A 72,089-nucleotide genomic window follows, 5' to 3' on the forward strand; every position below is an offset into this window, starting at 1 on the left:
GTGTCAAGGTCTGGTTTGAATTAACGTGTACAGCATGCCCTGAACTGTGAGAATAACTGAAAGGACTTGTTTTCAGCTGGTGGCCAAAAGGCTTTCTTGTAGTTCGTAGCATACAGTTTATTCATTTAATTACTTACTCATTTGATGAGAATTTATTGACATTCCCCACACACACCTCATGCCATGCACTGTGCTAGGTATAAAATATGACCTAGTTTCAAGCCTGTTTCTGCCAAGTATTTACCTGACAGTGAGGTATGATATTTAACCCCTCTGAGCCTCTGTTTCCTCTTAGGGTTTTTGTAAAAACCGAATGAGATAACATGTGTGAAATAATAAACAGTGGGCTTTTAAAAGACAGACTCTGCCTTTGAATAGCTCAATCTGAATATATGCAAGTATATAAAAAACTAAAATGTAATATGGTATGTGCTACATCAGAGAGTCTATGAACCAAGAAATATGAGAACACAGAGAGGGGAGTGGCTAATTCTGTCCAGAGTCGGGTGGGGGAAGGTCATCAATAAAGCACTAAAGGGCCAGTGACCTTGCAGTATGAATAGAGGGGCAGGGAGAGGCATTCAGAAAAGCTAAGTCTGAATTCACCAGGTCTCTGAAAAGTAAGAAACCTCTCCCAGTAGCAGCAGAAACACTCATTTTTTCAGGCTGGTGATGTTGTTGGTCTTGTAAGCTGCAAGTTGTGCAGGTGTTGGCCATTTCCAGCTTTACCCCACCCATACTTCATGATCCTGGTGCCCGTTCTTCCCACTCCTGGAAGTACACACTGAGAGGCCTGACCCCCTGAGGCAGCAGATGAGTCATAGGAGGAAGCAGGGAGAACTGCTGGAGTGGGTGTTTCTCCTAACGTATAAGAACAATAATCTACAGTCACAATGCAGTAAGTTTATCACTAATGAAGCAATGAGCTAGTATGAAGATGACAAACAGAAGCCACCATTGCCCCCTCCCCATCCCTGGGCAGATGTTATTAACCAATCTCGGCATGATTTCCCACTGGGCCTGGACTTGACCTCATAATCTTGGCCCTCACTGTCATGCCTGAACTAGTAGCTCTGTGGAGAACATTCTTTTTTTTTTTTTAAGATTTTATTTATTTATTTTTAGAGTGGCAAGGGAGGGAGATAGAGAGAGAGAGAAACATCAATGTGCAGTTGCTGGGGGGTTATGGCCTACAACCCAGGCATGTACCCTGGCTGGGAATCGAACCTGCGACATTTTGGTTTGCAGCCCACACTCAATCCACTGAGCTATGCCAGCCAGGGCGAGAACATTTTTCTTTAAAAGAAGAAAAGGAAAGAAAAATATGAAGATCATTATATTGTGCCAACAGAAAGATTAAGAGTGCGGACTCATTGGTATTATGAAAAGAGCCCTGGCTGGTGTGGCTCAGTGGATTGAGTGCCAGCCTGTGAGCCAAGGGTCGCTGTTTCGATTCCCAGTCAGAGCACATGCCTGGGTTGAGGGTCAGGTCCCCAGTTGGGGGTGTGTGTACAAGAGGCAACCACACACTGATGTTTCTCTCCCTCTCTTCTCCCTCCCTTCCTCTCTCTAAAAGTAAATAAATGAAGTATTTTTTAAAATGAGCTGTACACAGCAACTCACTCACAAGTTCCCTGACATCCATGTACTTTTCCTTCTCTCACAGTGGTGCCCTGTGAGACTGGCCACCCAGGGAGCAGCAGGGCGAAGGCGGTCTGTCCCAGGCTGCCTCCCAGGCTTGGTCTCCAGGAACCCAAGTCCTAGCCACATTATTTTTCCCTACTGGAATAAAACTTGTTTTCTCTCTCTCAAAAAACCAAAACAAAACAAAACAAAAAAAACAAGCCATACACACAAACCCAAGGTTCAACTAGCCTACACATATTTAGTGTAAAACGGGGCTGAGACAGTTTGGACATTGAGGACTGGCTTACTCAATATTCATACCAACTCCCTCCTAGAATTCAGAAGCTATAAAACTAAGAAACAACATCTCCTGGTCCCTTTAAATGTAGGGTTTCTTTCAGATTTTGATTCAGAAAGACCCTCATGGAGAGAAGGCAGGGTTCTTTGTGTACATTTTCTAGGCAAAGTTTGTGACAGACACAGCATTGTCCACGGTCAGCAGCATGACAGGGACTGCCTGACCCAGGGACGGGCTGGCCCTGGTGGAGGAAAGCTGCCCAGTTCTGCAATGCAGCGTGGGGAGTCATTCCTAGAAGCTCAAGCTAGAGTCTGTTTCTTCAGTTCCCTCCTCCACAATGATTTCACAAACCCCTTGATTATGAAATCATCTTTCTGCTGCAACAGGCTAGACTCTGTGGCCTACAACTGAACTCTGCCTGATAAAGGCATGAAAACTACCTTAAACCACATTTGCTGGAAGAGAAATAGCTAGCAAAAATAGTTTTATCACCATGGATGTTTTGGTTAAAGCTCATATCCTTGTAGCTTTAGCTATTAGCTCTGTGAAAATGAATTCCAAGTGTATTTCTACTTTCAACTGCTGACCCTTGCTGCCTTCTCTTATCACAAATTGTTTCCTGGACTCCTACAGTTGGATTTCCTGCCAGCACTAGGAAGTCATATAGCAATAACTTTATTTTTCATCTTCTCTTTCATTATTCTGGTCACTTGAACTCAAAATTTCAGCATAATTTGACTTTTCTCTTTCTCCCTTACCAAGTCTTGACAGCCCTTTTCCATAATCCCTCTTTCCCATTGACACTATTATCAGTCTCCTTCAGGCCCTTGCCGGTTCATGCTGGCACTATTACACTGTTCTCCTGTCTGCTTCCCCTGCTTTCACTACCTCCCCAACCCCCTTAGCCCTCAAATTCACACTCGCTATGGCAACCTAGTTAATGCTCCTAAAAATCATTCTCATCTTGATACTTCTTGCTTACACAATTCCAGACTTCCAATACCTTCAATATAAAATTCAAACAACTTAATTGGGCACTCAAGGCTTGGTGCATCTGACTACCACCTACCTGCCCAAGATGATTTCCCACCGCTTCCCTGCTTCAATCAACCCTACAGCCATCTCAAGCTAAACCGGCCTCTTCACTTCACCTTCTTATCAACATGCTATTTTGAAGAACCATGTCTTGCATTTCCCCTTCTTGCAGTGCCCTTATTCTCTTCTCCAAATTTTATGTCATGTTGAAAGGAAAATGACAACCCCTCATCCATTCTGTGAAAAAAGGGAGAGGAAAGCAACTGCAGAAGCTATCTGAATGACAAACAAAAGGATTTACTAAATTAGGAAAGTAGCATTTTAGATTACTTCAGTTGTCTCTTAGACATGTTTTATTTAGATTCTGGAAGAACTGCAATTTGGTGTTTGACTTATGGTTCTCCAGGTAGAGAATATTGTTCAAATGGGTTAAAACCATCAAATTATCCCCACTGGATGAGGAAAAGTTTATAGAAATAACTTTTTGAGTGAATGTTATTGTCAATAAGGCCAGGCCAGAACTTGGTTAACTTTATCCAAGTGAGACATCGAGGCAGATGACAAGCTAACTGAGACCCTCCATCTGCACCATACGGTTTCTCATTTTTATGACCTGTATCAGGAATGCATTATTCATTTTGTCTATATCACCAGATGGCCCCAACTCTGCTTGTAGAATAGTAAGATGCTTTTCTTTTCCTTCATCCTCTCCCCTCTTCTGCAGTATGCTTTCACCAGTAGGTAAACTGATTCTTTTAGCTTCTTGACACACATCACCTCTACTCTCTCCCGGCCCTGCCAGCGCACATTTCCAGTGGGGCTCTGGCACAGTGGTCCAAGTGATGCACCTGAATTCACACTTGCTGGTTATGGTCCAGGCCCCCTTTGTTCACCTCATTTGCTATCTCTATCCATATTACACAAGGGATGGATGTCTAAGGCTTCAAGAGTTATATTTGGCCCCCGTCACTTGTCAAAATCTGAGCCACTCCCACAATCTTTTCTTATCAACCAACTCTTTCCCAGAGGGCTGGATGTTTCTCTTCATCTCTTCCATATTTAATTCAAAGAACTGTAGACCAGGCAAATACATCCCTCTCTATGCTAATAAGATATGCCCCACCCCCTAGGTAAAGGTTTAGCTCACTATTATTTGCAACCACGATTCAGAGACCTAAATCCCATTCCTAAGTCATTGGTAATCATTTACCTTTTAAATCCTATCACCTGAATGTGCTTTCAAATCTATTGCTTTGCCAATAAATGGACTCAACGAGTCTTTTTAGACTTTCCCTCCCAATTGTTGTACAAAAAAAGATGAGCCATAGGCCATGTCAAATCTGTATATAGCCACGAACAGGAAATCACAACTTTCATTTTTCACTTAGAAAGTTAATTTTCACCCAATACTAAGACCCTCTTTGATGAATCAGGATTGGCATCTGAAATGGAATCCTCATTCTCTGTGACTCCTTTCTGTGACTGCTTGACAAAAGGATTAATCATACATTTCTCTGCCAAGGAAGCTGATAACTGCTCTGGAAATTACCCATTGTACTTTATTCATCTACTCAGGAGTGGGTGTCTTGGGCTGCTTCCTAAATGTAAAACACTCCCTTCTCCCACCTTATAAACTAGAATGGTTAAAATCTTGGATTTCATCATTCAGCAGGCCAAGCCAAGTAGCCCCTGTTATGTGATTGCAGGGGGTTCTATACCTTTCCTCATAGCCCTGTTCACAGTTGTTATCAATTTTTTGAGTGATTATCTGCTTACATTCTGAATTCTTAACATTGACACCTAACATCACCCTCCAATCTATTACTTGTTACCCAAAATATAGATCACAGACAATGGGTTTCACAATCATCACTCAGAAAAGTCAGCAGTCTCACAGAGAGCTAACATGTCAACTTGCAGCAAAGGCAAACAAGAAGGATGATGCGCTTAGAGGCACATGCTCTGAATGCAGATGGGGTACCAGTCCACAGGCACTGCAGAAAACAAACAGAGCTGCTGCTCAGGCTGCCGCATCACTGCTGAAGATTATAAACATCCTTGCTTGTACCAGAACCTCCTGGGCAACAGAGTCACAGGAGACATCTTGGTTTCAACTCTAATAACCTGAACAAGATATAGGGCAATTAGCCCCGGGCTGTGGCCACCAGGGCATGCTTTCGGTCACTCTGCAACAGGCACGCCTTCCTGCTGTGGTCCAGAAAAACCCCACACTGCTCTGCCATCCATGTTCCCCGCTTCCCCAGAAAGAATCAAGTTTCCTTCCTCTGTCCCAAATGTTTACACATTAAGCCAATTGTTCTCCTGACATTTTGGCAGTTTTTGTGACTTCTTACAAACCCCTGTTGTGCTTGTTCTTAGGTCATAAGAATCAGAAGTTGAACAACTAATGAAGTGTAGGACAAAAGAGAACTGAATTCTAATCCTGACTTTTTGCCTTACACAAGTCACATTTCTGGACTTGCTTCTTCAGCTGTTAAATAAAGGAGCCATCTGTTTCAGGATTTAGTCTGGTTTTGTGTTTACCTGAGGTGGACCTTCTAGGACAGTTTTTCAAACTTAGAGTTATAACACACACTAGTGGCTCATAAAAATCAGTTTTTGTAATGGAATGGAATATATCAGAGTATATCGCACAGAGTAGGAGTATGGTTCCATGAAATTTCTGTTGTGTCTATGTGGGCATCTGAGTTGGATGTTAATGTATTTTTTATTGTGGATAGAGGAAAAACATTTTAAAACTCAGCCCTGCAAATACAGAGAGACAGAAATGTTAGTGGTTGCCTGGGACTGGGGTAGCAATGAGGAGTGACTGTACATGGACTTCAGATTGTACACCTTTCTAAGGTGATGGAAAGGTTCTAAAATTAGTTTGTGGTGGTTGTACAACTCTATAAATATACTAAAATTCATTAAATGCTACACTGAAAAATGGGTGAATTTTATGGTGTTTAAATTACATCTTAATAAAGTTTATTTAGAAATAAAAGGAATCATTGCTCTAGAGAGCAAGGGATTTGCTTCAGGACATTTATAGACCCTGAGAAAGTATATCATAAATTTTATTTTTCTAGAGAAGGAAATACAGCTTTCATCAGATTCTCAGAGGATTCCAAGACTCAGAACTTTCAGAACTGATTAATCAAACTGTCAATTTGTTTCTAGCGCTAAAATTCTATGATTCTAAAATCTTAAGGATTATTTTAACTTTATTTCCTCAAAAGTTAAAATTATAAAGTTTTGTCTCCAAAGCATTTGCAAGAGTTCATTTATTTATCCAATAATCTGGGTGGATCAGATTATATGTATCAAAATACTTTTAAAAGTAAATTATTGAGTGAATTTGAAGTATTACTAATAGTATTATCATCATTTGATATATTTTATTATATTTACCTGTGCTTGGTCTATACCCACACAGGATTTTTAGTCATATGCATTGGTGATTCATATGCCAATTGCATATTATAATGGAATTTTTACCTCCACTTTTCTTCTCATATTGGTGGTCCATAATTCCAAGGGTGGCAGAACTCACAGGTCCTCCACAGTCCTTCAATGGTGTGCAAACCCTTTGGTAGAGCAGAAAACTAGAATATGCCACCCCAAAATAAGCCATTTTGGCATATAGATTATTTTGAATTAACGGCACTTAAGAAACAACAATGCAAGAAAGACACTCTGACTCCTCTTTTTCTTCCTGAAAGCAGGAGATAAAACTCCCGAGTGAAAGGCACCTTCCCCGTTCCAGGAGGAAGAAGACATTTGTATCAGCCCAGACACGACACCAGAGGAATCTGCAAACAAACCTTACTCCCTTAGTTTCCTTCCCTGTATTTACCTTCCCACACTTTGTCATCTTGGGAGCCTAAAACTAGCTTCCTTTGTCCTGTCATTACTCCACAGATGTTGTGTTCTCTGTTGAAGATGCTGTGCAAGCTGGAATTCTAAGTCTCCCTTTTCAGTTATAGGGGGCTCCCCCATAATATATGCACCACACACATTAATAAAGTGGTTTTTTTTCTTGTTAATGTGCTTTTTCCTTTTTCTTTTTTTTTTTGAGTTTCAGTTGAAGACTTAAAATGGGTAGAGGTAAAGCTTTGCCTTTCCTTCAGTACAAAAATAAAATCAAGAGATATGAAGGGACCAAAGAAAGGAGGGGGAGGGAGGCTTGGTATCTCTTATGTGAAGAAAAAGACAAAATTGGGGTTTTTGAAGCAAAGTGGCAATCTGGAGACAGGACAACACATTTCTGAGTAAGAGCAATATCTATGCAAGAGGATGAGTTGGATTCTTGTGTATAGGCCATGAACTGTCAGCCACCTACACTTAACTCGGTTAAGAGAAACTTGATGGCAATAAACATATCTAGTTTACCCAATAATGCTAAAAATGGGCTTTGTACACAGTAAGTATTTAATGTTTGTGAAACTGCATTGAGATTTTACATTGCACACTGGGTGGTAATGAACAGAGGACTGGATAGAACCTAAGTGTCTATGAAGAAGGGATGAGTTAAACAACTTGATGCTGTCAAATCACTGAAATGAAGGATGTTTACAGGCGCTGTTATAAAATAATTTCCAGAGTGTAGCATTAAGTGAAGAAAGCATTCTGTAGAATATCCCCATTGAAGTAAAAAACAAATAGGGAGATTTTTTTATGTAATATAATATTTCTGGAAAGATACAGGTATAGTGTGCATTTATGACTCTAGGCATAAATACAGTGAATGCCTCTAGGGAATAGGGCTGTTATAGGTAAACACAGAATTGCTTTTCACTGTATACCTTTGTTTATACTTTTGGATCTTTTAATTTATAAATTCATTATTTTTATTTGAAATCTTTACAAAATAGTATCATAGAAAATAATTCAGTATCACTCTGTATTCAGCTCTTTCACCTACCTTATCACATTTAATGTAAGTAAAAATTTGTCATTATGGATGAAGAAACTGAAGATCAGAGATTGTAAGTTACTGGTACAACCTCGTGCAGCTTGACCAAAAACTGTCTATCTAGTGCTTGACCCAAATTCTTAGACTTCACAGCCAATTACATTTTTTCTTGCAACTTCTACAGACCAAATGCACAGGGATGTAAAACCAAAGTACACTTAACATTGTTCAGTCCATTTAATTCTGTGCTCAAGAGTGTTACTCTTGCTACAGATGGCAACTCAAGCTGAAACGTACTATATAATACTTTCCACAAACCTCCTCCTCCTTCTAGCCCTTATAATTCTTTACTATAGAGCCCAAATTCTTCATTTAACTGACTCTCATCTTGGCTTTAACAATAGGAGAGTATATCTTTGCACCAACTCTTGTTTCCAGCTTATGCATAATTTCTGTTCCCCCCACTATAACAAGACCCTGGACTCCTGATCTGCCATCTTGGTTCTCCCATGCTCCTCTTTAGTACTCTTTATTTTCTTTATTCACTGAATTCTAACTTCATCTATTTCCATTTCTTCTTTCTAAATACTACATTATCTCCCCATATTCTGTACAACTTCCCATCCTCCAATCCATTCTCAACCACCCCCAAATAATCAGTCTCTGCTAGCAGTTCCTTATTTTCCACTGACCTTGGTTATTTTGATACCTTTTACTCCAACATAAGTATTGTGATATTTTTGGACACTATTTTACAATTTTACCACACTTTTTAATAGTAACTAGACTGCACTTCTCTGACATAAAATGATAAATAACATGGCTCAAGAATACTTTTTTTAAATTAACACCTGTAAACTCATAGTAGGCATTATAGGACAGTGACTAGAACCACGGCTCTGAAATTAGTTAAATATTTAAATCTGGGTTTAAATCCTACTTCTGTCAATTCAATCATGGTGTGATCTTGCGAAATTTTCTTAATCATAAATATTTCCCCATTTGTAATAGTAGCTACTGGTGCTACTTATGATAGAAAAAAAAATTGAATGAGTATAATATTACTTACTGTATAGGTTTTCTGTGGTGATTGTGTGAGATAATGCAAGTAAAATTCTTGAGATATTAGTAGCTTCAATGTAGGTGCCAAATAAATGTCCCTCCTTTGCCTCTATCAGCTCTCCATAACCTTGTGAAACACATCCTTCTCTTTCAAACCCTTATTCCACCCACCTTTCAGCCTCAACATCCATCACCTTCATGAAGATCAAGAAAGCTAATTCCTCAAACTAGTTACATTAAGAATTTCATAGAAAAAATTCCAAATAGACATCCTCTGGCATATGATATTCTGTGCTTTACCATTTTGGCAGTAGGCTAAAAACTTTCCCCCAAATCATAAAACCCTAGGTTCCTATCTTAAGAAGTTAACCCAGTTTGGGGGTAAGCAATGAAAATCTTCTTGTGCTGCATTAAAATTCATAAAAAAACTATTTGATATTCATTTACATTAATTATAGTGGTAATTGCCTATGTCTATGCCAGAGAATGCATTCCAGCCTCAAGTTCTATTTTTAGACAACTGCTCTGAGGATCATCAGACACCTGTCCTATTAGCAACTGGAATATTTAAGCACCCTCGTGTTTTTAAATAGCAGAGAAGCCAACCACAAAGACATATTTTAAACAAAGGGGTTTTAGTATTAACGATCATGATTTGAATTCTTTCAAGCTCTCTTAATGGAAATATATTAAGGTCCAAGGTAATACAAGTCTGTGACACCTAACAAAGTCAAAAGGAGAAAAAAATGGATTTTTTTTTCTAAAGGCAAATAAAAATGCTTTCCTTGCCTTTCCACTTCTATACCTTTATTGCAGTTCCTGATGACAAATTAGGATGGACCTGGATTCCATAAAATCCCATTGGAATGGAGAAAGAAATTTATGAAAAAGTCTAATATGCCTAGGTATCATTTGTGCTGGAATGACCCTTTAGTGATTTCCCTGAAGGGTTAGACTAGGGAGTCTAACTCCAGTCTCCTGGCTTTACAGAGCAGGAGAATGAGGCTCAGGGAGTAAAAGTGACAGATAGTCCCAACATGGATTCCAAAGACTATGAAAGGAATCATGTTAATAGTGGGATTTAACATAGTATGACTTGTATTCCTCACCCAGCAGTGGGGTATGAGGCATAAGTGGTCTAAGTGAGCATAGTAACACATCCTCATTTGGTAGAGAGTGGGTTACAGGGAGGTATATAACTCTGCATCAGTCAAATAGATATAAGGGAAATTTTCTGTGGGGAATGATGGAAGGGATTTTGATCATTAATGGAAGGAAGGAAGGAAGGAAGGAAGGAAGGAAGGAAGGAAGGAAGGAAGGAAGGAAGGGAGGGAGGGAGGGAGGGAGGGAGGGAGGGAGGGAGGGAGGGAGGGAGGGAAGGAGGGAGGGAGGGAGGAAGCGAAGGAAGAAAGCAACAGTGAAGAGGGCTAGATCTTCTTCAGGCTGTGAATGCAGTAGTTTGAGGAAGCAATTCCCGAAGGAAACTGCAACAGCCACATTAGAACTTTGCTATGACAACCATTAGAATGAAGTTAACCCATGGAGGATGGCAGAGAGGAAATGTACAAAAGGAGTGGTGGTCATTTACAGTATTGTTGAATGCTGTACCCAGGTATAGATAGCTATCTTTAGACTTCTTATTGTCTGAGATAATTAAATGTCTTTAACATTGAAATGTTAATTATTTGATAGTCAAATATTATGTGACTTATAGTCAAATGCATTCCTATCATCTACAGGTCCAAAAAAACCCAAGTCTGTGATAATTTACTACATTTGTGCTAGACTATGAACCCCTAAAGAGCAGGAATTGTGACTTGATTGTTTGGGAAATAATAAACCAGTGCAGTCTAGAAAAACAGTAGGCCTCAGAATGTTTGTTATCATAGGATTATGAATTGCTTAGTCACTGTGGAAAATATTTTGGTAGTTTCTTATAAGGTTGGTCATACATTTACCATATGACCCAGCATTATCACTCTAAAGAATCTACCCCAAAAAGTGTGTGTATTCACACAAAGATTTGTAGACAAATGTTCATAGCAGCATTATTCATAATACCCCAAACTAGAATCAACCCAAGTGTTCTTCAGCTGGTGAATGATTAAATGAAAACGTGTTTCCTTATAATGGAATAGTATTCAGTAGTAAAAAGTAACAAAATACTAGACACTGTACAATACAGATGAATCTCAAAAGTAATTGTTAAGTGAAAGAAGTCAAAGATTATATATTACATAATTCCATTTATATGAAGTGTCCAGAATGGGTAAATTTATGGAAACCAAAAAAAGATCAGTGATTATATGAGTAGTCAGTAATACTGGGAATAGGACTAGGAATTGGGGTGGGGAGGAGGAGTAAGTGAAATGTTTTAAAACTGGACTATGGCAAGTGATATACAATTCTATAAATTTACTAAAAATCATTGAGTTTTTCACTTCAATGGGAAAAATTTATGGTGTATAAATTATATCCCCCCAACTGTTAAAAATTAAAATGTGCCCAATTATTGACATGAAACAAACATTTGTAGAGTTATTAAAATACAAAAAATCACCCAGTCAAGGCTTCCATGTAGACAACTGTCTACCTATACTGCACATACAGCATACAGACACAAAGCTGCTGCCTTCCGGTGGGTTACGAGACACTGTTCTGCCTGATAAATTGCTACAGTTCAGTCCAAAGTGAGTGAAGCAGATGAAAGAGTACTTACTAAAAGCTCAAAGCAAGAAGCAACTATTAAGAACTGGATTTGAAGGAAGATATTCTGAAAAGGCAGAAGAACTTCAACCAGGTTTGGAAGAAAAGGAAGTATTTGGGACAAAACAGGAAACTGTTTAGCATATTCTGGCAGTGGAAAAACAAATTAAGGAAGGAAAAATGCACAATATTAAGTGTTAAGTGTTTCAGTTTTTGTTCAGAAAGGGCTACAGTTAGTTGGGTTTCAAATTAATATTCAAATTTATTAAATTTAATGTTTTCTTAAGGCTTTGAGATGGACATCCAAACCTTCTAGTTAAAAATCTAGTTAATTGTTATGTAAAACAAGGAAAGTCACTTTCAGATAGTCTCTTATCAATGTTCAATTAACTCATGTTGAACAGATTAAAATCACATAATTGTTTAAATACTTAGTGAATTACAATATACCACATTTTAAGTTATACATTTCACAGAGTTGATTTTTGTAAGCATTTCAAATGCCTAAGCAGACACACTTATAACCCTAACAAGTGAGACCTTCCTTGGCTCCAGAATAACTCTTTCACAGATTTAATAAATTATATCTTTTAAAATGTCAAGCACAACTGTTCTTAAATATCTGATTTAAGAACAAAACTGGTTTTTAAAATTATTTGAATTCTATTACTCTTTCCACTTAAGTCATGTCTAACCCAAATATATATTTCAAGTGAAAGTCACATGTGTAATCTCTCAGATTAAATAACAAATACACACATTTTCTGAATGACTGTGTAAACTGTTCTTATATGAAATCATAAGTACCATGACCTCGATTTACTTCATTGTATTCATATTTTATTCTAAACTTTCCTGAATATTAAGACATTTACTTAAATAGTGGAGATTTATCATCTCAGGCAGAATGAAGTTATTAAATCAAAGTCCTAGGATCTTGCTACAGTTACTTACTGTTCTGAAATTTAAGACCAGGAAGTACAACTTGAGATCTATAGCTCCATGATTATGCTGGATTCACAAATGGACTGCACCTTTTTTTTTTTTAAGATTTTATTTATTTGTTTTTAGAGAGGGAAGGGAGGGAGAAAGAGAGAGAGAGAGAGAAACATCAATGTGCGGTTGCTGGGGGCCGTGGCCTGAACCCAGGCATGTGCCCTGACTGGGAATCTAACCTATGACACTAATTGCACCTTTTTTATGTAAACTATGTCAAAAAGCCCATAACACTCATCACATCCATTTCAATCACGTACCTGGGATACCTAGAATTCCGTACCCTCACTCTAGTTGCAATGAACTTCCTTCTTGCTTTGATTTGATTCTATTAATCTTTTTATGGCCTCTTGGGATGCAAACCTTCCTATTCACTTACTTCTGCTTGGATCTTGCATGCCGCTCATACTTTGGTCTAGCTCTAGACATAACCTGCAATCTTTTTAATGACACAATTGGCTTTGCAAGGGATCTAGCCCACAGTTCCTTATTTCCTTCAACAGAGATCTCTTGCCAAGGACCAGTGCCAAAGAAGAAGGTCTATAAAGTCATGAAACTGATGCCCAAGTCATCAAAAGTTCAAGATGGAAGATAATCTAGGGTGCCGGAATGGTCAGAATGGAGGTTAGGCAGAGAGTGAGTTCAACGGGGTCAAGGAAGACTTCACTGACAGGGGAGCTGACAAAAGAGGAGTAAGTAGAGAAGGTAGCAGCTATGAGAATGTGGTCCTAAAGGAGAAATGGCTCTGTTTAAAGTCTTTGGAAAATTCATGATGATAAAATCCAGGGTAATGCCATGGCCACATGTGGAAACTATGCAGGCAAGCTGAAGGCATTACAGAAATTAAAAGATTGAGAAGGAGCCTAAAGTTAACTAATGAAGATATAAAAAGCATTAGGGTTGGTAGCAAAGAGAAAGTGACAAAAAGAATTCGATCCTAGAGCTCTAGAAATCTAATAGAGAGAAACCCATGGCAAAAATATCCCTGTTCTGCATATTCTGGGTAGTCCAAGGATGGCTAAGCAGCCAGGCAGCTGCCCTTTCATTTCCAGCAACATCTGCAGCATCAAAATTCCTAGCTAATGACAAGAACTGAGAAAATAGAGTCACTTTAGAGCGAGTAGTCATAATGGAATTTGACATGAGACAGCTTTAAAAAATAGTTTTGTTGAAAATAAAGTTATGAAAAAATAATAAAAATGATACCCACTTTCTTTTATCACATTGAGTTAATCTCATCCATATTTGAAATCAATTTCCAAGGCTTATCTGCAATGTCTTATATATATATTTGGAAATGTTTTTTAATTAGGTGGCCTTGTTTCAAACAAAAACTAAAATGTGATTGGCTAGGAAATTTCTTGTTTCCCATTAAATTCCTAGCAGGAAAGAAGGAGGAAAAAATACTGATGTTCAACTTATTTCTCTAATCATTATATGCCTTCATCATCCCATCCTTAATTCAAGTGTACTTAGAAGTTTAGCAGAAACAAGTGAAGTCAAATTAGCCTAATATTTGTTGGAGATAGCAACTACATTTTTGGTGAAAATTGTAGTTCCAGAGTCACCATATTTATCAAATAAAACTACAGAAGATTCAGTTAAGTTTGAATTACAGAAAAACAAGTGCTTTTTTGAAAGAAGTATGTCACACAAATTATTCATTGTTTATCTGAAATTCAAATTTAAAGGGTGTGCTGAATTTTATGTGGAAACACTGGTCCTACAGTGAGTAGAGTTGCCCCACCTGGGTAGTTCAGTTGGTTAGAACATTGTCCCGATATTGCAAGGCTTTGAGTTTGATGTCCTGCCAGAGCACAAGTAAGAATCAACCAATGAATGCATAAATAAGTGGAACAACAACTCTCTCCCCCAATTCTCTGTCCACAAATCAATAAATCAGTAAAAATAAAAAAAATAAAGTGAGTAGAGTTTAAATCAAATGGCCATGAATCAGGAGTATTTGACAAATACCACTAAGGTTAACAAGCTAATCCAAAGCACCAATCTCCTTCCACTCCCTGTCCTTCACTCCCATCCCTGTAATATATTTTTCAATTTTAGTTCATATTCTTACACAGCCAATCAGAGGGTCAAGTGAGTAGCAACTTTGAAAAGCAGCTTAGCTCTAACAGAAAATCAATCCTTTTATCAGACAGTCTAGAAGAAGACATTCTAGATTAAAATTCCTCACTTATTTTGTCAACATTTTAGCTAATAAGAAAATAAGCATAGTTTGTACACAGTTGTTGCAACCTACTAAATCAGCTAAAATTTGCCAGTTTAATAACTGATTTACATATCATATAAATGGAAATAAATAACAGCAGATTATTGACTCACATTGTTAGTTGTAATCAAAACCCAAAATACTTAATTCATTGAATGTCAACAATGAAAAATCATCCCCATTAAATGGATGTCAAATATATGAGTAACTGAAATTCCTAGAAAAGGAAGTAAAGACAGAATATCCATGATATCAGTACAAACAGGGAGAGGAGAGAAGCAAAAATGGTTAGAAAATGAATGTCTATCAAGATATGGTAAGCAGCGTATGACTTCCAAATATTTCTATTCACTATTCCTCAGAACCAGATGTTACCTTACACAGCAAAAAGGACTTTTCAGATGTGATTAAATGTAAGCATTTGAAATGGAGAGATTACTCTGGATTATAGAGGTGGTTCCAAACTAAACACCTGAGTCTTTAAAAGTAGAGAACCTTTTCTTGTTACCTGGAACTAAAGAGATGGCAGCATGGAAGGGCTCCACCCACCCTTGCTGCCTTTGAAGATGGTGGCAGGGGCGGCGAGCCAAGGAATGCAGATGGTCCCAAGAAGCCAGAAAAAAAGGAAATGAATTCTCCCTTAGAGCTTCCGGAGAAAAATTCAGCACTGCCAACAACCTTTGTTTTAGCTCAATGAGACTCATGTCTACCTTCTGAGCTGCAGAACTGTAAGGTAATAAATTTGCATTATTTTAAACTCCTACATTTGTGGTAAGTTGTTAAGGCAGCCATAGGAAACTAATACATAAGGTTTGACTATCTGCAATAAAAACACAGAATTCGAGAGAGGGATATCTCACAGAGAAGATTCAGGCATCGCTATAAGAAATTTAAAGGATTTTCTCTTGATATTTGTTGTAAATTTGCATGCCATCTCCAACCCTTGGCTACACCCTCTCCCCAACTGACAGAGTTCCTAGGGATTTGTCAAAATGCTGCCTAGCTCACCTTTTTGCATTAGAATCTACCCATGTCGCTATGGTGACACAAATACTATTTTTAAATCACAAAACATAATTTTTAAAAAAGAGGGGGATTCCAACAAATATTTAAACTCTGAAAACAGAAAACAGTTCCAACTTTTGTTATTCCCCAGGAAGCTTATAGTCTGTTAAGCATATATCAGGAAATCACAGATTTAAAGGATGTTTAAAGAAAAGATTTGGGTGTGCATGTGAATAGTTAATGTCATTTAATATGAGAGCAATCAAGCAGAAGCATTACTTTATTTTTTAGAAAATATTATTTTATTTTAGGAGTTATGTGTTACAAAGAAGGAATCTGAAAGGTGAAATAACCCGACATCATCCTTTTGTTACATAAATGCCTTTTTACCCATTCTTCATGTGACATATAAATGAATTGCTCTAACAAAATGGAGACAGAATTCTTAATTGGATAACAGCAGTATGAATAATTCAATAGTGCATTGATGGATTTATAAAGCTAGAAGAATCTTGTCTGTTGTCTATAAAATTTCTCAGGTGAAACTGGAGAAAACCCAATCAGGAATAGAATGAACATTTAGTACTTTAATCTTAGGTAATGAATTGGTTAAAGAATTTGATGGCAGATTATTAAATAATTTGCATTCACTAGAGAATATAGCAGAGCTGTGGCAAAAATCTTACAGTTGAATGTGATGCACTTGCTCACAAAGAGTAATCATGTTATTTAAAAGCACAGCTAGAAATGAACGTGTTAACACTACATCTTTTCAACATTTTTAATTCTCTTCTTTATGGATAGATTCAGCATAGTTTTTAAGAAAAGTCCTCCGAATTTGACTTCTCTCCAGCTGCTTCTCCAAAAACAAGTGATTAAAATATGGCACAGTTTCTATGTATGACTGTTTCACATAAAATATGATATTTACCTGTTTAGAGTACGTACTTTTTATGTACGGCTTGGAACTATATAAACAAAAAAACAGCTAGTTAGTGTTGGTTAAAGAAGGAATGCTTTTGAACAATGTTTTGTCTACACATTTGGGTTCTTTGCTTACCTCACTTTCCTTTCTCCTTTTCATTTCTCAACATCACAGAGATTTTTAGTTTATTCTAGGGTATTCGTCATTGCTCAACTTATAATTACAAGCTAAACATGATTCTGAATGCCCTCAATTTTTAGCCCTCCACAGACTTTGGTTACCGATGTCCCTATCAGTCAGCTCAAGCCAGCTCAACTATGATCCTACATTGCAATGACTTTTCTCTGAAGCACTTGCCTTTTGCATATAAATCAGGTGCCTCTTAAATTTTAGCTGTTCCTTTTCTTATCTGTATTCATTCAGCAGCTGATGAAACTGTACTATAGCTTCCAAATTATTTGGCCTTCTCTATGCAGAATTGTAGAGTTAATATAAATCAGCCAAATATTTTTAGAAGTGGCAATAAAAGTACTGAGGCAAATGAACAATATGGTTTCACATGCATGTTTCTGATTTAGGTCAGCTTTTAGGTAACTGCTTTTATTTGAAGGTCAGGGAAGAATTCGTGTGAACGATGCTTGCATTAGGTAAAATCTGTAATAATTTTGGGCCTGCAGATGTTAACTACATTTATTATACAACATATACATCAACACCTTCCAAAGACAATGGATGAATGCTCTGCAGCTAAACCCAGCCAAGAGGGAAATTCTGTGGATAGACAGACTGCATGATCGCCTGGGCCCTCAGGAGTTTGCATTCCCTTGAGCTGTCTCTGTCTGGTCAGCAGCTGGGGGAGGAAAGGTCGGAGTGACCTACCTGCACCGTTAATCAACAGTGTAGAGGGGAAATGGGGGCTGCGGGTATGGGGAGAGGAGAGACTTAATAGTGGGAATAAAAAGAGGAGAAGGCTCTGAGAGGATAAATGAATGAGTTCTGAATGAGAAAAATAACACTCAGAACTATGGAAATGGCTAATGTCCAGACTTTGAATTATGATGAAATGTGGCTCATCATTGGAATGGTTTTATTTCTACAATTTTTGATAACCTAAATGAGGATTCCTATAATTCCAATTTTTTCTCCAAAAGTTTAATCAGTAAATTCAGAGGATATATGGTACTAACAGAGTTTGCAAAACAAACAAAATATATATATGTATCATATATAGGGATTGGCAAAAGTAGGTTTACAGTTGTGAGTATGCAAAAGTTTATTCTTGTATTATTATTTATTAATTATTATATTATTTATTTGTATTTTTTGTAAACCTACTTTTGCCCACCCCTCTGATTTTATTTTGGTAATGAATTTGCGGACTTGCTCATTATTTAATTTACACTAAGTATAATTTTAGGTTATAATCAGTGGGTCTATATTTAAACTTTCATCAAGTAAAAATAAACATATAATCCACTCATTAGAAAGATGATATAGACACTATTGTTTTAAAACATCATTAAACATGTACATCAAATTCCCACTAACATTCTCCCACAAGCATTACTATTTCTAAGGTTTATAGTTTTAAAAGTGAAAAATAGGGAAATTTATATAAGTTCAGTACACCAAGTAAATAAAGAATTAATTCCACATGTTTGTTTAAATTTTAACATTAGCATGTGGTAATTTAGAGGAAAAATTTAGAGATCTTTTAGTCTAATTTCCTTCATGGTACAAGTGAAATGGTGATGCCCACTAACACCCTGGGTCGCCAGGTTTACACTGAGAATTAAGGTCAAAGTCAAAGGCAGAATGTGAATCCAGGTATCCTAATTTCTGGTCCCCCTTCTGTTCCTTTGTATTACACTTTACTAGAAAAATAATTTTTAAAAATCAGTAAACACTCTAATGCTAAAATATTGCCAGAAATGCTCCATTTTTAAGGTTGTTTTATCCTTGTCAGTGTTCAGTAAAAGTGGACTATAACTAAAATTCGACAGTAGATACAACAGAGAAAACATATGCTGGTACAGTTACCATATTTTGATAATGTGTTTGTTAAACTTAGAGAAAACATTCTAGGATTCAGCTGCCCCAGATATAAGTTATATTTAAAGAAACTGCTATTCTGGGAGACTTTTTCAAGCAATAAGAGAAAAACTAGGATCAGTTTTGCTGCTACTGTAGCAGTAGTAGGAGGAGAAAAAATTCATGAATTACTTTTTTTTTTTTTTAGTGAAAGGAAATGACCAACATTCAAGACTTTGCCTACACCACTGTAAGAAATTACAGATTTTTTTCACATTAATTTCTTTTCTCATGTCCAAGATAATTAAGAGTTGCTTAAGCACATTTGTCCCCAGGGCGTAGGGGACAACTGATTACAGTGATGTTTGCCCTATGATTTTCAGACTCAAATAAAGTGACTGGTGGGGTAAATGTGTATTGTAGTTGATAGTCTTCTAAATTTGATAAAAAAACTATAATTACAGCCAATCTTACCTGATGCTGTAAATAAAATATTTACAGTATGCAATGAGAACATTGTTGTCCTATTTAGGACCTGCAAAACGGCTTAGAAATTATAGCTTAACTGTATGTTTTGATATAATTAAGTATATATTTAGCTGGCTGCCTAAGTTTCATGTGACAGCAATAAAAATGTAAGCCAGTGTTTTCTTTTTTTCTTGTTGAGTTTCTCTAAGAATTACTTATGACTGAAGTCAAATGCAATTTTTTAAAGTAATGTCTATGAGAGTAAAAGATATGATACTTTTTCTCACACATGCAATATTTAGGAGGCTTATATAAGTCTGTATCTGAAATAGACTTGAAGAGACTAGAATAAAAACTGTAGCTATTTATCCTGTTTAAAATATAATCAGAATTTTAACCTTTAACTTAGATTTTTTTCAGTTTTTATCATCTTTAGTATCTTTAAATTTTTCCTAATAGCACAAATCTCTATTGCAATGATTGAGTCCAATTTTGAGTTTCCACTTCCAACAAAGATAGAGCCATTGGGTAGAGCCTATAATATAGAAAAGTAGTTGCCAGTTAGTTACAAATGTTTTCTACTATTAAGGATGGCTTAGAAAGATGTTTCTATTGAAATTGGGTAAGCTGCTGAAAGTTCAGGACTTCCACTCTGATTGCAGACTGAGGCATAGTTTCCTCGCCAGGTCCTTTATTTCTGTTGTACTTAATGACAAAGAACTCAGTTTATTGTCACCTCCTAGTATCACTTTATCCAGTAAGGGACAGACAGGTGGTGGGATGTGGGGTAATAATGGTTCCTTTTTCTCACAAATGGGAGTCCAGAGGTAGCCATACATAACTACCATTTAGATCCCATTATGCAGAACTGAATTACTTGGCCATACTCAACTACAAGGGAGGGTAAAAAGTGCAGCTTTCATTTGGGGCAGCCATGTGCCCAGATGAATATGAGGGGCTTTATTAACAGAACATAAGTGGAAAATGGATTTGGGGGAAAAACTACTAGTCTCTTCCACACTCCATACCACACATTTTAACTCTGCATTAACAATCAAATCAGTTATGCCTAAAATCCTTTAGGAATTTCTTTAATCTCAGTTAGACCCTCACCCAAATGAACTTTAGTCATAGGTTTCAAACTACTCAATTGTACTTCATGCAGAGAAAAAATAAATTGGCATCAAGGTCAATATAGAAGAAAAAATAAAATTTATAAGCATCAGATTACCTAGAATTTACAATAAGACTTCCTTATCATATATTTTAGAAGTGAAATATTACATAAATAGATTGTACCACAGGAAAATCTCTTATTTAAATTAATTTATTTTATTTATTAAGTGCCTGGCTCTGATCTTTTTTTCTAGTTATTGAGGCATGTCCTCAAAATAATATGAAATGTCACATAAACAGACAGGACTTGGTTGCAAAACTCAGTCTGGTTTGGGAATTCCAACACGTGGCTGCTTATTAGCATGCCGGGAGGTTTCAAGGTGCTCCACAAAAGATGCACAATCACTTACCAACAGTAATGCAATCTGTGGTTCCAAGATAAGGACTGAAAGCAGAAGGAAACGAGTCATTGCAATGATTGGCTTCTATTTTTGATAAGGTTATAAAGGAGTGACCAGCCTTCAGTCTTAGCTGCTTCCTATGTGAATAAGCACGAAGAATGTAGGTGTGGTAAATAAAACAAAAGGAGCTATTTCAATACATTTGCACAACATCTTGCACATACTTTTAAACTGAGTTCATTGAATACAATATGATCTTTTACAAAGTTATATTACATTAAAAATCGAAAGAAAAAAAGACAGCTCTTTCTATTTTTGCTAAATTAAGGTGCTGATTTGGTGTCCTCTAAATTCCTATCTACTTGTGTTCTATAGAGTATGATTTAAATTACCTATATGGAAGCTTTCCATATTTAATTTTTTTTCTTTTTGGCCAGGACTATTGGGAATCTTTCAATATTTACAGTTTTTTCTTTTTGGCCTGGGCTATCATGTATACAGTCATGAATACTTCCAGATTTCTGGGTTTTGTGTAAGAGTTGGAGACAAATTAAATAAGGATACATTTTCTCTTCAAAATTATGCTTTTCTGACTTACGATAGCCTCCAGCAAAGAGTCACTCTCTGATCCCCATCCTTCTGATGGGTTCACAGTTTTATCAGTGACATTTCAGCCTTCCTGGCCTTTGTACACTTTTGATGTAACTCTTTGTGTCTCTGGTAAGAACACACAGAAACCTGAAATAATGTTTTGAAAAGATATGACTAATGGTCAGAATGGTAACAATGAATCTGGGATTTCCAGTGAGGATATTCTATGATGAGTCTAATTTGATTTCAAATAAGATATCACTAGCAGCACTTAGTAAATAAATCTTACAATAAGGGTTAATAGAAATCACAAGTACTATACTGCTGAATCTTTTTCTTTTTTAAATTATATTTTATTGTTTATACTATTACAGTTCTCCCAATTTTTCCCCCTTTCTCCCCTTCCACCCAGAGCCCCCACCCCCTCAGGCAATCCCCACACATTTTCCATGCCCATGGATCATGCATATATGTTCTCTGGCTACTCTGTTACCTGTGCTGTGCTTTACATTCCCATGACTATTCTGTAATGACCAATTTGTACTTCTTAACCCCGTCACCTTTTTCACCCATCCTCAAACCCCCTCCCATCTGGCAACCATCAAAGCATTCTCTGTATTTATGATTCTGTTTCTGTTCTGCTTATTAGTTTATTTTGTTTTTTAGATTCAGTTGTTGATAGATATGTATTTATTGCCACTTTATTATTTTTATTTTGACCTTCTTGTCTTCTTGTTCTTCATGTTCTTTAAAATCCTTTAACATTTCATATAATACTGGTTTGGTGGTGATGAACTCCTTTAGCTTTTTTTTTTCTTTTTTTTGGTCTGGGAAGCTCTTTACCTGCCCATCAATTCTAAATAATAGCTTTGCTGGGTAGAGTAATCTTGGTTTAGGTCCTTGTTTTTCATTATTTTGAATATTTCTTGCCAATCTCTTCTAGCCTGCCAAGTTTCTTTTGAGAAATCAGCTGACAGTTCCTTGGGAGTTCCCTTGTAGGTCACTAACTGCTTTCCTCTTGCTGCTTTTCATATTCTCTCTTTGTTTTTAACCTTTGGCATATTAATTATGATGTGTCTTGGTGTGGGGCTCTTTGAGTTCATCATGTTTGGGACTCTTTGAGCTTCCTGGACTTGTATGCCTATTTCACCAAATTAAGAAAGTTGTCATTATTTTTTCCAATAGGTTTCCAATTTCTTGCTCTCTCTCTTCTCCTTCCAGCACCCCCATGATGTGAATGCTGGTACACTTGAAGTTGTCCCAGAGGCTCCTTGCACTATTTTCCTGTTTTGTTTTGTTTTTTAGATTCTTGTTTCTTCTTGGTGTTCTGATCAGTTGGTTTTTTGCTTCTTTATATTCCAAATCGCTGATTTAATTTCTTGACTTACTCTACTCTACCGCTGATTCCTGTAAATTTTTCTTTAGTTCAATTAGTGTATCCTTTGTTTCTGACTGAATCTTTTTTTATGCTGTTGAGGTCCTCACTAAGGTCCTTGAGCATCCTTATAACAGTGTTTTGAACTCTTCATCCAGAAGATTGCTTGTCTCCATTTTGTTTAGTTCTTTTTCTGGAGTTTTGTTTGGATCTTTCATTTGGGCCATGTTCTTTGTCTCCTCATTTTGGCAACCCCCCATGTTTGTTTCTATGTATTAGGCAGAACTGCTATGTCTCTCTGGTATGGTAGTGTGGCCTAATATAGTGTCCTATAAGGTCTAGTGGCACAGCCTCCCCTATTATCCAAGCTGTGAACTCAACATGTTCCCTTCATGTGACCTGTGTACACCTACCTATTATAGTTGAGCCTTGATTGCTGTTGGCACACCCAAGGTCAACCACCACCTATATTCTGTCTGGGGTCACACAGCAGAAGCTACAGAGTGAACTGCAGATGGCTGCTACTTGTCCTGTGCTTGGAAGTGCCCAGGTGAGGCCAAGCTGTGAACCAAGGCTGGCTGCTGCTAGTGCTGGGCCTGGGGCCACTTAGTGAGAAATACAAGGCTCAATTAAGCCAGATGCTGCTTGTTTGAGAGACTTGAGGAAAATTAAAAAATTGGCTTTTTTATAACAAAAGCCATTTGTTATAAAAACCCATAGGAAACAGCTCGGGTGGGCCTGAAAGATATGTGGGGCAGGACCTCAGGGAATAACCAGGGTGGGCGAACAGTATGAGCCAGGTCGATCAAGTCCCATATGTGGCACCTGCCTGCTGGCTATGTGGCCCTGCTGGTTGTGGTTCCAATTTTAGCCTGGAACCTCTTTATCTTATTGAATAGTGCACATATAAACTTGGAAGCTGATAGCAGGGGATCTAATTTAATGTGGTAGAATATGGATCAGGTAAGAGAGAAAACTGGTATCAGTGAAAGAAAAATAAAGCAGAACTTCACGTAAAAGCAGAGATGGCTTCCTGAGTTTACTGTAGTGGCTAGATTGCAAAACTGGCTCCAAGTCTTCACTCTCCTCCCTGGATACAGCACCCTTCACAATGTGCCTTTGTAACCCCTCCCATCAGAAGGCAGAAACTAGTATCTCATGTCTTGCATCTGGGCTGGACTTGTGACTTGGTAAAAGTGACAGAGTGCCAGTTTATATGCCTGAATCACAAAAAGCCTTGCATGTTTACCTTAATCTCTTTGACCCATCCACTGCCTGAGGACATACTAGGTTAGCTTGCTGAAAGAATAAGAAAAATAAGATGGCCCATCCAAAGCTTCCCAGCACTAAGCTTCCACAGCTCACACTTGTAATCTCATAATAAATTTTTCAATTTGTCTTGTTTCCTCAACTGAGTTTATTTTTATTCTCAACCAAAAGAATCCTAACTATGTTTTCTTTCTGAGATCTAAGGAGAGCAGGGATAACATCTTGCTCTGTAAGAGTCCCATAAGACTTAACCAGATCTGTGACAGGGTGGCTCAAATATACTGTGCAAGAGAGAAGAAAGGGAGGGTCTGTTAACAAGATTCTAGTCAAGAAAACAAAAACCAAATTAAATATTCCAATTAGAGGAAATTCAATTCAAGCAATCGATTATAAAAATAATGGAAGAAAGAAAATAGGGAACTAGGGAAAGTGGAGGGTGAAAAGCAAGGAGAATATACCCAAAGAATAAAACCGGCCAGTGCTCCCAAGCTGCGGCTCTGCAGCTGGTACTTGCCACTGTACACTGAGTGCGACACTGGTGTGGTCAGCCCTAGACCTGCGGTTGAGGTGCTGCCTCAACAGGAATGCGATTTTTGCAATACCATAGCTGCAGTAAACGTCATCATTGTTGCCTGAGACACCATCAGAAACTGGAAGGCACTGATGAACACCTTTCCCTCACTTTATTCTGTCAGTCCCTCACATTAGCCACCCTAACCAGAAGCCTGCAGGCAAGGAACCCTGAGGAATGTAACTTGCAGACTTTCAGCCCTGTACAACATTAAAAGAACAAAAAAGAGCAGCAGAAGTTGAGCTGCAAGCAAATAGACAAGTGATCAGTACAGGGGAGGCAGCAATAAATTTTGAGAGGTCTCATGGAGGATTGTTAAAGGTTCCTTGGGGTCAAAATTAGGTAAAAAGAAGCTACCTCCATTCGAGACCTTACAGTACTGAACAAGGAGAGCGTTAACAGTGCTGAGTGTCGAAGATCAGCAGGTCTGCCAGACGTTTGACCTGCACACTGTCTCTGGGGCTCTGACAGAATCCTGTAATAGGGGAGGGAAATTTAAGAGAAGGTTGACAATGAATTTTCCCTGAACCTAATAAAAGAGAAATTAAGACTATTAAATTTTATTTGAAGGAAGAAAACAAAGTGACAACACTTCTTATAACCGAACATGCAAATGAGAGCCATACACACTATAGAAAGGTGGAGTTCCAAGAAGCTGCAGCATTCCACCTGACACGGGATGAGGAAGGAAATGGGGAAGTTAATGACACGCCCAAGCATTGCACAGCCAAGTAGAACTTTGTAACGAGGCCGTTACAAAGCCAAGTGACTGGCTCCGGAACTAGTCTTCCCAGTAGACCATGCAGTAGAAATGGATATACCTTGTTAGCTTAGTTTTTTTCATTAGATCCCACACATGAGTGAAACCATATGGGAAAAAGGGAACAGACTCATACATGGAGAGCAGGATGACAGGTAGTGGTGGTGGCGGCGGGGTGGGGTGGGCAGGGAGGGCGTGGAGGGAATGAGCAAAAAGGAAAAAGGACTCGTGGACAACAATGTGGTGATTGCTGGGAGGCAGGGGTTAAGGTAACTATATGATAATGGAAAAAATAATTTGATAAAGATTAAGTTAAAGAAAAAAAAGAAAGATATGCCACGAGCTCCACTCTGAATGCTTCAATGTGTTTGAGGCCAATTTTCTACTTTTGTTTCGTTGGTGGTAATGTTGACAGTTCTTTTTTCAATCGTATAACTAATATAGGAATATATTCTTATTGCAACAATTTAAAAATATATATAGGTCTAAAGCATGAAAACGGAGTCCCTCTTTGCCATTGCCGCCCACAGTGAAGACACTCCTCAGAGTAGTCATTGTAGGAGCTGAGATGCTAATCAAGGAAAAAGGACCTTGAATTTTACCTTTATTGAAACTTGGCCAACTGAAACCTGGATAAAAAGATAAAAGCCAACAAAACAGTCAAAAGAGTGAACTGGTTTTTATTGTTTGTTTTTGCAGTATTGAATCTTCTTTTAGGGTAGACTGTTCCTTTGATCTGAAAATCCTGAATAGACCATTTAATTACATAAGTATTAAACTGATTCCTTATCTGAATAGAAGGCGTTTGAAATGGTGAGCCCCCAAAACTCAAATGTTTTAGTACAAAGACACTCACAGAGGATGCTGCCTATCTGGGTGAGCGAAGTGAACTTAGCTTACAGGCATCTGGTGCTTAATGTGTGACAGGTATTCTTCTGTTTGAGAGAAATGTTTTGTTCTATACATTTGACTTAAGATCTCACTATCCTAAAAATGCCACTTGTTCTTATGGATAAGTGTGGGTATTTGTTTGCAGGTTTGCTGACAGAAAATTGGAAGCTGAGCTCTGAGAAACAGAAAAACTTGTCTGCTCTGGCTTCCCTTAGAGTTGTCCCACATGTCAATGCTGCGCTGAGGCCCACAAGGTAGTTGGCAGTCTTCTAAGCACTGTGAGATGGGGGGTCCCTTCATAAAGGCAAGGGCACCATTAGTAATGGTGATGGTGAGGCTCCCTCAGAGACCTTGAGAGTCGGTGAACATGGACCCAGGGGAGCCAGGTGGGGCAGGGAGGAAAGGAGGTGGTGGATACCTCCTGGAGATCAGAACGGGCTGACTGCACAGCAATTAGAAATGATCTGGGCATTAAATATTAATACAAGCCCAGTTCTAATCACAGATTGTTAAAGCTTATGGTATCCCATTTAGTACATTTTTTTCTCAAAAAAATGTTTTATTGCTTTTTAGAGACAGGGATAGAGATAAACATCAAATTGTTGTTTTACTCATGCATTCATTGGTTGATTCTCATATGTGCCCTGACCAGGGACTGAAGCCACAACCTTGGTGTATTTGGATGATGTTCAAACCAACTAAGTCTTTCCTTAGATGTGTACTTGATATTTCTGGCCCTTTTTATAAGGAGAACAAAGTGTAAGTAAGGGGTTTGGAATTCAGGAAAAGTTAATTGGATTCTAAAAAACTGCAGCATTCTTGCCCTGGGTGGTGATCATCCACTCTGGAGCACAAAGGCTCAGATACCGTCTTGAATTGCTTGCAGCCCTCCTGAGGCACAAAGGTGAAACTGCTTACGGTCTCCTGGAGTCAGGGTGGGTCATACCTTCAGTTCCTGAAACAACAGCTTTTACATGCATTGATTACTAAGCTTATTAGCTATTATTTAAACTAAAATTTTTCCATCATTTAAGCTCCTCCATCATTTTGTTAGTTCTGAGGTTAAGTCATAAAAGGCAGTGTAGCTTCAATGCACCCCCTCTCTTAGGTAATTTGATTATCTAAAAGAAGGATAATTTCTTTCCCTCTTAGATACTTTGCTCCCAGGTAAGTGAGCTGGCATGTCATGAGCAACCCCACGGAGAGGCCTGTGTAGTAAGCAAACGAGGCCTCATGATAATAGTTATGTGTGTCAGCTGAGAAGCAGCTCCCCAGTTAAATTAAGCCTTCAGATGATTGCTGCCCAGCTGACAACTTCACTTCATGAGACCCTGAGCCAGAACCACCCGGCTAGGCTCCTCCTGAACTGCTGTGTGTGATGAGGAACATTTGGTGTTTTAATCTACTAAACTTTGGAGTTATTTGTTATGTAGCAATAGATAATATACAGTAGAGAATAAGAGAACTGAAAAAAAAATGTAGAGGTCCCAGACTTATGCAACATTATAAGCTTTACTAGAAAACATGTAACTGATCAAATTCTACAATTCCTAGTTTGCCTTGGGCCGTCTATCTCATTAATTCCTTCCTCTCCAAAAGTTTTCAGCGCACTTGACTGGAGGCTTTCATTCTCCTGTGGAAACATATTTCTAATTGCATAATGAAAGTCCATAGAAAATTTAGATTTACTTTAAGCTCGTCATGATTTTACCCTATAAATATTAATGTTCTATTCTTAAATATTAGATGTATTTTTCTTGTATCTACCATAAAATTCCTTATATGAGAAACACAGTTTTACATATGTTAAAGTATTAAACCTAGAAGAGATTTGACAAATTTTAAGACTGTTTCCCATCACAGAATTTTCTTACTCGTGAGTTTGACAATAGACAATTTCCCAGTTGAGACACCAAAGACGGTGCTTGTAAAGGATGGTTTCTCCTTTGCAGATGGAGACTCAAAAGCCTGTGATGATGTTGCAACCTCCTTCAGATCAAATTAACTCACTCTTAGAAAGAGTTAGTCTAATTAAAGGGGAAAAGCAATTTCCTTTCTTTCATTGATTTAGCAGTGACAGTTTCTTGCAATAAATATCTCCAAATAAAAATGGGTGTGATGAGAATATGATGGTATTTATAGGTTGTCTCCCCAGTCCCTCTTTTCGTCCCCGTCACTTCCATGGCTATGGGGTGACTCCTACCAACCATGTCCATCAAACATCACCCCTTGACTCCACTTGACTCAAGGTGAACATCTACTAATCTTGGAAATCTGAAATGGTGGATGAGGTAGAGAGATGAGGAAGGATTGGAACTGATTGAATTTTTCTCAGGATAGCTAGGCCTGTGACATATAAACTTGAGTTGCTGTCTGCAGCCATGGTTTTTTGCTTGTTTGTTTAATTGAATCTATTGGGATGACATTAGTTAATAAAATTATATTGGTTTCAGAGGTATAATTCTATAATACATCATCTGTTTATTGTATTATGTGTTCACCACCCCAGTGTGGCCATGCTTTTATCCAGGTAGTATGAAGCACAGGGAAGTTATTAGGTGAGAGAGAGGTAATGAATCAGAAGTGCAGAGACCAGTACACATAGGAGTCAAGAGAATGTTTCCAGCCCTGGCCAGGTGGTTCAGTTGGCTGAGGCATCATCCTGTATACCAAAAGTGTGGTCAGGGCACATACCCAGGTTGTGGGTTCAGTACCCGACTGGGGCGCATACAGGAGGCAACCTATCGATGTTTCTCTCTCTCTCTCTTTTCCTCTCTCTCTAAAATCAATAAACATATCCTTGGGTGAGGACTTTTTAAAACTTCAGTCTAAAAAATACAATGTTTCCAACAATATCCTTGTGTTTAGAGTCCTCAAGATACTCCTGTGTCTGTCTAATGTAATTCCTCCTTTGTTAAACTCAAATGGGTTTCTGTTACTAAAATATAAGAGTTCTAATACAGACATAATAGAATAATGATATAGTTTAATTAAGAAAATTGGGAAAGATTTAACTAAACGGTTATTGATCATAGCATGGAAAACACTAAACATTTAATGCATAGCATCTACAATGTACTCACTATAAGTCATGTTGTAGGGCAATGTTAGGCTAGGATTATATGTTTATGATACACATTAATGAAAAAAGCAAGTTTTGGATATGGCCTATGTGATCACATTTTTGTTTTTAATTATTCATATATAGGCATACAAAAAGTTGGGGCATCATATAAATGAAAATGTCAATAGTGGTTCTCTCTGAATGGTTAGATTGCAAAAAAAGTTTTTAATCTTGTTATCAATAAGGAACGTGCAGTTCTTATGTATTAAGAACAAAAGTTTCACACCAAAAGCAAATTTAAAATATTATGTGGAATGTCAGTCCACAAGTTGAGCAAATAAAACTGAAATCTGTAAAATTTTAAAAGAGAGAGAACTCAACAGTAGCTTTACATCAATTGAAATGAGGTAATATGATTGTCATGAGAATTGAAGTAGGGAAAAAACCATCCTGCAAATGAATTAGTTTGATTGTAACAGTTATATTGTGTAAATAAATAACAGGTTTATAATAACTAATTGAATAAACAGTATGTGGTTTATAAGGCTCATTCATTCTCTGTGGGCAACTAGCCACTGTCTCAAATCTCATTCATACAGTTATAACTACTTGATCCAAAGTGTAAATTCAACAGATAACAAACATTCCCTAGAGCACAGGTGGCAAACACAAGGCCCGAAGGCTGAATCTGGCCCTCCACCTTGTTTTATCCGGCTCGGCACCTTGTTTCTTGCTGAGCTCCTTGCCCCTAGGTAAGGACTAGTTACATTTATATAGTCCTAAAACTGTATCTGGCCCTTTGAAGGCAACCTGGAGGCTGATGTGGCCCCCAGTGAAAATGAGTTTGACACCCCTGCCCTAGAAGGATGTTGTATGCTAAAATCTAAGCATGCTGAGATAAATTGTCATTTAGATTTAAAGCAGATGGTTTAAAAGGACCCAAAACAATACTCAATGGGAAAGTAGAAAATGATCAGATTGCATATTGAAAACATTTTTACAGAAACACATTGTCCAAACCATGACTGATTCAAATATAAAACATCAAAATCAAACTCTCTAAATACCTGTTTGGCACCTTGCCTCTTCTAACCTGTTTTATACCAAAGAACTCCAAACACAAGATGGGTTTGGCAGTATTTCAGAAATGCTTTTCAACTGCACAAAAACCTTTTTTTAGAAACTAGGATTAGTGTAACACGAATATGGGTATGTAAAAGTAGGCACTGAGTTATGCAATATTTATTTAAGTGGAATTCTTCCAATATTTTCTGAAAGAGAGGTCTTTTTCAATGATGCCATTCTGTAGAACAACACTGTAGGGATGGTGTTTATGGGTATTCATGATTTTTTTTTAAATGAGTGTTCTTAAGATTAAAAGGGCATTAAAATGTGAAAGTGAAATAAACCTCAGATTTTTTTATGTAAATAATGACCAATTAATTACATAAAAAAAAGAAAGATTATTTAGAAATAAAATAACCTCAGGATTTTTTATACAGACGTTGTCTACACTACCTTTTTCCAATTTTTTAAATCTTGGGGAAAATGTACTCTACTTGAATGTACAGGGTTCTAACTTCTCTCCTTCTGTTCACTGACAGCAAGCTAATGTGTCGGGAGTGAACCATCTCCATATGTTATCTGTACAGTAATTATCCCTACAGTATGCCATTTACACCACCATCTCCATCTCTTCGCTGCACATTACCTACTTTAATCTTAAGCCTCTTCAGTCTGGCCTCTGACCTTATGGTAAAACTGAACTGTATGGTCTTTCCACTCACACACAACTACACAAAGCCCTAAACTCTTCTCTTTTCCTGACTGCACAATAGCTTTCCTTTCTTTTTCTTCTTGACTCCTGAAATCTCATGATTAAATGAAATTCAGTCCATAGCCCATTGGTCATCTATCTCTTCATAAAATCTTCTTTTAAAGAACTCAAATTTCAATTTGCACTTGATTCCTAAAGCTTAGTCCCAACTGCCTGCTGGACATTAACATTAAGTTAGGACCTCATGTAGAACAGAACCCATCATCTTGCCCTCCAAGCTGACTGTTGTCATTCTTCAGTGTTTTATTACTGAGTTTTACCAAGTCTTTTATAAAATCTGTGAAATCCATCTCTTTGTCTCTCTTTGCAACTACCTTTCTTTGGCTATGGCCTGATTATCACATTGATTTCTCCCTGCCTCATGTCTGACACTGGTGTCTCAAAAGAAGAGCTAAGACATAGGCTTGCATACTAGTGGGAAGTGATCCCCCAAAAAAGCATGATTGAGAGCCTAGGACAGTGGCACACAGAAAGGGAGGGAGCCAGCTCAAAGATAACTCTGAACTGGCCAACACTATCAGTAATTGATACCACGTCCCACCTGGATCTTCTCATTGGCCTTATACAATGCATCTCTGTAAATCCACTTGGAAATAAAAGGAGGACATAATTACTCATAAGCTCCTGTACCCCACTGATTAAAGATGGCTCTCCTGGCAATGAGTCCCTTGCACTTCTTGACTGCACATGTATGAGTCTGTGCAAGTTCTGCTAGCCTCCACTCTGGCATAAGGGAAACCCTGGGCAAGAAGTAGTAGGATACATCATTTTTTTAAGAAAGAAAAGGAAAAGAAAAAAAGTGGTAGGTAAATATCTTGAGCTTCAGTAAATGTCCATTTGTATCTATAAGACATGGCACAAGGAAGAGTGGGTGGCTAACAAGGGGCATGATATATCTTATTAATTCACTTGCTATGTGTGTCTCTCATCTCTTTAATGGGGCCAAATATCTCAGTGGCATATATCCATTCAGCCGAGGATTTTACCAACAACTACTACCACCCCTCCCTGGTTCTGCCCTCAATATTGTTGTCAAAGCACTCCCCACCCACTGTTTTTAAAGCTTGAATTTCAAATTCTTTTCTCACAATGATACTCTCTTTCTATTATCAGGTTTCCTTAACACCACAGCACATCTACATAGGAAGGCTGATTAGCTTAGCAATGTAGTCACTGGCTGAAGAAATAAAGTGAGCAGATGATCGAAAGTTGGAACATTGTACCCATCAGCTCTCATCATCCAGCCAGCTAACCTAAAGTCACAGACTATGTTTTGATTTTTTTTATCCCTGGATCAAGGTCAAAGTGTTCTAGTAACTTAAGATTGGTTTTCATTTCACTTACTTATCTTTACATCCTACAGCTTAGATAAACATTTTTTGCATTCTCTTCTCTAATCTATTCTGCCAAGATTGGCTGAAGACTTTAGCATTTGTGAATGAAGTCCAAGTTATGATGACACTATGTTTATGTCCTACACACTAGTAGTGCTTATTTATAGAATTTTCTAAAAGTGAGAAGAAGGGAAACAAATTTGCCTTCTTTATCCTTTGGGTACAATATAACACCCATAGAATTTATTAAGGCCTTTATATACTTGTCAGTGGTTTCCAAATACCAAAGATAAAGTTAGCAGAATACCTCCCCCATATGAAATTTGGGGGGTTCTTTTGAGGTGAAATAAATATCCTTAATGTTTTTAAAGAAGAGTTTGAGAATTTAAAAAATATACTCATTCACTAAATAAATATTCATTGAGCACGCTATTGTGAAAAAGTCCTGTAAGATCTTCTTCATCACTTGAAAAAACTAGTGTTTATTTTTACCCTTACAAAACATTAAATATGTACTATGCACAACAAATAAACAAAGTAAAAACTTAGAAACAGCCCTGGCTGGCGTAGCTCAGTGGATTGAGCGCGGGCTTTGAACCAGGCATCGCAGGTTCGATTCCCAGTCAGGGCACATGCCTGGGTTGCAGGCCATGATCCCCAACAACCGCACATTGATGTTTCTCTCTCTCTCTCTCTCTCCCCCTCCCTCCCTCCCTTCCCCTCTCTAAAAATAAATAAAATCTTTAAAAAAAACAAAACAAAACAAAAAAAACTTAGAAACATAAAAGCACCTGTAATCACATCACACATATATAAATACTACTAACCTCTGATAGATGTCTCTATTGCTTCTTTGGTGGACTCCTCTCAAAAATGCTTTCATTGGAACAAATTGGAGGTTAAAAATATTCAGGTGTTTCTATACAAGTAGACTCTACAATTTTCAGGTACTGGGATCATATCTTACTCTTCAAGGTATCTACCCCAAGGGTTGACACATATTGTGTGCTAATAAAAACATTATGGGGCCATTCCTCTATCTCATTAAAAGCCAAACCAAACTAAATATGTTAATAAACTCAACTCCCCACAGTGCCTGCTACTAAGTGAGACACTTGGAATGCCTAGTCACATTAGCTCTTTTCTATCATAAAGGGATGTTCGCCAACCTTGAATAAGTTTCTCCATGTTCATCACAAGGTCATAACCTTTGGTGTTTAGTTAGGAATGGAATTTGGTGGCACAGGCAAGAAAAGTCTATACTTACATGACTGTTGAAAATCAAGAAGTTGGCTGCGACCCAACATGGAGCCACAATCCACTTGGAAGCGAGGAGTGTCTCCAGGCTGTGTGAGGACTAACAATGCCGCCAAGGCAGCAGCCAATGACACATATCTGTGGAGAATGTCACACAGAAAATGGAATAAAATCCAGGGATCCCATCAGATGCAGAGGATGTGGATACAAATATGTACAAGAAAGGGACTAAAAGACTGGTGGTTTTTGATGCTGGATGAAACATGGAAAAAGAATACCTTTGTTTGCATTTGGATTTGTTGTTAATGTTGTATAGCTTTTCATTAGTGTACTTATCTTTATGAATACAACTATATACACACAATTTAATTTTAAAAATCATATTGTATTTAGGTATCTACTATCAGTCTATATAAAGAAACTACTTTTGTTCAGAAAAGAAGAAAATCTGGAATGTGGATCATTTGGAGAACATAGGATGATGGCAGCAGGTTCTCCACACTCCTTCGTCTTGCCTCAGCCAGAGGTGAGGTGAACACTAGCTCCTCATGTCAGTGACTTGTTTTTCATATTTGATGAAGGTGACCGTACTGGTAAATGATCATTTTAGCATTTCTGCCAGAAGGCTCAAGCAATTAGAAAAAATAATTTAAAAAAAAAAGTGTGAACAAAGCCCATTATTTTTGTTGTTGTTTTTCGGGAATTACTTAGTTAGTACTGTCTCTCAGTTGGAAAAATGTTTTCCAATAGTTATTTGTACACTGGATGTGAACAATTAGCCTGTTTTAATGTAGAATATTTTCCCTTTTATTCTTAGTGTTAAAAAGGATATTCTAATAAGTCTGTGGGGGAAGAAGACCTTCCCCCCTCCCCATCTTTGCACCTTCAGGAAACAAATATTTCCAGTCTCCTTAAGTGTAGAGATGGGTTCATGTTTGTAAAATTTCTTTTTGCCCTTAAGGAAATAAAACCAATTTTTATGTTGCCAGTGATTCCTGCTACAGTTTTAATGTGTAATCAAGCTGTATTATGAAAGAAGAAAGCAGACCTTTTGAGCTGAGAAATAAAGAATAGGTCTGACATGGAGGCCTGAGGAGGGTGGTGGATAGTGGAATCATTTATTGAAATGGGGAAGGCAGAAAAGCAAACTTGGGGGAGCTGAAGAATGAAAAATTCTGTGTGACTACTTGATGCCCGTGATGACAGACCAACATTGGTCCTAACTTCCTGGCACTGGTTTGTTTCACTGAATTTCTGTGTCCACCCTACTCCAGTGCTCCATGGGAAATAAAAATCCTGCCTAACCTGTGCCAGGCTCCCTTACTGGGACTAGGCCTCACCGCTCCCCTTGATCAACAGGTCAGTAGGGTGGACTATTGTTTAGGGACAGACTCTCCAGGTGTTACTAAGGCCAGGAAGCTGCTTTACCTAGAATCCATGTTGAGCAGCTTTTATAGGAAACCTTCTATACTAAAACAATGGCTCATCGGTCTTCTACAAGTCAGGTCTTTTCCTGACTTCTCTGACTTATAAACAGTTGGCTTTGTCCTGGTGAGTCCTGAAATGGTCTGTTGTTCAGGTAAGAGGATGGGTTTTCAGACTATTCATCTGTTAGCTGGAGAAAATCAGCTGCCATGGGGTAAATGGACAATAGCATAATATGAGAAATAAAGACTCATCATGAGGATCTTTAAGGTCCCATCAGGCAGGAAAATATACACTAAGTAGCTCAAGCACTAATTAGTAGTTTTCAATAAGAGGCAGCTCTGTATCTGAAAGGCCACTTTTTTCAAAATAAGCCTTAAAATTATGAGGTTTGGAGTTAGAGTTATCGTTATTTGAATTGTACAGTTAACCAGTGGAATAATTCAGGCTAATTGACTCCATAACCCCTCAATTATCTTAGTCATTTAGAAAAATTAGTGCTTCCTATCCTGAATTACCCAAGTGATTACAGTTGTAGTCCTGACCTGTTGTCTTTTTATTGTAAATGATGCTCTGATTTGGGTTGGCAACATTTTAAGTGATGTATTAGGGTTCAAATTCCTTCTCAGGAGACAGAGAAAATGCAAGAAAGAGGTCTTCTAGAACCCTGTATTGTAATAGAGGCCAATAAACCAGGAGCAAGCTCAATATTCACGAAGCCCAAGGTTAAAGCTGATGTTTATTCTGACAGGTCACAGTCACAACTCTCCTTTTCTAGTGTGAAAAGTCACAGCCAGATGACAACATAACTGGGTTTAAAAGAAGTTAATGGTTGGTTTAACTGAAAATGTTGAAATTATTTGTTAATAATCATTATTAACAAGGCTGTCAACCTAGTTCTTTCTTATATATTCATGTAGCAGGGCTGTCTGGTCAACTAAATGGACATTGGCTTCATTTTGGTCCAGTCTACTATAGAATTGGTGAGGTGTTCTTAGCTCTAAAATTCACTCCCCCTGGCGGTACAACAAACTAAACTTATTAGCCTTCAGGGAAAGGCATTCAATATTTACCTCTTGGCAACTTGAATAAAATGGAGTAATGCTTCCATGTCAAATGATCAACTCAAGTGTTTTTAAAATGCATTTTTTTTTTAAGTTTTTGGCCAACCCGAAAGATTGTTAGCCTCTTTTTTTTTAAAGATTTTATTTATTTATTTTTAGAGAGGGAAGGGAGAGAGAGAGAGACAGACAGACAGACAGACAGACATCAATGTGCGGTTGCTGGGGGTTATGGTCTGCAACCCAGGAATGTACCCTGGCTGGGAATCGAACCTGGGACACTTTGGTTCCCAGCCCGTGCTCAATCCACTGAGCTACGCCAGCCAGGGCTAAAATGCATTTTTATAAAGTGCAGTATATATTTTTAGAATCTAGCAGATAATTCTATTTATATATATAACAATTATTTGATATCATAATAAATAAAACATTTATTGACAAATAAAATAGCAACTACCAATTTAAAGTAGTGAATTTGTAAGCATGTTTATACTCTACCATATTTGTCTAAAGAACACCTAAGATAATTTTTATATGAGTAATGCTTTCTCAAGCAAAGTAAACCAAATATTTATCTGGTAAATCTAGGTGGCAGAACATAACTGCAACTCATCTTGTTTCAAGCAAAACTGAAGTGAAATTGCATATCTCCTGTAAGCAATAGAACCTAATATCCAAATCTTCTGACCTATCCTAAATGTGTTAGGATTTTGCTCACTCCAGACATGGGGACCTTGTGTCCATGATATTATCAAATGGCAAAAAAAGATGATATCCATTTATAAGATGCATTTTTCCCACTAATAAGCATTTAAGCACTTATAAACAACTGATAGCATGAGAGGATTACATAAACAAAAGTGTCACTTTTCTGTTTCTCCTTTGAGGGGAAAGAAGTGAAATGAGATGAAGAGGATACAGATTAAAAAAAAAAATACCCCAAACACCCCAAGTGACATTCCAAAGCATCCATGGGAAGCCAGGAAGAAGTCAGGAAAGAGAAACAGGTCTTAACAGATGTTAATTTTCTTCACTCACCCAAACTATTTGGGAAATCTGCAATGAATTCTAAGGTAAATTTAACAATCAGGGGAAAAAAAACCTGGTTTTGAAAAGTTAGGTGTAGGATTTAATTGAATATAGGCAAAAAGTAATGAATCAGCAACTACCAATATAAGAAATGCTGGAGATCCAAGATGGCAGCATAGTAGGTAGAAGCCACACATATCTCCTCTAAGGACCAAAATGGAATTATAACTAAATTATAGACCAATCATCCTGAGTAACCAACTGAAGCCTAGCAGAAGAGATGTCATAACCAAGGACTTACAAAAGAAGATGACACATCAAGAGTGGGTGAAAAGGGCTGGCCCCACTCCCACAGGCAGAGGCTGAGGTTTCTGAGAAATATCTCAGTTGTGGGGGTACTCCCCTTCAGAAATGTGAGGTCTAAACCCCAAGCTGGGTTCCCCAGCCCACAGCTCCAGACCAGGTAAGAGCACCTCTGTAACATCTGGTTGTGAAAAGCAGCAAGGTTTCTGTCATCCAGGGAGAGAAGGGAGACCACCAGAGACACATGCAGCCTCTTAAAAGGCCAACACACAGAATTTCATGCATGGCCACTCACACTGGGCTCTGGCAGAGGGTGGACAGAGCAGACAAGAGTCATGTGAGGAGCCTGGGGTTTGTAGCTCTAGGGACAGAGTTGAAGGGACAACCTCCAGGATACCTGTGCTGAGTCATTCTTCCACTCTGCAAATGCTATCTTTCTTGGATGGAGCACTCCTATCCTATGACATCAGCCTGGGGGAAAGCAATAGTCCCACTCTCTAGATTCCCTCTCACCCCACCCTGTGGAGCTTTCACCCTGCTGGGGAGTCAGTTGCCTTGGCCTTGAGTGTAAAGGTCTGGGCAGATTTGGAGGGTGTCAGTGACTAAGTGGTGTGGCTTTGGGGCAGAGGCCATTCCCCCCATTTCCCCATGAACCTGACTGGTGCTTCCCCCTCACAGGAGATCAGCTAGAACCATACTGTAGGCTCCAGCTCCAGAGGCCCCACCCACTCCTAGTGGCTCTGCCATGCTGAGATTGGGGTGAAATCCAGGACAGACCAGTAGTGTGGCTCCGGGGCAGGGGTCACACCACCCACCTTCCCCAAAGCCAAATGGGCACCTCCCCCTCACCGGAGATCCACTAGCCCTGTCCTTTCAACTCCCAGCAGACCCGCCTGCTGAGGTCTGTCTGCTCCTGGCAGAGTCTGGGACAGACTGAGCGATGTGGCTCCAGAACAGGGGCCATTTGTTCCTCACACACGCAGGCAGAGCAAAGCCCCCCCTTCACGCAGCCAAATCTTGGTATGTTTGGGCCTGATGAACTCTGTTGGCCTCACCCTGATGAGTCCCTATGACCATACCCTGACACAAATGTAGACACGAAAGTATGCGAGCACCCACAGGTGGCAGCTAGACTTGGTTTACTCAGGGATATTTGCTGAGTAGCCTCAGACCCAGCATTGACAATGAGTTTGAACCTGTATGAATCTGGTGAACACCACTTGCCCCTACCTGGTGACTCACTGTGAACCTACTTCATGCAACTCAAGTATAGCCAGAGGCTCCTTCAGTAACTGAGCCTAACAGGCAGCTGGCAGGCAGAGGCAGGTGGACGCAGATCTCAAATGGCCTCAAGACTTCTGCTGACCTGCCCCTAGGCCTGGTGCTGGTAAAATCTGGCCTTGTGCACAGCTTAGTCCTTCCCACGCACACCCAGGCCCAACAGAGGCAGCCACAAATGGTAAATTGTTTGTAGTTCCAAAGAGGTTGCCAAGGGCCAGGCACAGACAACATCTGGCTTTGGTCTGCACCACAGTTCTTCCTAAGAGGCGCAGAACCAAGGCACCCAAGAGCTAACATCAGACAATTTCAGGGAAGGATCCAGTAAGTCTCACAAGTGGCATATCCAAAGGACAGTCATGGCAGGCGCCAAAACCTGCTGAGGCAAATTCTGCTTTGTGTGGTCAATACCTGACCACATGGCTTATATGGCATGGTCAGGGTTGCATCTCACAGTAGGACAGCCTGAGGGTCAATCCCACACATGAATGAGCCAATAGCAATCAAGACTCAATTAAAACAGGAGGGTCCATATAATCCACACAATGACATTTCTGGAACACCCACCTCAAGTGATCAAGGAGACTGAACCTTTGGACCCCACAGGACACCCACTACATAAGGACACCCCACAAAGACGGGGAGTCACAGCAGATCTATCTAAAACAGAAACAAACACAAAATGGCAGCCAAGATGGGGAGACAAAAATGTGCCCCAAATGAAAGAATAGGAGAAATCTCCAGAAAAAGAGTTAAATGAAATTGAGGAAAACAATTTATTGGATACAGAGTTCAAAGTAATGATTATAAGGAAGTTCAACAGCATAAAAAAGGACATGGAAACCATGAAGAAAGACCAGTCAGAAATAAAGAATACAGTATCTGAAACAAAGAATACATTGAAAGCAATAAACAGTAGGTTGAATAAAGCAGATCAAACCAGCAATTTAAAAAAACATTGAAACACCCAATCAGAGCAGCAAAAGGAAAAAATAATTTTTTAAATTGAGGATAGTTTAAGACACCTTTGGGACAACATGAAGCATAATAACATCTGCATCATAGGCATGCCAGAAAGAGAAGAGAAAGAGCAAGGGATCAAAAAACTATTTCAAGAAATAATGACCAAAACTTCCCTGACCTGGTCAAGGAAAAAATAAAAAAAACACAAGTCCAGGAAGCACAGAAAATCCCAAACAAAACAGACCCAAAGAAACCCAATCCAAGACACATCATAGTTAAAATGGCAAAAGTTAAAAACAAAAAGTAGAATCTTAAAAGCAGCAAGAGAAAGTTAACTACAAAGGAGATCCCATAAGAGGGTCGGCTAATTTCCAACAGAAACCCTTTCAGGCCAGAAGGAATTGGTGTGAAATATTCAAAATGATGAAAAGAAAGAACCTACAAACAAGGCTACTTTACCCAGCAAGGTTATCATTTAAAATTGAGGAAGAAATAAAGAGCTTCCCAACAAGAAAAAGGTAAAGAAGTTAATTACCACCAAACCAGTGTTACAAGATATGTTAAAGGGCCTTAGAAGAAGAAGAGGGAAGGAGGAGGAGAGGAGGAGGAGAAGGAGAAGAAGAAAACAAAGGGACATAGTTATAAAGAATAAAATAATAATCAATACATACCTATCAATAATCACTTTAAATGTAAATGGTTAAATGCCCCAATCGAAAGACACAGGGTAGCTGAATGGATAAGAAAACAAGACCCAGACTCCTAGCCAAGATGTAGGCATAGGTAGACACACTGTGCCTCCTCACACAACTGAAAGAAGGACAACAACAACTTAAAAACCAAAAGCAACCAGAACTGCCAGAAAATCGAACTGTATGGAAGTCCAACAAGCAAGGAGTTAAAGAAGACACATTCATCCAGACTGGTAGGAGGGGTGGAGATGGGCAACTAGGCAGAGAGGACTCCTGGTAAGCCAGTGCCTGGAGGACCCAGTGAGGTGGTGGTGTGTGGAACAGTGTAGGCAAGGCTGCAGCTGGCCAGCAAGGCAGCAGCTGGCAGACCTGGTGAGGTGGTGGCTGGCGAACTGGGTGGTCACAAAGTCATGCGCAGATAAACTGGGAGGAGCAGCTGGGGAGAACCAGATCTTGCAAACCAGGGCTCCAGCACAGGGAAATAAAGCCTCGAACCACCCATTGGAAACACCTGTGGGGGTTGAGATGGCAGTGGGAGAAACTCCCAGCTTCACAGAGGAGTTCGTTGGAGAGACCCAGAGGGTGTTAGAACATATACAAGCCCACCCACCCAGGAATCAGCACCAGAAGGGCCCACTTTGCTTGTGGGTAGTGGGGGAAGTAACTGAAATCTGGCAGAGGATAGAGCAAGCGCCACTGTTCCCTCTTGGATCCCTCCCGCACAAACAGCATCACAATGCAGCAACATGAGTAACCCCGCCCTGGTGAACACCTAAGGCTCTGCCCCTTACTATGTAACAGTCATACCGAGAAAAAAAAATGGCCCTAATGAAAGAACAGATCAAAGCTCCAGAAAAAATACAACTAAGCGATGAAGAGATAGCCAACCTAGCAGATGCACAGTTCAAAACACTGGTAATCAGGATGCTCACAGGATTGGTTGAATTTGGTCACAAATTAGATGAAAAAATGAAGGCTGTGCTAAGAGAAATAAAGGAAAATGTATAGGGAACCAATAGTGATAGGAAGGAAACTGGGACTCAAATCAACAGCATGGACCAGAAGGAAGAAAGAAATATTCAACCAGAAAAGAATGAAGAAACAAGAACTCAGAAGATGAGGAGAGGCCTAGGAATCTCCAGGACATCTTTAAATGTTCAAACATCCGAATCATAGAGGTACTAGAAGGAGAAGAGGAAGACCAAGAAACTGAAAACTTATTTGAACAAATAATAAAGGAGAACTTCCCCAACCTGGCAAAGGAAATAGACTTCCAGGAAGTCCAAGAAGCTCAGAGAGTCTCAAAGAAGCTGGACCCAAGGAGGAACAGACCAAGGCACATCATAATTACATTACCCAAGATGAAAAATAAGGAGAGAATCCTAGAAGCAGCAAGAGAAAAGGAGACAGTTACCTACAAAGGAGTTCCCATAGGACTGTCAGCTGACTTCTCAAAAGAGACCTTGCAGGCAAGAAGGGGCTGGAGAAAAGTGTTCCAAGTCATGAAAGGCAAGGACCTACATCCCAGATTGCTCTATCCAGCAAAGCTTTCATTTAGAATGGAAGGGCAGATAAAGTGCTTCTCATATAAGGTCAAGTTAAAGGAGTTCATCATCACCAAGCCCTTATTCTATGAAATGTTAAAGGGATTTATCGAAGAAAAAGAAGATAAAAAATATGAACAGTAAAATGACAGCAAACATAGTTATTAACAACCACACCTAAAACAAAAACAAAAGCAAACTAAGCAAACTAGAACAGGAACAGAATCAGAAATGGAGATCACATGGAGGGTTATCAACAGGGGAGTGGGAGGGGGAGAGTGGGGGAAAAGGTACAGAGAATAAGTAGCATAGATGGTAGGTAGAAAATAGACAGGGGGAGGGTAAGAATCGTATAGGTAATGTAGAAGCCAAAGAACTTATATGTATGGCCCATAGACATGAACTACAGTGGGAGAATGAAGGTGGGAGGGTGTGTGCAGGGTGGAGGGGAATAAAGGGGGGAAATGGGACAAGTGTAATAGCATAATCAAAATATATTACAAAAAACAAAAACAAGACCCATGTATATGCTGTCCACAAGATAGCCACTTCAAAATGAATGATACACACAGACTAAAAGTAAAGGAATGGAAGAAGATGTTTCATGTAAATAGAAAGGGAAAAAAAGCTGGGGTAGAACATTTATATCTGACAAAACAGATTTCAAAACAAGGGCCAAAACAAGAGACAAAGAAGAATACTACATAATTGTAAAGGGAGCAATCCAACAAGAAGTTATAGCCATTGTTATCATTTATGAACCCAACAGCATAAAAGCACCTAAATATATATAGCAAATCTTGATAGATGAGAGGGAGAGACTGAAAGAAATAAAGTCATATTGCAGGATTTTAATACCCCATTGATATCAATGGATAGATCTTCCAGACCAAAAACAAACAAACAAACAAGGAGATGGTGGCCTTTTTGACACACTAGATCAGATGGATTTAATTGATATCTTCAGAGCATTTAAGCAGAATATACATATTTTTCAAGTGCTCATGGAATGTTTTCTAGGATAGACTACATGTTAGGACAAAAAACAAGTCTCTATGAATTTAAGAAAATTGAAATCACTTCAAGCATCTTCTCTGACCATAATGCTATGAAACTAGAAATCAGTCACAAGAAAAAAATTGAAAAACACACAAAGACATGGAGGCTAAATAAAGTTACTAATTAATGAATGGGTCAACAATGAGATAAAGAAATCAAAAAGATACCTTGAAACAAATGAAAAGGAGAACACAACGACCCCAAATCTATGGGACACAGTGAAAGCAACTCAGAGAGGGAAATTCATAGCATTATATGCCTATATCAAGAAATAAGAACAATACCAAATAATGAATCTGATTTTTCACTTAAAGGAACTTGAAAAAAAATAACAAAGCCCAAAGTAAGTATAAGTGAGGAAATAATAAAGGTCAGAGAAAAAATAAGTGAAATAGTGTCTAATAAAACAATACAAAAAATCAATGAATCAACCAATGAATGCATAAGTGGACAAGAAATTGATGTCTCTCTGTCTCTCTCTGTCTTCATTTCTCTCTCTCTTCATTTCTCTCTGTCTAAATTAATAAATACTTTTTTTTAAAGATCAGTAAAAAGCAAGAGCTATTTCTTTGAAAAGATAAGTAAGATTGACAAGCCTTTAACATATCTATCAGGAAAATGAGAGAGAATGACAACAAACTCACAGCTATCAACAACCGAACCTAAACAAAAACAAAAACAAACTAAGCAAACTAGAACAGGAATGGAATCACAGAAATAGAAATCACATGGAGGGTTATCAGTGAGGACAGGGAGGGGGGACAATGGGGGAAAAGGTACAGAGAATAAGAAGCATAATTGGTAGGTACAACACAGACAGGCAGAGGTTAAGAATAGTATAGGAAATGGAGAAGCCAAAGAACTTATATGTGTGAACCATGGACATGAACTAAGGGAGATGCAAGAGGGTAGGGAAGTGTAGGGCAGAAGGGGATAAACAGGAGAAAAAAAATGGGACAACTGTAATAGCATAATCAATAAAATATACTTTAAAAAGTGAGGGAGAAAATAAATAAATCAGAAATGAAAGAGAAATAACAACTGACACCAAGGAACTACAAAGGACTGTGAGAAAACATTATCAACAGCTATCTGCCAACAAATTTGACTATCCAGAAGAAGTGGATAAATTCCTAGAAACATACAATCTCCCAAAGGTGAATCAAGAAAAAGAAAGAGAATATGAATAGACAGATTACAAGTGAAATTGAAGTGTTAATCAGAAAACTCCCAACAAATAAAATTTCTGGACCAGTTATCTTCACAGGTGAATCTAACCAAACATTCAGAGAAGAACTAAGACCTATCCTTCTCAAACTACTGCAAAAAATTCAAGAGCTGGTAAAATTCCCAAGCTCATTTTGCAAGGCTAGCATTCTTCTAATTCCAAAACCAGATGAAGATATCACAAACAAAGAAAATCATAGGGCAATATCCCTGATGAACATAGGTGCTATAATCCTCAACAAAATGTTAGCAGACTAGATCCAGCAATACATTAAAATGATTATACATATGATCAAGTGGGATTTATTCCTGGGATGCAAGATTGGTACAATATTTGCAAATCAGTAAAGGTGATACCTCTACCTAACCAAAATGAAAGATAAAAACCACATGACCATATCAATAGGTGCAGAAAAAAAGCATTTAATAAAATCCAGCACCCTTTATGATAAAAACTCTCAGCAAAGTGAGATTGGAGGGATCAGACCTCAATGTGTATATTGAGGCCTTCTAAGACAAACCTGTAGTCAACATCATATTCAATGGGTAAAAACTAAAAGTGTTTTCCTTAAAATCAGGAACAAGAGAGGGCTGTGCACTTTCACTACTCTTATTCAACATAGTAATGGAAGTCCTAGCCACAGCAATCAGACAAGAATACAAAGCCCAGAAATAAACCAATGCCTTGATGGTCAGTATTTAACAAAGGAGGCAAAAACATACAATGGGGTTAAGATAGTTTATTCAATAAATGTTCAGAAAAGTAGACAGATATATGCAAAAAAAATATGAAACTAGTCCACCTTCTTATACCATACACAAAAATAAACTCAAAATAGATTAAAGACTTAAATGTTAGGCTTTAAACCATAAAAATCCTAGAGAAAACCTAGGCAGTAAAATTTCAGATATATCTGGGACTACATCAAACTAAAAAAGTTATTGCACAGTAAAGGAAACCATCAACAAAATGAAAAGACAATCCAATGAATGGGAGAACATATTTGCCAGTGATACATCTGATAAGGGGTTAATAACCAAAATTTATAAAATCTTGTCAAACTTAGCATCAAAATAACAATCCAATTTAAAAATAAGCCATGGACCCGAATAGACACTTCTTCAGAGAGGACATACAGATGGCCAATAGACATGAAAAGGTGCTCAATGTTACTAACCATCAGAGAGATGCAAATTAAAACCACAATGAGATTTCACCTCACTTATCAGAATGGCTATCATCAATAAATCCACAAACAATGAGTGCTGGCGACATTGTGGAGAAAAAGGAACCCTTATGCTCAGTTGGGAATGCAGACTGGTGCAGCCACTGTGGAAAACAGTATGGAGATACCTCAAAAAATTAAAAATGGAACTGCCTTATGACCCAGTGATTCCACATCTGGGAATTTACCTGAAGAAACCCAAAACACTAATCTGAAATAATATATGCACTTCTATGTTCATTTACACTATGAAATGGACAACCTCTATGTTCATGGTGTTATTTACAATAACCAAGATTTGGAAGAAGACCAAGTGTCCGTCAGTAGATAAGTTGATAAGAAAGCTGTGGTACATTTACACAACAGAACACTAGTCAGCCATAAAAAAGAAAGAAATCTTACACTTTGTGACAGCGTGGATGAACCTGGAGTGCATTATGCTAAGTAAAATAAGCAGTCAGAGAAAGATAAGAACTATATGATTTCACTCACATGTGGAATGAGCAAAATGAACTAACAAACAAAATGGAGACAGATTCATAGATAGAGATCAAGCAGGCTGACAGCTATTGTGGGAGCAGGGGTGGCTGGGGGTGGTGGAGGGATTTAGCAAAAAAAAAAAAAAGAAAAAAAACGGGAACAGGGACAACAGTGTGGTGTTTGTGGGGTTGGGGCAGGTGGAGGAAGGTATAGGGGAGATAAATGGTGGTGGGAGAAGATTTGACTGGGGTGGTGAACACACAATACAATGTACAGATGCTGTTTCATGGAATGGTGTACCTGAACCCTCTATAATTTTGTTAACCAGTGTCAATTCCATACATATATTCTAATCAGGAATTAGGCAGACTGGCTGGTATCTATTACATGGATCAATATTAGAACTAAAAATTACCATAATTTTCCCATCTGCTACTGGTCAAGAGAGAAAGGGTATTATTAAGTTAGGTATATACGGGCGCACTTTGGAGATGCCGCAGTTTGGTTCCAGACCACCATATTGCCCTAAAGCAAGTAGTAATCTTTTAGCTGATGAAGGGTCTTGTCTCAATTTGCAAAAAAGCAACAGCTGTGAAGTCCAATAAAGCAAAGTGCAATAAAACCCCTGTCTTTAGCTTTTTCAGAGTCACATTATTTTTTTTTTGTAGGCTACCACTAACTACATTGGTGAATAACAGCTGTCATTTCTTTTGCAAATCTGTCCTTTGTAGGTTAAACTCGCTTATCCCCAAGGCACAGGAAAAATTTTTCCTCCTACAAGCCCTATTATGTAAGTAAATCTCATGATCGCTACAGACTAGAGAACACTTAAGTGTATGAAAATTAGGAAACTTGCCCAAATTCATTTAAACAAAGGAGCCAAGACCAATACCATGCTATATTGTCCCAGAGTATGTATGCTAGTATCAATTCGCTACATTGTTTATATTGGGTCTAGAGGCTCTACCAGCCCATGTCCACTGTCAGACATTAAAAGCAATTCTTCCAAGATTCTATCATTGATGTCTTAATTCTGAATGTTTTGGAATTTACCAGGAGGAATGTTATTTGAGTGGCTGCAAGGTTTACCCAAATTATTTGTTAAAAGCAAAAATAAATGAAGTATTTACTTTATTTTACTTCCTTCAAACTTGTTTCTAAGGTTAGCATTGTAAACCAAAATTAATTTTACACTGTAACAAAGAACAGTAAGCACTTATTTGAGCAAAAGGAGCTGCAGGCTGGGAGACACAGATTCAGGTAGCAACGTAAATCGTGTTCCTCCAAGACAAAGGGGAGATCATTTTTTATAGGGTAAATTCTGCCCAGGTTCTCAAACAGGTTCATTTTATGTAAATGAGATATTCAAATTGTGTACTTCTGATGGATGGGGCAGATGTCAGTCTGCTGATAGAAAGGGGAAACCAGGGTTTCCCTGCAGTGGATGACTCAGACAGTGTAAACAAGCCAGACATAGTGCAGGAAGCTGAGGGTTCACTCTGGTGTTCTTCCCAATATGCAGAGAGTACTGAGGAGCTCCTGTCAGAAAATGGCCCTTAGACTCTTACTATTCATAAAATGTGGGCCCTCTGTTGACCATGCGGAGTCCATCTCAGCAGAGAAATTCTTTCTTGGGGTTCATATCAAATGAATCTTACTCTGAGTCCACATTATGTTTAATCATTGGAATAAATTTTTTACATATAATTGGAAAAGAGATTCAAGGTGAAAAAATCTGGCGTGAGTAAGATTTTCATTTTTCTCTTGTCATAATGAGGCAGGAGATAGAATAGGAATGAGGAAGTCCTGAGATATCACAGCCGTCGTCAGTCAGCATCTTGATTTCTGAGAATCGCCTTGTGATACCTGGCAAGGAAACTTGCTTGTGTACCAGAGCTTCAGTTGCACCTTTGCCTCATTAATAAACTGCATTGTGGTTTCCTCCTTGAGTGGGCAATCAAGGAGGATTGTGGGAAATGAAATGCACAGAAGTTTAAATAAAAACCCTATAAAGCCTGTAACTGTTTGATAGAAGAGTGTCATTATCTGGTCAGAAATGGCCAAGTTCTGTGTCTTGGGCTTAATAAATTTCACTTGCTTCACTTCTTCACTTATTTTTGTGTAGTCCATTCAATTCTTTATTTGTGACCACCAAGAGCCTGGACCCTGTCTCCATCTATAACAATAATGAGGAAATCGAGCGGATAATACAGAGGACCTAGACCAGTCAGAGACCAATATCTCTAAACTCCTAGACATGCCCCAACTTTTTAGCTGAAGAACCAGTCCTAGAACAGCCACTAATAGCAGGTGTGAAGAAAGACAACATCAATGTAAAAAATGTCCAAACCCATAGAGAATTTGTATAAGTTTATTTGAGCCAAACTGATGACATATGCTGGGAACAAGTTCTCAAATTCTCCACAGAATAACAGTTTTGCAGCTTTTTATGCATTTGAATTATGTAAGGAACATTATTACATGGAGGTGGGAGGAAGCAAAGCAAGGACTGGATTCTAAGATAGTTATGTCATGACTATCCACCACATGCTGCCCAGTTAGGAATTTATGATAATTAGATCACCCTGTGAGGTTATGTTATAGTTACAAGATTCATGTGTTTGATGTTTCAAAAGAAAGGCCAATATTCAATGCATCAGAGATGTGGAGTAAGGAAAGGTTTATTAATCAAGAAGGCCTAGCTCATGAAAATGGGAGAAATACCATATTTTGTCATGTATAATGTGCACTTTTTTTCCCAAATTCTTGAGGAAAAAATAAGGATGTAAGGATGCGCATTATACACAGGTAGTATCTGAAATACCTTGTATCTGTTCTTATGTTTTGTAATTATTTGTCACACAAAATTTCTTGTACCATATGTTCAAAAATAAATGCTAAAATTCTTTTATAATACAAAAACAAGTATCTAAATATAAATAAATAATTGAACTAACAAAATGAAATGAAAGATTTTTTTCCCTTAAAGTATGGACCAAAAAGGTGGGTATACATTATACATGGCAAAATATGGCAAATACAGTAAATCTCAAATCCTTCTTAAGAGAGCTCAAAGTTCAGGCATCTTATGTATCAAGGAAGAGAAGATAGGTGAGGTGAAGAGGTGGGTGGGGATTGTAAAAAAGCAAATGTCTAAGGAAAAGCATGAAATTTCTAAATCCTTTTATATTTCTGATCAATGCCCCCAGATCTGAGTCCAGTTCTGGAGTCACTACTTGTGCATATTTCCCCACCTCTTCTCTAACCAATGAGCTGCTCAAGCCTCTTGCAGAATTTGTCTAGTTAATTAGCATATCTACAGCAAGAGCTATTAGCCCAAAGGCCATTAGACAGAGGAAGGTATCACTCCTTCAGTTAGTTACTTCCCATAGATCCCCTTTTTTAATTTCCATCTACAGCAGCCAGACAGATTCTTGGAGAATCCATTACCGCTTGGAGGATGAGAACTAAAGGAGGAGTGGCCTGGGGCTGGGTGAGGAAGGGAAAGGGATAGAGGTGTAAAAGCAGTAAAAAAATGTCCTTTGGTCAACAAAGGAAAGCAAGCAGCTTGTAAAGAACTGGAGTGTTAGCACCACAAAGCCAACTGTGTTATAAGCAGCCAGGATTAACATTACTACCTCCCTCTAGTGAAAACAATTGGGATGAGCTAACGTGGATACATTTCCAGGACACTTTTAAGAAAAACAATCAAGTTACATAAAGTATGTATAACACCGTTTTTGTTTTTAAAAATCCATAAAGTGATATGTTTTCCCAAGGGTATATATACATTTCCATCTATAAATGCATAGTAAAAAGACTGGACATATATTGTGGAAACAAACAAAGACCATCAAATAAGCACACTCACGCTATTTATTTAGGGCTTGCTATAGCCAGGGAGTAGGGAGGAGATATTTTCCTCTGTTCTCCAGGTTCTTTTTGTCTGGTATAATGATCAAACAGACATAAGACAGATTAGCAAGAAAAAAGAACCGAATTTAATGATCCCATATGGGAATCCCACATACATGAGAAAGTCAGAGACCCCATGGGCACGAGAGGTTCAGAGACAGAAAAGGAACATGAGCATATAAGACATTCTGAGCTAGAGATGAGGTAAGGTGCCTTGGGGGCTTCAAAGTGTCCAGAAAGGCCAAAAAAAAAGGTTATCTCTGATAGTTTCACATTATGGGTGAGGCACTTAATTCAAGTTCATGCAGGTAGTCAAAGGACAAGCAGAAGTTTCTCCTAAGCCCACATCTCAAGTTGCCCTCAGTTCAGAACAATCTACATTCCACAGAAGCACATCTTGGGGTTGAGATAGCACAGGAAATGCCAAATGGCCAGAAGGAACACCAGATGTCAAAACTACGGTTCTGCAATCACAGTTGATCAGGGTTTGACTTCTCGGTGACCCTCCAGGGTGGCAGTAATGAGCAGTCCTTCATCTTGGCCCTCACAGTGCAGGCGGGAAGACAGTTGCTAAGCAACCAGACAGAAGGAAATAGCTCCACCCAAACTGGAAAATTCTGAAAGCCCACCTTTTTCAAAAAGCCCTCCTTTTCTTGAAAGCCCACTTTGTAGTCAGCTCATAAAAGCAGACTAGCTGAGCCAGTTCTGAGGACCTTCCTGTCTTCTGCGCTGCCTCCCTTGTGCTCAAATATAAGCTTAACAATAGCTCTTTTTAAATTGTGTAAAAGATTTTATTTATTTATTTTTAGAGAAGGGAAGGGAAGGAGAAAGAGAAGGAGAGAAACATCAGTGTGTGGTTGCCTCTCATGGGCCCCCAAATAGGGACCTGGCCCACAACCCAGGCATGTGTCCTGACTGGGAATCAACCTCGTGACCCTTTGGTTTGCAGGCTAGCACTCAATCCACTGAGCCACACCGGCCAGGACAGTTTTTGCTCTTTAACATTCTATAGAACTAGCTTAAGCTACTTCATGGCAGTTTGAATGGGGTTTCTATTGCTTGCAACCAGAGGTCATGGAAAAGCTCACGCCCCCTCCTATTTCCCAATCATGGTTTTAAAATCTTCTTAGTGTGTGAAATATAACATATACAGAAAAGTGCATAAAATAATGTGTAACTACCATTCAACTTAAGAAATATAATGTTATTAGCAACCCAGGGGCCCACTTGTATTGTCTTCTAATCATTAACTTCTATTTACCCACCAAAGGTCACCACTGTTTTGACTTTTATGGTAATCATTTAAGGTATGACATTTCCTTAGAGGTTTACCATTGAAGCATGCACGCATAAAATATAAAGTTTTACTTTTTAAAAAATTGTATATGATGGGAATTACATAGTATGGATGTGTTGTATTTGGCTTCTCTCAACATTACACTTGTGAGATCCATCTGTGTTCTTGTATGCAGCAAGAATGCAGCGTGCAGCTGTAGCCCATTCACTTTCATTGCTATATAATATTTTATTGCATAAATATGTAGCAAGTTATTTATTCATTCTGCAGTCAATAAACATAAGTTGTTTCCACTTTTTGGCTATTTTAAATAATACTCCTGTGGACTTGCTCGTACATGTCTCTTTGTAAACACAATTGTGGTAGGTAGTGAGGCAGATAGGAGCTGAGCAAGGACAAGGAGCCAGGCACAGGTCACCAGGGTGGAAAGCCCCCTGTGTCTGGCAATGGGTAAAACTGGGAAAACAAGGACCTCGCTCCCAGGGTGACCTTTCCTTCCCAAGATTATCTTTGATCCAGCAGTTTGGACCCTCCTCTGACCTGTCCTCCCCTGGCATGTTGCTTGTCATTCAGGTCAGACCCCTCCCCCTTCCTTAAAGAGGGAATAAAGGGGTGGGAGAATAGCCCTTAAGCATTAAGCCCTCAGGGCAATAAGACCAAGACCCTGAGAGGACACACTTGGAAAGCTCATGAATATTCTATTGAGGTCCTCCCCAGGGCCTAAATCCCACATCCTTTAAAGCCCTTAGGGTGGAGAACCCAACTCCCCTCCCTATCAGGAGCACACCCACGCTTTTCCCATCCCTCTCCTCTCCCCTCCCCATATTCATTACCTTTACCCTTCTTTCTCCTAAGCTCCAAGGGCCCCCTTATTCTGCCTCTGTAACTTGTTTCCTAAACCTATTTTCTCCAGAGCTCACTTATTCTACCTCTGTGACCTTCTAAATGAACTTTTTCTTATAGTGTGAATCTTGGCTCTGAATTTTTTTTAGCCAGAACTCAAGTACCAAGGTTGCTGAAGTGAGGTCTGGGCTGACTCCATCAGTCTGTAACACCTGGTGCCGTTTTTCTCACTACCAACACAAGCATTTGTGTTGGGCACGTACCTAGCAGTAGAACCACAAATTAGAGAATGTAATTATGCTAAATATTAATACTATCACACTGGTCTCCAAAGTGGGTACAACAATGACACTCATTACAGCAGTGGAAAAGAGTTCCCTTGCTCTACTTTCTCACCAAGACCTGCAAGTAGCTGCCTTCTTAAGTGTACATATCCAGATGGATGTGTAGGAATTTCATTTTTTAAAAATCAAAATTAGCAATAAAACTTACATGAAATTAAGGAACTTCTGGTATTTTACTGGTCATTTGGATACTTCTTTTGTAAAGTGCCTGTTCAAGTAGTTTGCCCATTTTTCTACTGTGTTGTTTTGTCATTTTCATTTTATCTGTAGAGGTTCTCTATGTATCTGAATATAAGGCCCTTTTTATGTTATTTGTTGCAAATATATGATGAAACTTTGTCTTGACTTTTTCAACCTCATAATGGTGTATTTTGATGAATAGCTCTGTATTTTAATGTAGTCTTACTCACCAATCTTTGCCTTTACAATTAGTGCTTTTGCATTTTGTTTAAGTCACTCCCTACCATGACTTCATAAAAATACTCTCCTTTATTATCTTTTGGGAAAATTGTTATGGCTCTCACATTTAGATCTAATATCCTACTAAATTAGTTTTTGTGTAAAATATTAGAAAATTTTAAATTCTTTTTTATGTGGAAATTCTGTTGTGAAGTAGTCACCCAAGATGACATTTCAGCAAATGACTAAATACATGATGATGGTCCTATAATATTATAATGGAACTGAAAAATTTGTACCAAGTGACAGTATAGTCATCATTAGTGGTGATGCTGGTGTAAACAGACCTACTGCACTGCCAGTCATATAAAAGTATAGCACGTACAATTACATATAATACAGAATACTTGATAATAATAATAAATGACTGCTATTGGCTTAAATATTTGCTATACTATGCTTATCATTATTTTAAAGTGTACTCTTTCTACTCAAAGAGAGAAAAGTTTGTTGTGAAAGAGCATGCATGAGCAGTGGCCTCATGCATTTCATGTTTACCTGGTCTCTTGATTGCATCATTTTCTCTTGTGTCCGATTTAATCTCATGTTGTTTTGAACAGTAACATGCTGTAGGATTATAGAGTATAGTAATAGGCTACTGGTGTATAGCAAGCTATACTATCTAACTTTGTATAAGTAAACCTGTGATGTCTGCATAATGATAAAATTTCCTAATGATGCATTTCTTAGAACCTGCATGAACCTGCATTTCTCTGTCAAGCTGCATGACTGTCATGAGTGGACTATTCTTTTTCCACTACATGGTATTTTTTGTGTGTAAATCAAGTGCACATGTGTGGACTTGAGATCTCTATTCTGAGATCTCTATTTCATAGGTCTATTATGTGTCAATGTCATCGTCTTCATTACAATGGTTTTCTAGTAAGTCAAAATACCTACTAAAACTAGTCCTTTTACCTTGTTCTTTATGTATATTTTGGCTATTCTTAAGCTTTTGCATTTCCAAATATAATTTAGAACCAGCTTGTCATTTGTGTGTTCCCCAGAAAGCATCCCCTGAAACACAACTGGTTATGATTCTTATTAGAATTATACTGAATCAATAGACCAATTCAGGAAGAATGATCTTCTTTATAACAGTGTAGTCTTCCACTCTGTGGACTTGGTACAGGTTTCTGTTTCTTCAGGTCTTTAATATTCCTTAATAAAGTGGTGGTTTTCTCCATGGGGAGCTTGCATATCTTTAATTATATCTAGTCCATGGTACTTTTTAATGCTGTTTTAAATGATATCATTAAAAAAATCTCTTTTCCTGATGTTTGGCAGCATTTAAAAATACAACTGATTTTTGCATTTGTGTATCTAGCAAACCTGCTTAATAATATATCTGTAGATCCTCCTGGGTTTCCTATGACCACATTCACACAGACTATGAACAATGGCAGTTTTAATTCTTCCTTTCAAATACTTATTCATTCATTCAGTGCATTGTTTTACTGCGCTGGGTAGGGTTTCTGACAGAATGTTAAATAAAACCAGTAATAGTCTTTTTTTAAATTCAATTTATTGGGGTGGCATTTGTTAATACATTCTTATTTGTCATATAGGTGACATTTTGGGGTGACATTTGTTAGACATTGTTGTCATATGGGTTTCAATTGTACATTTCTATTTTATATGATCTATATCCCAACAATGCTCAGTCTTCCTCATCTTTACTACTGACATTTACAAAGAAATAATATATATGCCATGGTCCAATTTTTTAATTTATAATGATAAATATGACTTTGAAGAAAACACAATTACTCAGGTTGAAAACCAGTAATATTCTTGTTTCCTATCTCAAAAGAAAAGCTTTCATTGTTGAAGCTTTCACTACTTTAAGCATAATGTTTAATGTAGGTTTTCTACAAATGTTTTGTCATGTGAAAGAAGTTCCTTCTATTTTTAGTTTACAAAGTTTTTTACTCACAAATGGTTGTTAACCTTCATCACTTTTCTGCATCTACTGAGATTATACAATTTTTCTCCTTTATCTGTTAATGTGGTGAGTTATATAAATTGTTCCTAGTATTAAGTCAATGTCTAATTCATGAAATACATGCAATTTGATCACCATGCATAATCTTTTGCATTAATATTGCTGTATTATGCATGTGTGAAGTGGTTTTTTAATTTCTTTTCTCATTAGGTCCTTGTCAAGTATAAATATCAAGATTATTCTGGCGTCAGAAAGCAAGTTGATACTCCCTTTTCTTTTCTTCTCTGAAGGAGCTTATGTAAAATTGGCATATTATATCCTGAAATGTTTGGTAGAAGCCTGGCCCTAGAGTTTTCCCATGAAAAGGTGTAGTGATCTAGACATGTTCATTGAGTCATGTGCTAATCTTGTTCATATTCTCTATACTCTTGTGGATTCTATACACACACACACACCTTTAAACTTGTTTGTTCTGTTACTGAGAGATGTATTAAAATCTTCCACTATGATGTTGAATATAATTATTTAGTTACATCAATTTATGTTTTATATATCTTGACACTATATAATTAGACATAAGTATTTTATATCTTCATGGTGGATTAAAATGTTTACTATTATGAACGATACATTTTATTTCTAATAATGCCTTTTATCTTAAAGTCTGCTTTCTCTGATACCAGTATCATTACCTTAACATCCCCTTTAGTGTCTGTATTTTTATATCTTTTCACTTATCAGTGTAAATATGATGCTTGTAAACAGCACAACATTGAGTTTGTCTTTTAATGAAGCATTTAGTTCTTTTACATTTAACATAATTACTGATATATGTATGTTTAAACCTACCATTTTATGAAGAGCTACCCATTTATCCTGTCTCTCAACTTTCATTTGAATTTTTTCATTGCATCTTGCCCTCTGTACTAACTTGGAGACTATATAGTATGTACTATCTTTTAATAATTTTCTAAAGATTAGAACACTTACCATTCACTTATGGAAGTCTAATATTAGTTATAGATTCACTCTCTTCCCAGACAAAGTCCTTAGAAAATCTTAACTCACTTAACACCTTTCTGATTTATATGATATTCTTGCTAGGGTCTTTAGTTAATTCTCTCTATATTTAAAGCCAAGACATTGTCATTATTATTAATTATTATTGCTGCTTTATACTGTCAATATTCTTTTATACTATCACCACTCCCACATTTACCACTTTCATTGTTTTTCTTTCCTTCCTACATCTTCAACCTTCTGAGGCTATTTTATATTTGTCTATAGAACTCCCTTTAGTATTTCTTTTAGCTCAGGTTTAATAGTGATGAATAATCACTATTAATTCTCTTAATTTTTGTTTGTCTGAAAATGTCAATTTGAAAGGATATTTTCACAGGATATATAATTCTAGTTTGACAGTTATTTTCCATTAGCATTTTGAAAATGGCATTACAGAGGAATAGGTGGACGCACCGTACCTCCTCGTACAACCAAGATTAGAAAACCAATAATTTACAACAATAATTTACTATCAGAATAACACCCAGATCCGGCAGAGGATTTATCTGAATGGAAGTCGGGCAGCCAAGAAGTTGAAGTAGACGCGTTCATCCGGACTGGTAGGGGAAGACAAGCCAGGCGGGCGCGGGGCTGGCGCGGGTCGCAGGCGCACGGAGGTCCTCCAGGGGAAGGTTTGGCGCGAAATTGGCGCAAAAGCCATCGGGCGCGCAAGAAGGCAGCGGTGATCCCTGAGTACGCAAGCTGAGGCTGGCAGACCCAGAGGGGTAGCGATTGTGGACCAGGGCAGAACTCACGGCCCAGAAGCCCAGACAAGGGTGTGAGTCCAGGGGAACGGAACTACCGCCATTGTTTTCTCCCGCCCCACTCCTGCTCCCACCCCGCCCCCACATATAACGTCACAATCTAGCAACTGGGGTGCCCAGCCCCGGTGAGCACCTAAGGCTCCGCCCCCCACCGTAACTAGAGCAACCAGACCGGAAAAAAAAAAAGGAGAGACGGGGGAAAAAAAACCATGTTTTCAACAGAGCAGATCAGTCCCCCAGGACTCATCCTTTTGAGTGACCAAGAATTAGCCAATCTATCAGATGCGCAGTTCAAAACACTGGTGATCAGAAAGCTCACGGAACTGGTTGATTTTGGATGAAATTTAGATGAAAGAATGCAGATTACCATAAAACAGATGCAGGAAGACATACGGAGGAGAGCCAATAGTGAAAGGAAGGAGTCTCAAAACAATACAGTGGACCAAAAGGAATATAGAATCAACCAAGCAGGAAAGCATGATGAAATAAGAATTCAAAAAATTGAGGAAAAGATTAAGAGCATCCAAGACACCTTTAAACGTTCCAATATCCGAATTATAGGGGTACCAGAATCGGAAGGGGAAAAGCAACAGATTGAGCACGTATTTGAACAAATAATAAAGGAGAACTTCCCCAATCTGGCAAAGGGAACAGTCTTCCAAGAAATCCAAGAAGCTCAGAGAGCCCCAAAGAAGCTGGACCCAAGAAGAAACACACCAAGGCACATCATAATTACATTAGCCAAGGTAAAAACGAAGGAGAGAATCCTAGAAGCAGCAAGAGATAAGGGGACAGTAACCTACAAAGGAGTTCCCATCAGACTGTCAGCTGATTTCTCCAAAGAGACCTTACAGGCAAGAAGGGGCTGGAAAGAAATATTCCAAGTCATGAAAGACAAGGACCTACATCCCAGATTGCTCTATCCAGCAAAGCTCTCATTTAGAATGGAAGGGCAGATAAAGTGCTTCTCAGATAAGGTCAAGTTAAAGGAGTTCATCATCACCAAGCCCTTATTTTATGAAATGTTAAAGGGACTTATCTAAGAAAAGAAGATAAAGAAAAGATATGTATAGTAAAAGGACAGCAAACTCACAAATATCAACAACCACACCTAAAGCAAAACCAAAAGAAACGAAGTAAACAACTAGAACAGGAACAGAACCACAGAAATGGAGGGCACATGGAGGGTTAGCAGCAGGGGGGTGGGAGGAGGAGAGAGGGGGAAAAGGTATAGAGAATAAGTAGCATAGAATGTAGGTTGAAAATAGATAGGGGGAGGGCAAGAATAGTACGGGAAATGTAGAAACTAAAGAACTCATAAGTATGACACATGGACATGAACTAAAGGGGGAAATGTGGATGGGAGGCGGGTACAGGGTGGAGGGGAGAGAAGGGGGAAATGGGACAAATGTAATAGCATAATCAATAAAATATATTAAAAAAAGAATAATAAAAAAAAGAAAATGGCATTACATTGTTTTCTGGCTTATTTTTTATTACAAAGTCAGGTCTTGGAAAACAGCTGCACACAGAATTACCATGTGATAAACACAGAATTACCACATGACCCAGCATTTCCACTCCTAGTTATGTACTTACAGTATTGAAAACAGAGGTTCAAACAGACCTTGACACCAATGTTCACAGTAGCATAATTCCTAATAGCCAAAAGATGAAAGCAAGCTAAGTACCCATCAAAAGAAGAAGGAAGAAACAAAATGTGGTATATACATACAATTAAATATTATTCAGCCATAAAAGCCAATAAAGTTCTGATACATGCTACATGAGTGGATCTTGAAAATATTATGCTAAGTGAAATAAGCTAGTCACAAAGGGACAAATACAGTATGACTCCATTTATAGGAAATATCTATAAAAGGCAAATTCATAAGATAGAAAGTAGCATATACATTACCAGGGATAAGGGGAGGAGACAATGGAAGGTTCTTGTTCAATGATTACAGTTTTGGTTTGGAATGATGGAAAGGTTTAGAAACAGTGGTGATGGCTGTATAACATTGTGAATATAATTACTGCCACTGAACTGTACACTTAAAAATGGTTAACATGATAAATTATATGTTAGGTATAATTTACCTCAATGAAAAAAAATCAGCTCTCAAACCAACTTTTGCACATTACTTGTACTTTCTCCTAGCAGCTCTAAAATTTTCTTGTTTTGGGTTTTCAGCATTTATAACATTTTAAAAAAATTGATGTAAGCCTATTTGTTTGTCTTTCCAACAGTTCCAAGACACCTTGAACCTGGGGCTTTGTTTGTATTAACTCTGGAAATTTCTTGGTCATTATCTCCTCAAATATGGCTCTTGTCCCACTCTTCCTCTCCTTGTCTTCTGAGTCTCTGCAAGGACCTTAGACCTTCTCAGTAGAGTTCATAAGTCCCTTGTACCTTCTTACCTATTCCCTATCTTTTTATCTCTCCAAGCTCTATTTTGAATATTTTCTTCAATTTCACTAATTTTTTCAACTGTATCAAAGTTTTCTATGCTTCACTCTGCGTATTTTGTGACCTATATTCCACTTCACAAATTCTCTCCATGATGACTCTTTCCACTGAGTTCTTAATTTCAGTTGTATTTTCAAATTCTAGAATTTCTACCTGATTCTTTTTAAATTTTAATATACTGCCCTGGCTGGTGTGGCTCAGTGGACTGAGTGTCAGCCTGTGAACCGAAGGGTCACCATTTTGACTCCCACTCAGGACACATGTCTGGGTTGCAGGCCAGGTCCCGCATTGTGGTGTGTGAGAGGCAACCACACATTGATGTTTCTTTCCCTCTCTTCCCCCCTCTCTAAAAATAAATAAACTCTTTAAAAATAAATAAATTTTGATTTACACCATTTTCAATCTTTTACTTCCCTGAAAAATAGTAAGTATAATCTGATAAATATAATATATAGCCTGGTAACTCCATTACATAAAGCTCCAATGTGTCTGTTGCTACTATTTCCATTGCTTTTTTGTAATTCAAATATAGACACATACATACATATATACATGTACATATATACACACATACACACACACACACATCCATGTTGTCTTGCCTCATCATGCCAAATCGTAGAAATAATTTGAGGCCTAGGGTGCTATCACCTTCCTCAAGAGGGGATTTATAATTACTCCAAGTTCCTGGATGTACTAACAATCCAGGATCACCTCAAAACAATCACAGAAAAATGATTGAAAGCTGGCAGTAGTCCCTAAAATGTTTGTCTTCTCCTGGTTCTTTTACAATCCTTGGGGTCCCAACTTTGTTGGACAGAGTTCGCCATGATCCACGCATGGTGGGCTCTGGATTGTCACTGCTGCACTTCTGCTTATTCTAGGCCTAAAAACCATGGACCAGCCTCTTCACATCTGTCCCCAAGGGAAAAGCAGCCCCAATATCTAGCTATTTCCCTAGGTTTCTACCTTCCTCCTGATACTGGCCTGGAAGTTCTTTCTTATTTTGTTAACTTTGAGATACTCTCATGCTTTTCTTTTTTGAAACTGCTTATTTTAAGTTCTTCTAGACAACTTAAAGTTAATTTAATTAAACTTGTCCAAAATATCAGTACTAGATGACCAATCTAGACCCAATGTTTAATATTCTGTGAGAATTCTGGTTTATGCAGAACTCAAGAAGATCCTCATGATTAAAAGTATGACTATTTTTGGAGGACTACATACAGAATTCAACGATAAATCCTCCCCAAAAACTCAATGTAAATTTTTACTGTGAATAGTGTGGTATAGAAAAGACAAACTGCCTGTCACTTACTGTTGGCATCAAATGAATCGGAGCTACCTGGCCCACAAATCCACTGATTTCCAAGATGACAGTGAGTATAAAAATTTTCTAGAAAATCCACTTAGGAAGACACTACTTTTTCTTTTTATTATCTCATTAGTTTTGCAGATAGTCACGTTGTATTTCCAAGCAGACATGCAGCAGCACATGCTTCATTCTATTAATAGCCAGGAAAAAAGCATGTGGGAGAGCAAGACATAATGATTTTAAGAAAAGTCCCGAGGAACCTGCTGGTGAAGCAGAGTAGCCATTTTTATCCCATGCTCCACCTCAGGGGCCTCTCAGGGCTCTACATCAGCAACCCACAGCCCGGGCGTCAGATCCAGCATAGACTGTTTTGATATGGCCTGCAAGCTAAGAATGGTTTTTATATTTTTAAATGGTCACACACAAAAAAAAACATATCAAAGAAGTATATGTAATAGAGATCACACATTGTCTGTCTAGCCCTTCACTGATCCCTATTCTATATCATGTTGTCAACACCTGTGGAGGGTCTAAGAATTTTACACTACTTGTAAGCTAATCAGTTAGCCTGCTATAGTTTCATAGATGCTGGCAGAAGACATGAGACTCCAGGGTCAAAAACAAAGGACTTTTTCACTCATAGCAATAGCAGTTAGCAGAATATCAGCCTTAGCAACAGTTCCTTAAGCCCCAGTTCCCATGGGGCAATGTGAGGAGAGCTGGGTAGGACCTGCACACATTGTGGTTATTTACAAGAGAGTTTGGAAAACCTGAGCTTAGGGAACCTGAACCTTCTATAATGGGCAGTGAGCGTAACTGCTCTTTGCTTCCAGGGAGACACCTCAATATTCCAAGGCTGTTTGCTTTACAAACATTCAAGAAAAGATAGTCTGAAACAAAGGCAGTCAATTCTCTGCTTGAAAGACACGAGCAAACACAAAAGACCCATGCACAACTGTCTCCCAATAAATCTAAACTTGCATCTACTGCTACCACCTTCCAACATGTTATAATAACTGTATCATTCCAAAAGTTGATCTAAGCCAAGAAAGTGTTAAAGTCTTTTCAATGTTCTCCTAAAGAGTAAAGAATATAGTTATAGTACCTCATAAATGTTTCTAAAGGCAGTTTAAAATCCTAACTTAAAAAACCGTTTTTCATCTATTTGAAATTTCTTCTATTCAGAAGGGGTTTTTATAGGGCCCAGGCAAACTGATAACTTATTCCATATTCATCTTCTGATCACATTTTCTTTAGAGGAAGTAGAATATTATGCCATGTTCAATTCAACTTTTAATTTTACAGTTCAAATGTTTTTAAGTTATCCTAGTATTTAATGAGAAATATACATTCAGAGAACAAATTTAAGCATTTCAAGGACATCTTTTAATGTATGATCTAATTGGTATTATAGTTTTATTTAATTTCTAGAAGTAGAGCCAGCTAAGCAGTTTTTTTTCAGTCTTATAAACTTGACAGTATAAGTAAAAATTAAAAGTTGACAGTTTTTTTTTAAACTCAGATGATAAAATTTTACAAGGCTATAATCTAAATATCATTTAGTTGAATATTTAAAAGCTGTTTTGATCGAAAACAATAAGCTTTGTGAAACTGGGAATCTTTTAGAAAATCCAGATGATCTTTAAACATCAGATATGAGATAATTAGTAGAAATTCCTCAGTCCAATATAAAATCATCTTAACCCTGCAAGCCAAAAGCATAAGGTCCAGTCTGAACTGGGCTGCTGCTGCTATTACATAGGCCTGAGGTAAAGAGCTCTGGAAAAAACCAGAGTGGTCAGGGGACAATGTGGAATCTCCTGTTTCCCATTAGGCAGTATCTGGTGGCTTTGAGTTCCTAGTCTACTGGACAAAAGCTAAAGATCAGGTTTAATGTTACACCAGCTAATTTTACTAAGTTGTAAACAGCTCTTAAAACACAGAAGAAACAAAAATATAAACTAAAAAAAATCTTGCGTGATTGGTTGTTCCCCACTATTCATAAATGTTAGTACTTAGACTTATCGAGGCTTTTCTTTTCTTTTTCTTGGACTTATCCAGGCTTTTAAAATTTGGGTTAAACAAGAAGTCGTTTTAGCTGAGAAATAAGTATAAGCTATATTCACATGAATTATTTTTATATGTTCAAATACTAACTTATTGTGATGTGCTTAAGGGTTTTGATCATCTTTGTATATCTATCATATTTTAACTACTTTATTAAAATATCTATTGTAGGTTTTCTGTGGCAAACAGACTATAAAAGAAGTCCACGTAAGTCAATTTCATTTCATTTATTACAAGTCAAAATTTAACCACAGATAAATTATTATGAGATGCTGGAACTTCTGGCAGCTTTTGATATTGTTTCAGGTGAAGTGAGGACCTGTAGTTTGAAGGTAGGTTAGAGAGAAGGTAACCTTCTCTACCTTTTTAGAGAACATACTTTGTGTCTGGTAAAATAACGTTTTTTACTAATAACACTTTCGCAACCATTAACTGTTAGGTTGACTGAAGGAAGAAGGAAGTAGTAGTCATTTAAATGTCAAACACACTTTTGTTTTGATAACCAAAACTCATTAGATTCATCATATTCATCTAACTACAGTCCTTCCTTCTAAGAATCTTCTCACAGTCTTCTTTGCCCGGCTCCCTCCTCCCCCACCAAAAAAAAAAAAAAAAAAAAAGGCTGACCTATATGTGAACTAAATTTATAGACTTTATAGACTTAGAAAGCAAATGGCAACACATGAAAGAGGCTTCTAAGCCATTTGAAAGTTATGTACAAGTCAAAAATCATAAAAATGATGAAAACTCGTGCACAGAATTTAAGTAAAATATTTGCAGCACATACTAGACAAAAAGTTAATGAGTTTATAATGACTTTTACAAATCACTAAGAAAAATAATTCAATTAGCCAATAGAAAAATAGGTAAAGGATATTAAAATACAGTTGGCAGAAAAACAGAAATCATACTTAATTCAACTCATAATTAAATAAATGCAAACCAAAACAAATGATATATTTCAACTATCAGAATGGCAAACATAAGTACTCTGATAATACACAATATTGACAAGTATTTGATGAAAATGTAAATTGATACAACTTTTGGGAGGGCAATTTTGAATATCTATCAAAATTAAAATGTTTGTAAACTCTGAACTATAATTCTACAGATAGGAATTTATCAACCAAATAACTAAAAAAAATAAGACAGATGTTCCAATGTATTTACTGATCCACTATTGGTAATAATAAAAACCTGGAGATGACTTAAATATCCATCAATTAGTATGATTGGTTTTTTTTTTTTAATATATTTTATTGATTATGCTATTACAGTTGTCCCATTTTCCGCCTTCTCTCCCCTCCACCCTGTACCCCCTCCCACCCACATTTCCCCCTTTAGTTCATGTCCATGTGTCATATTTATGAGTTCTTTAGTTTCTACATTTCCCGTACTATTCTTGCCCTCCCCCTATCTATTTTCAACCTACATTCTATGCTACTTATTCTCTATACCTTTTCCCCCTCTCTCTTCCTCCCACCCTCCTGCTGCTAACCCTCCATGTGCCCTCCATTTCTGTGGTTCTGTTCCTGTTCTAATTGTTTACTTCGTTTCTTTTGGTTTTGCTTTAGGTGTGGTTGTTGATATTTGTGAGTTTGCTGTCCTTTTACTATACATGTCTTTTCTTTATCTTCTTTTCTTAGATAAGTCCCTTTAGCATTTCATAAAATAAGGGCTTGGTGATGATGAACTCCTTTAACTTGACCTTATCTGAGAAGCACTTTATCTGCCCTTCCATTCTAAATGAGAGCTTTGCTGGATAGAGCAATCTGGGATGTAGGTCCTTGTCTTTCATGACTTGGAATATTTCTTTCCAGCCCCTTCTTGCCTGTAAGGTCTCTTTGGAGAAATCAGCTGACAGTCTGATGGGAACTCCTTTGTAGGTTACTGTCCCCTTATCTCTTGCTGCTTCTAGGATTCTCTCCTTCGTTTTTACCTTGGCTAATGTAATTATGATGTGCCTTGGTGTGTTTCTTCTTGGGTCCAGCTTCTTTGGGGCTCTCTGAGCTTCTTGGATTTCTTGGAAGACTGTTCCCTTTGCCAGATTGGGAAAGTTCTCCTTTATTATTTGTTCAAATACGTGCTCAATCTGTTGCTTTTCCCCTTCCGATTCTGGTACCCCTATAATTCGGATATTGGAACGTTTAAAGGTGTCTTGGATGCTCTTAATCTTTTCCTCAATTTTTTGAATTCTTATTTCATCATGCTTTCCTGCTTGGTTGATTCTATCTTCCTTCTGGTCCACTGTATTGTTTTGAGACTCCTTCCTTTCACTATTGGCTCTCCTCCGTATGTCTTCCTGCATCTGTTTTATGGTAATCTGCATTCTTTCATCTAAATTTCGTCCAAAATCAACCAGTTCCGTGAGCTTTCTGATCACCAGTGTTTTGAACTGCGCATCTGATAGATTGGCTAATTCTTGGTCACTCAAAAGGATGAGTCCTGGGGGACTGATCTGCTCTGTTGAAAACATGGTTTTTTTTCCCCCGTCTCTCCTTTTTTTTTTTTCCGGTCTGGTTGCTCTAGTTACGGTGGGGGGCGGAGCCTTAGGTGCTCACCGGGGCTGGGCACCCCAGTCGCTAGATTGTGACGTTATATGTGGGGGCGGGGCGGGAGCGGGGGCGGGGCGGGAGAAAACAATGGCGGTAGTTCCATTCCCCTGTATTCAGACCCTTGTCTGGGCTTCCGGGCCGCGAGTTCTGCCCTGGTCCACAATCGCTGCCCCTCTGGGTCTGCCAGCCTCAGCTTGCGTACTCAGGGATCACCAGTGCCTTCTTGAGCCCCTGGATGGCTTTTGCGCCGATTTCGCGCCAAACCTTCCCCCGACCTCCGCGCGCCGCCGACCCGAGCCAGCCCCGCGCCCGCCGGCTCGTCTTCTCCTACCGGTCCGGATGAACACGTCTACTTCAACTTCTTGGCTGCCCGACTTCCATTCAGATAAATCCTCTGCCGGATCTGGGTGTTATTCTGATAGTAAATTATTGTTGTAAATTATTGGTTTTCTAATCTTGGTTGTACGAGGAGGTACGGTGCGACCACCTATTCCTCCATCTTGCCGGAAGTCTCCATCAATTAGTATGATTGGTTTAATAAATGATTTATACTCAATCAAGTCAATATTATTTAGCCTTGCAAAGAAATGCTTATACATGCTGTTAAAAGAACGGAATCATACTTGCTGTTAACTAAATGAAAAAATATCATGTGCATTATGATCTTTTTATATATATGCAGAAATATACTTTTTTCTAAGAAGCATATAAAAACTGTTACTTTGGCAGTCATTTAAGGCAGAACTTTAGTTAAGAGAAATTAACAGAGACTCTGTTTTACACTTCATACCATTTTGCCTGATATAAAATTTTAGTTAACATATATATTTATCAATGTTATATATTTATATTATGTTATATAGTTGATATATACCTATACTTATCTCTATATGTAATATATAAATATACCTCTATATATTTATACTATATAATTATAACATTTTATAAATATATCATTACTTAATATATAAATATTACACATATATAAATAATACACTGTTATAATAGTATATATTATATAATTACATTTACAATATACACTTAAATATACAATGTTATACATTGTATGTAACACACTTTATATACTATAGTATCTACACTGAGATACATTTTTAAACCATTAACTGGAAATGAATAGGTTTTTATTTTTCCTAGATGATATTTTAAAATTTCTTTTATAACAAAATATAACAAGATAATATGTCAAGTTTGTTTTCCTCTCTCAAGAAACCTTTACCCAATATTTGAAGATATGGTAAAGAAACCTTAAAAATAATACTATTCTTGATACGACCAGTTTGTCATCTGTGGTTTGTCATCTTCTATAGATGGTTTGTCACCATCTAAGGTCAAGAACATACCCTATGAACCAGCAACACCCTCCTAAATGCAGACCCCAGAGAAACTTACCCATGTCTTTGTGACATGTGCTGAAATGCTCACAGCAGCCATATTCACAACAGCAAAAATTTAAAAAATAAGCATGGAAACCAAAATATTCATTAACAGTGAAATGGCCACATCAATGGTGGTATGTTCATACAAGGTAGTACTATCATGTTGTGGAAAGAAATGTACTACAACACATACAACAACATGGATCAATGCACAAGCTTCTTTTATGCTGAAAAGAAGCAAGATATAAAAGAAACACGCAGTGTGAATCCACTTATATTATGTTTAGGAGTATATACACAATAGCAAAACCAACGAAATGGCTATCACAAACCATCTGGGAGTGGGAGAAAAGGGCTGTCAGCTGGAGGGGCATACTGGGGGCCTCCTGGGGCCTGGCTATGTTGTGTTTCATGACCTTGATGTTCATTTATACAGATGTTTACTTCGTTAATTTTCATCAAAATGTACATGTTTTAAACACTTTGCTGAATGTATTTTATGCATCAAAATAAAAACCACAAAAATAAAACACCCACTACCATTCTGCATCAAAAACATGGTTAACACAGACCAATGCTTTGATTCCAAAGGATATATTATGCGAGCTTCCAAGGCATCATCCTTGGGCTTGCAGGATGAATTGTAAGATCTGACATTTATAACAGCAAAGTAATGTACAGAGAGACCGAATATGGAACTGTGTCTTAACCATCACAAGAACCAGTATCAGTACTGAGGGCTGCTTCTATAGTTAAACGAGAAGACAGAACTTTAATACTTTCTTCAGTATTAGATATTTAATATTCACTCTTAAATCAGATATAAGCCATTCCTTTTCAAGAATATTACATTTCCTGATTACTTTATAAACTGCAAATTGTCTTAAATATTAATATATCTTTCCTGTCATTGTTGCTTGTATTCATGTAGCCTGCACAGAAAGAATCTGAGAGCTGAACAGAAGTACATGAAGCATGTCAAGAGGCTTAAGTCATCTAGTTAAAAGCAAAATCTCTTCTCAACTCATGCTCCACATCCAAATATATGGTGGTAGCAATGGCAGAGAGGAGAAAGAGCTTTCAATTGCTATGGTAAACACACATACACAAATTCACACACTGTGAGGGAAAACCCCTTTAAGTGTAAGCTACATACTAATTTCCACAAAATATCTGTAGGTTCATTTTTAGTTTCATGTTCAACATAATTACCATTTTAATGCTAGTAATAGAACATTTTATAACTCTTTAAAATTCAGGTTTCTACCCACTAGCAGGACTCATCATCATAGGGAATTCCAGAACTCCATGAACTCTGGCTGTCCACATAACTGCCCAGTCAAAAATTGTATTTCCCAACCTGCTACACATAGCCAAATGCCTAAATTTTGGCCAATAAGATGCAAGGATTGTGTATCTATGGTTTTAAGTTGTTTTTTTCCACCCTCCAGTTCCCTCTTCTGACTGGCTGGAACATAGCAAGAAATGAAGCAGCTGTCTCTGACCCAGAATGAGAGTCTTCTGGTGAGAATGGCAGAGCTGCCCGCCAGCTTGAGGCATATCATTCCTGGATTGTTGTCTGAGTAAAGGATAGTGTCTCTATTATTTAAGCATTGAAATTGGAGGATACTGTTAAACTAGGTTTTTTAAAAATGTTTTATTGATTATGCTATTACAGTTGTCCCATTTCCTCCCTTTATTCCCCTGTGCCCTGCACAACCCATCCCACCCACATTCCCCCACTTTAGTTCATATCCATGTGTCATACATAAAAGTTCTTTGGTTTCTACATTTCCTATACTATTCTTACCCTCCCCCTGTCTATTTTCTACCTACCATCTATGCTACTTATTCTCTGTACCTTTTCCCCCACTCTCCCCCTCCCACTCCCCTGTTGATAACCCTCCATGTGATCTCCATTTCTGATTCTGTTCCTGTTCTAGTTTGCTTAGTTTGCTTTTGTTTTTGTTTTAGGTGTGGTTGTTAATAACTATGTTTGCTGTCATTTTACTGTTCATATTTTTTATCTTCTTTTTCTTCGATAAATCCCTTTAACATTTCATAGAATAAGGGCTTGGTGATGATGAACTCCTTTAACTTGACCTTATATGAGAAGCACTTTATCTGCCCTTCCATTCTAAATGAAAGCTTTGCTGGATAGAGCAATCTGGGATGTAGGTCCTTGCCTTTCATGACTTGGAACACTTCTTTCCAGCCCCTTCTTGCCTGTAAGGTCTCTTTTGAGAAGTCAGCTGACAGTCCTATGGGAACTCCTTTGTAGGTAACTGTCTCCTTTTCTCTTGCTGCTTCTAAGATTCTCTCCTTATTTTTCATCTTGGGTAATGTAATTATGATGTGCCTTGGTGTGTTCCTCCTTGGGTCCAACTTCTTTGGGACTCTCTGAGCTTTCTGGACTTCCTGGAAGTCTATTTCCTTTGCCAGGTTGGGGAAGTTCTCCTTTATTATTCAAGTAAGTTTTCAATTTCTTGGTCTTCCTCTTCTCCTTCTGGCACCTCTATAATTTGGATTTTGGAATGTTTAAAGTTGTCCTGGAGGTTCCTAAGCCTCTCTTCATTTTTAAAAATTCTTGTTTCTTCATTCTTTTCTGGTGGAATGTTTCTTTCTTCTTTCTAGTCCACACTGTTGATTTGAGTCCCAATTTCCTTCCCATCACTATTGGTTCCCTGTACATTTTCCTTTATTTCACTTAGTGTAGCCTTCAGTTTTTCATATTTCATCTAATTTGCGACCATATTCAACTGATTCTGTGAGCATCCTGATTACCAGTGTTTTGAACTGTGCATCTGCTAGGTTGGCTATCTCTTCATCGCTTAGTTGTATTTTTTCTGGAGCTTTGATCTGTTCTTTCATTTGGGCCATATTTTTTTGTCTCAGCACACCCGCTACATACAAGGGGTGGTGTTGGGAACTGCCCTGCCTGGTATCAGAAGCTGTAACCCCCCACCCCCTGCCTAGGCTAAGGCTAAGGGAATGCCCTTGGAACCGTAAGCCAGTAAGGAGACAAGCTTATCTCCCTGACAGGAGTGCTGCTTCTGCTCCTTCAAACCTCACCCTGCCTGGACCCCAATGCTTGGTCGGTTAGCCAATGATGGGTAAGATTCCCCAAGGGGGGAATGATCTAAGACAGGCACAGTCACATGCGAGGCCCCCAAAAGAAGGACTTTGGGGGCTACGGCAAAAGGGGGTGATGGACTCTTGCCCTTTGGCTTTGACAAAGCCCGAGTCCTCCTGCTCTGCAAGAAAATCTCTTAATCTCTTGGCTGCCTTAGTTCCCTTGCTCCACCTAAGCCTGAAACAATGACAGGGTGGTGCCTCCCTGTGCTGGAAAGGGCAGATTCCCCAGGGTGATCAGGCCTAAGAACAGGTAAATTCCTGTGAAATCTTTGTTCAGAATGCTCTCAGTTGAATGAGAAGGGTCCAAGGAGGAAGTCAGTTTGTTCCTTAAAGTCTTACAGCTCTTTGACCCTGACTCAAAATAGACCCTCAGAGTTCCTTGTTACCTATCGTTTGATCCTTACTTCCCATTAGAGGGGGTGGCCATCCCATCCGTACTTCTCCACAGAAACTGGTCTGTCTCTGTGCATGTTTTTTCTCGCATTTTGATGAGCCATCCACAGTGTTCTGTGATCACTGCTGGCTGGTGACCCATGTGTCAGGATGGAGCATTAGTTGTTCACCAGAGCAGGGCAACCCATGTTGCTGCTTTGTGACACTGTATGTGGGTAAGTGGTTGAGAGGGAACAATGGTGTTTGCTCCACTCTCTGCCGGATTTCAGTCACTTTTCCCACTACCCACAAGCAAAGTGGGCCCTTCTGGTGCTGATTCCTGGGTGGGTGGGTTTGTGTATGTCCTAGGACCCTTTGAGTCTCTCCTGTGAGGCTGGGAGTTTCTTTTGCTGCCACCTCAACCCCCACAGGTATGTTCAATGGGTGGTTTGAGGCTTTATTTCCCTGCATTGGAGCCCTGGGTTGCATGGTCTCTTGCTTCCCAGTTGTTCCTCCCAGTTTATCTGCAGGTGAATGTGGGACTGCCCAGTCCACCAGCAACTGCCTCACTGGGTCGGCCAGCTGCTGCTTCGCTGGCCAGCTGCAGCCTTGCCTGCCCTAATCCTCCACCGCCACTTTGCTGCAAGTCCTTTCTGTCTGGCTGCCCATCTCCACCCCTCCTACTGGTCTGGATGGATGTTTCCTCTTTAACTCCTTGGTTGTTGGACTTCCACACAGTTTGGCTTTCTGTCAGTTCTAGTTGCTTTTTGTTTGTAAATTGTTGTTGTCTTCCTTTTAGTTGTGTGAGGAGGCATAGTGTGTCTACCTACACCTCTATCTTGGCTGGAAAAAACTAGGTTTTAACATAAAAGCTTAAATACTCAGTTAAATTATTTGAGGAAAATTGTTAAATCATTGCCTCATACCAAAGCAAAAATAAGTGTTATAAGAAGATTAAAAATAAAACCTTATACTATCAGTTTTATGTACATGACTTTGCAATGGCAAAGGTCCCTAAGCATTATAAAAAAGTAAAAATCACAAAGAAAAAGGTTGAAATGGTTGATAGAAATACATTTTTTAAGTAATTAAATGTCAATATTATGATAAAAAAAACACAATGGAACTGATAAAATGAAGTGAACCAATTTAGTTTATGGTTTAAGTCTGAGACATACAAAGATAAATATGGTAAGTAAAAGACAGCAGAACAATTGCAAAGAATATTGTATTAATACTGATCCTTGGCTACAAGCCATAGGAACCAACTCTGATTAATTCAGAGTAAATTACTGGGAGAATATGGGAAAGCTGAAAGAAGAACAGGGTGTAAGAAGCACAACAGAAGTAGTTCCAGAGGGTGCTGGTAGCAGGAACTACTTACTGGGTTGGCCAAAAAGTTCATTTAGTTTTTCCACATAATGGCTCAGTTGTACTGCTTAGTTGTCTTTAACTTCATTTGAAACAATTTTGTTAGATTGTATTGTGACAGCTGTCATGTAGTGTGTTTAAAAAACAACATCAAAATTGGTGAACTTTTGTGCAGCCATTTTAATATTGAAGATGGAAGAAGATACACATTTTTAGCACATTATGATTTATAATTTCATGAAAGGTAAAAACTCAACTGAAATACAAAGAAGTTTTGTAGTGTATGGAGAAGGTGCTATGACTGATTGAACATTTCAAAAGTCGTCTATGAAGTTTCTTGGTACTATTGACATTTTGGCTAAATAATTCTTTGCTGTGGGGCTGTCCAATACATTGGAAGATGTTTAGCAGCACCCTGGCCTCCACCCACAGAAGCCAATAGCGGGAGATAGCTGGCATACTCAAAATATCCAAATCAATAAAGTTATTTGTGCAAATGAAAAATGTGTCTTTTACTTTGTGGAAAAAATATTATGAACTTTCTGGTCAACCCAGTACTTTCTAGTTTTCCTTGAGTACTGCCACTGGAATAAATGGACAGTTCCTTAGTAACAGACTGAGATGGAGGATGTCTTAGGTTTGCTGGGGAGTGCTCTCAGGAGATACACCTATAAGGAAATGAAGAAGGAAGGATTGTGCAGAGGGAGAAACCAGACTCACAA

This window comes from Phyllostomus discolor, chromosome 3, assembly GCF_004126475.2.
Source record: "Phyllostomus discolor isolate MPI-MPIP mPhyDis1 chromosome 3, mPhyDis1.pri.v3, whole genome shotgun sequence".
Classification (NCBI taxonomy): domain Eukaryota; kingdom Metazoa; phylum Chordata; class Mammalia; order Chiroptera; family Phyllostomidae; genus Phyllostomus; species Phyllostomus discolor.